Source organism: Anguilla rostrata, chromosome 17, assembly GCF_018555375.3.
Source record: "Anguilla rostrata isolate EN2019 chromosome 17, ASM1855537v3, whole genome shotgun sequence".
Lineage (NCBI taxonomy): Eukaryota > Metazoa > Chordata > Actinopteri > Anguilliformes > Anguillidae > Anguilla > Anguilla rostrata.
The window spans coordinates 7,602,259-7,674,347 of NC_057949.1; the positions used below are offsets into that span (position 1 = coordinate 7,602,259).

At 43.1% G+C, this 72,089-nt stretch overlaps 1 protein-coding gene across 1 annotated transcript; it reads right to left on the reverse strand.

The window, feature by feature from the left end:
• Positions 1-2,364: 2,364 nt before the first annotated feature.
• On the reverse strand, positions 2,365-32,953 carry col1a1a (collagen, type I, alpha 1a). The gene is made up of 51 exons (XM_064316531.1): positions 32,731-32,953; positions 30,749-30,943; positions 30,262-30,287; positions 29,826-29,861; positions 28,939-29,031; positions 28,354-28,428; positions 27,643-27,687; positions 27,220-27,273; positions 26,727-26,780; positions 26,002-26,055; positions 25,461-25,514; positions 25,257-25,310; positions 25,117-25,161; positions 24,563-24,616; positions 23,721-23,765; positions 23,016-23,069; positions 22,096-22,194; positions 21,951-21,995; positions 21,244-21,342; positions 21,070-21,123; positions 20,539-20,646; positions 19,895-19,948; positions 19,264-19,362; positions 18,495-18,548; positions 17,815-17,913; positions 17,291-17,344; positions 16,853-16,906; positions 16,359-16,412; positions 16,194-16,247; positions 14,778-14,822; positions 14,576-14,674; positions 14,245-14,319; positions 13,020-13,157; positions 12,321-12,374; positions 11,855-11,908; positions 10,896-11,003; positions 10,642-10,695; positions 10,454-10,507; positions 9,679-9,840; positions 9,216-9,323; positions 7,465-7,572; positions 7,189-7,242; positions 6,988-7,095; positions 6,639-6,692; positions 6,382-6,489; positions 5,686-5,739; positions 5,337-5,444; positions 4,951-5,230; positions 4,626-4,816; positions 4,253-4,495; positions 2,365-3,713 (listed from the first exon to the last, which is right to left on the reverse strand). The coding sequence occupies exons 1-51, from the start codon at positions 32,810-32,812 to the stop codon at positions 3,567-3,569; spliced, it is 4,353 nt and encodes a 1,450-aa protein (XP_064172601.1). The 5' UTR covers positions 32,813-32,953; the 3' UTR covers positions 2,365-3,566.
• Between the last annotated feature and the right edge of the window lie 39,136 nt (positions 32,954-72,089).

A 72,089-nucleotide genomic window follows, 5' to 3' on the forward strand; every position in this document is an offset into this window, starting at 1 on the left:
TGTACATTACCCACACACACACCAAAACGTGTAGTGTAGCCATAGTTATAATCTTTGCCAAGTTACGTCTAAGATGGGCAGAACTCGTGATCTAATATTCACCTGACTGTTCACTCTCACAGACGCGCTCTCTGATTAAAAACGTTAGGTCGGTCGACAGTAGCTACCTCTGAAATGTCAATTGTATATGTTACTAATAATGACGATAAGAACCATTATACCTTACGTGGCAATAAAATGCGTTTATTTTATTATTGATGAGTTTATTTTTACAACAAAATACAATACATCAGGTGATGACTAACCTTTGATGTACAGTCCTAAGGGGTGGTTTGGCTCTATGAAACCGCAACTAGATGTCTGTGATCACAACTTATCATTTACAGTAGGCCTACAATTAAAAATGCACCGTTGTCCACGATCAGGAGCAATTAATTATTGTAAGTGGTATTGGCAACAATTATTGAATAATACAGGCAAGTTAGCAAATTTTAAAGTCTTATGGATTCTTTGTTTGCTATTGGCCTATGTGATAACAGCGTGACTGTAGTAAAGTTATTACAAATAGCTCAAAGTCCCGGCGAACAATTGATCAGTCTCTCACAGAATGAACACTTTACAGAAACTTTTATACAATGAGAACTTACCGTGTAAATATTAATAATATTAATTACACCCAACACTGCACGAAGTATAGCCTATATAACATTAAAACAGCGGTAAATATAAAATTGGCCAGAAATCCAAATTAGTTATTTTTTAAGTATATGAAAAACAATTTTTCAAAATACAGATGAACTCATGAGCACATAACCGTTTGTTCGTTCTTGCAGTCCACCGTGAACGTCAATCTTCGTGGCTACAGCTCCGAAACAGGAAAATGATTGTAGATAACCCGGAATAATACACTCCTTGAATTCTTCCCAGAAAAAAATCAAGATGAGACTCCTGTATTCACATTCATCGTTAAAGGGCATCAAATTTTTCTCCGTTGTTGCTTTTTTGTCGGAGCAGAATCCAAGAAAAAATCCAACTCGTCTCTGCATTAGAGAGAACCAAACTTTAAGTAAATCATTTGGCGCCGAATTTTCCTGGTTGCTCTTTATGTGCAGCTCCAACCACGCGAATGACATCACTTGGTTGACAATCGGCGCTTTGTCTGACATTGGGGCCCAGTGGCACCAAATTTAGGATGGGTATTTGAGTGGAGCTGCAAGGTAAAATGCCCACTGTTAATTTAACTCTTTAACAGTTTGTGTTCAAAATGATTCAGATGCACTCAGAGTAAAATGTAGTCTATTATTTCATATGAAAGTGGTCAGAATATTGCTTGTATGAAATAATTCTCTATATGTTTCCTTGAAAACGTTAGACATCTTTTTGTGCATGTATTTATACAAATGTCGTCAGTAGACTATAAAAAAACGACTTAATTCCTAGGTATTAACACAAGGAACGACCTAATAATACGTAACCCAATTAAAACCCAATTAATTGTATTGAGTGCATTTTTGCTGCTTTTTGAAAGGTCTCACTCTGGTATACACAATAAACTAACAACTAAATAAATAAACATAAAGTGTATTCTTGTTTCCTTCTGTGATTATGTGATTAGACTATGTACGTCGCCTACTTACCCCTCGAGCCACCTTGGTTTCCAGTTCTAATCTTATATCCTATCTTGACGCAGCCAGGACATCGCATTGCCTCACAGGTGAAATGTCCCCTTTACCCTTTCACAACACAACCTTTCGTGTGAATACTTTATTGAAGATTTTAACAAAATGAACGACATGGGTAAATCTAAATAAGAAGTCCTTATTCTTCTCACGTCCTTCTTTGTCACGTTCATCCGTTGGCGAGATTGCGCTCTGTTCCGCAGGTGAAGAGGTTTAGCCGAAACCACTACAGTATAGCCGTAGCAGGGTAGTCATTTCAGTTCTCTACAACCGTTTCAGATAGACCATATTCGAAACACTTCTTCTAACGCGTTCTCGCCTTAAAGTTTATAGACAATTTAAAAGATGTGGTGGCAGATTGTATCCCGTTGCTGAGCATTTTCTTAGATTATAGGCCTAACTATGCTTACTGTAAACTAAGAATAGGAGTTGAGAATGACACCGAAAAAAGTCACTGGCCACCAAAAAACGACAAAAAATTTAAGCGGTCATTTAGCGTAAGCCAACACAGAATTGGCAACAGGGATCTAGAGAATTTGAGCTTCTTCTGAATTATTGAGCGAAGGAAGCGTTTCACAGGTTTTATTTATCATTTTCAAAGTAAACATCTGTAGCAGGTGCAATATTTGCTTCATTCAAGTCCAGTCAGCAATCAGAGAAAAGTCAATATAAGGCCTCGCAAACATTAGGTAGAACACTTAACATGCTTTATTTCAGCATTCAAAATAATTAAAAACATCTCAAATTATTATACACATACAAAATAGGTACAGATCCTCTGGTATTCCCCCCAAAGTGTGTCTGCTTCTCGGGCGGTTTCTAAGTCTTTTCCATTTTTTTAAAACCCAGTTTCGAATTTTATAAAAAAACCCTCCTGAAGAAAGAAAATAACAAACTAACAAAAATCAAGGGGTGAAAGAGGGGTGCTGCTAGAAGGAATGCGGACAACAAAAGGGGGAATAAAAAAAACAAAAAAGTGGTGGGGAGTGGTGGTGAAAATGTGAAACAAAACAAAAATGAAACTCAGAACAAGTCCACCTGTTTAATCTACATCAGACAAGGTTGCATGAATCATATCTACAGTAATTATCTGTAAAAGCTGTAGAGCTTTTAAACAACACTTCATGAAGAAAACATTTGTTCTGCTTTGAAACAAGATATTTTATTAATTTAGCACCAAAGATCCTATAAGCATCAGTGAAAATAATATCAAAGGACGAGTCTTATTAAACACTGACGGACCTCATGAAGAATTAGCACCGTTTACAGTTGTTACATGCTTTTTCCCACGATACTTCTGACGTGTAAAATCTCTGCCCTGGTATTTGCTAACACTCTGCGTAACATGGATTAATTTTCTGAGGTAGCCATAAGATTTCAAAATGTTGATCCCCTGTCTCGGCTCGTAATTGTGTGACTTTTAAGGACAACGGTTGTCCCGCTAGTTGCTTTCCTGATGGTTAGAACAACAAGACACTTCACTGTCATTTTTCAAATTTATTTAACACCTGAAAACGGTACAAAGCATTTGTTTTTTCATTGTCCTTCCACAGTGGTAAAAAAATGGCAAAAGTCATCTGTATTCATTATGGGCTTTTCTTTTCAAACGCCAGAGAGGGATTTTACACTTTACAAGTATATATTATTTTCTTGTTGCAAGTGGAACAAACGATTCTTTTAAAGTGTCCTTGATGTAGGTGTTGATAATGGCCCAGAAAAATCGTTTCTGAAAAATGATAACACAGACATCGTCTTCAGAAATGTAGTTTTAAGCAAGTGGACCATTTTGCGGCCGAATGAAACTTTAGGTTTTTTTAATGCATAGAGAAAGTTTTAGAGAGATGACTGCTAGGAAAAAAAAAAACATTTCAAGTCCAGATTTCTTTTTTACAAGAAGCAGACTGGGCCAACTTCAATGCCAAATTCCTGATTGGGTGCACCAACGTCCATAGGAGCGATGTCAATGATGGGCAGGCGAGATGTTTTTGTTGTCTTGTAGTCAATGACTGTCTTTCCCCATGAGCCAGTGTGTGACTGTGGGAGGGAGAGAAAAATGGGAAAGGGCAATCAGTGACTTTACCTCAGTTTCGTTTGCATTTCCTTATTATCCATTCTACTTCAACGACACATTCCAAATTTTACCCACAATCCTCTTCTACGTCTGCATTTCAAATGGATAGTTTTAGCAAATATGATGCATGCTGCTATCTTTAACAGTAACGCAGTCATGGGCTATTTGAGCTGCTGTCCCGATTGCACGTTGCTACTAAAGCAGTGGTAACCAACCCTTTTTAGAGAAACTACCACCCTGTAGGTTTGAACTCAAACCATAATTTGGCACACCAGACTCCACTAATTAGCTGCTCAAAAAAGATCTCTAGCTGTTTGTAGAGGTGTGCTTTCTTAGGGTTGGAGTGAAAACCTAGAGGACGGTAGATCTCCAGGAACAGGGTTGGTTACCACTGCGCTAAACACTCGTCATGAAGGTGTTCTGGCAGCCTTGGCCCAGGACAGAGCTCGCATGAAGGCGTGATGCGTAAAAGAAGGATGGGAAGAGGGGAAGGAGGGCTCACCGTGCAGCCGTCCTCGGTGACGCTGTACGTGAAGCGGCTGTTGCCCTCGGCTCTGATCTCGATCTCGTTGGAGCCTTGCAGGAGGATGGCCTTCTTGAGGTTGCCGGCCTGCTGGTCCATGTAGGCGATGCTGTTCTTGCAGTGGTACGTGATGTTCTGGGAGGCCTCGGTGGACATGAGGCGCAGGAAGGTCAGCTGAATGTTGACATCCTCAGGCTTGGCACCCTCGCCGCCGTACTCGAACTGAGGCGGGCGATGGGACGGGGAGAGAGAGAGAGAGAGGATTAGAACATCAGAGAGCGCTACGTAGACCGAACGTGCAGAAGCCGAACGTTCCCCCTAGTCGGCCATGTCTTTCCCTCCTCCTGCTCACCTGGAAGCCGTCGCTCATTGCCTCGCCGAACCAGACGTGCTTCTTCTCCTTGATGTTCTTGCTGGTGTACCAGTTCTTCTGAGGGATGTCGGCCTGGGTTGGGTACACGCAGGTCTCGCCGGTCTCCATGTTGCAGTAGACCTTGATGGCGTCCTGAGAGCAGCCCTGGTCGGGGTCAATCCAGTACTCTCCTGTAGAGGGGGCAAGAGAGCAGGCCCACCATCAGACCACAGCGTTGTAGAGCACAGTGCTGCAGCACTAAGGCTGTCCCGCCGTTAAGGGAAACCAAAACGTTTCCAAAATCGGGGAGCGGGTAAAAACTCACCGCTCTTCCAGTCGGGGTGGCACATCTTGAGGTCGCGGCAGGTGCGGGCGGGGTTCTTCTTGGTGCCCTCGGGGCTGCGGATGTTCTCGATCTGCTGGCTCAGGGACTTGAGGGTGGAGTCCACCTCGAGGTCGCGGTCGCGCACGTTGGCGTCATCGGCACGGTAGTGACGGAAGGGATCGGGGGCCTTCTCCTGGGCGGGCTGGGCGATGAAGCCCATGTCGAATCCGCCGCCGGGGGGTCCGGGAGGTCCAGGGGGTCCGGGAGGTCCGGGGGGACCCTGTGTTTGAGAGAAAGGGCGAGAGAGGGAGAAGGTTGAGGACTGATGCTGAAGGACTTGCGCCGATGTTAAGATGTGGTGTGACGAGCCAGAGCGGGCAACTTACAGCAGGTCCGATTTCTCCAGTGCGACCACGGGGTCCAGGGGGTCCAATGGGGCCGGGCAGGCCGCTCATGCCATCCTTACCAGGGGATCCAGCAGAACCAGCGGGTCCCTGTAATGGAGGACAGACAGGTCAGTCCACATACTCACCATAATCATCACTACTATTGTACATTTCTGTTTCAGGAGTAGGCACTCACTATATCTTTGCAGATAAAGTACAGAACTTCTATAATGCCACAGAATACATCCATTAATGTATCCAGAATACATTGAGCTGCTAATGTAATGTATTTCATAATACACAGTGTGCTACAGTTGTGTAATGCTACATTAACTGCAGTCATACTCACTCTGGGTCCAGCGGGGCCAGCAGGTCCAGCAGGTCCAGTCTCTCCCGTGTGGCCCTAGGGGACAGAAGCATTACTGTATCAAAGCGCATTGGGCCCTGCACACACAGGTTCATGGGGGCCCCTAGATCACATGTCACTCCAATCAACACAAAATTTTAAAAAGTAGAATCACAAATCTGCTGTACAAGCCGATGAATGTAACACTGCAAATCAAGTAAAAAATCTAAAACATAATTATAAATGCAAAACCGGCCACAGATAATGGATCACATGCAGGTCTATTTACGTGTGATAAAGTGATTTATAAAAGCAATATTTCACTGAGGTTGGGTGGAGAAGATGCATATTCTCCACACAGGGGGAAAAGCAGTTCCTTTTAACTTGTGTGGAATGACCTGTCAAGGAATTTGTTCAGATTTGACAACACTGAGGCAACACCCGATGGTTGCTACGGTTATTCACACTGATCAGCCAGCAAAAAGCCTGTCCTGAGTAGCTGGTGTGAGAAATCTTTTTTTAAACTAAAATAAAGGGTAATGTGACTTTAACTCTGCCTCTCTGCAGCTCCCTATATGACTCTTTATCCCAGAGGTTTGTTTTGCCATGTGGAGGACGGGAGGGGAGGGGAGGGCAAATGTGTCCCAGCTGCCACCGACGGGTGTCGGTTGGCGGGCCGTGAACTGGCGCTTTACTCACAGCGGGTCCGGGCAGACCCTGCAGACCGGTGAAGCCTCTGTGTCCCTTCAGGCCCCTCTCTCCAGCTTCTCCAGCCTCTCCCTTGTCACCACGAGCGCCAACGGCACCCTGCAAGTGGAGGGAAAAGAGTGGGTGTTCAGAACATTGCCTGAATTTTATTCATTTATTTACTTGTTTATTTCTTTGTTTGAGTGAATAAATCTTAAACGTGGTATCTTTAGCGTGCAGGTTTTGAGGAGTTAAAATGGTGGACGTACAGCGGGGCCACGGGGGCCAGCGGGGCCAGCAGGACCAGCGGGACCAGCAGGGCCCTATAATACAGAAGAAAGAGGAGATGAGTAACAAACAACAAACAGGCCAGTTAATCTAATGCAAAATTTACACTCAAAATGTGCAAACACGATTTCAGTACTTGGAGGCAAGTCACTTCAGAGGTGAGATGGATAACTATACCTGAGTACTATGGTACAGTGTATTTCTTATTATGAACATCATATCCTGCTTTTTTGTTGGGTACTTAAGACTTGTCTCTTTACTGAGAGCGAACCTGTGACTGGTTCTCCCTTTTATAAGAAACTTTCACTGTGTGTGGGCCTGAATACTTACGGTCTCACCACGGTCGCCAGATTTGCCAGCAGGGCCAACGGGACCAGGAGCACCAGGGGGTCCAGGGGCACCAGGAGCACCAGCAGCGCCAGTCTCACCACGTTCACCCTAAAGGAGAAGAAAAGACAGGGTCAAATCTTGACACAGTGACTGTATTGTGGGAGTTGATTCAGTGGTGGTGGAGAGGAACCGCAGACTTACTTTCGGTCCAGCAGGGCCATCGCGTCCAGAAGCACCCTCAGCACCAGGGGAACCCTACGAGAGAACCAGAATAAACCGGTCAAGTATATGCTTTCCTAGCTCAAAACGACTATGAATGGATATAGGAGATACACAGCAGTGCAGGAAACCACAGTTGTCAATGTTGTGTGGGATTGGGTGGGTGGGGGGCAGACATTCAGTTTGAAGCACGCAGGTGTTTTTTTTTCTTTGTGGGGTTGAGTGTCAAATGTGAGCAGGGCTGGGAAAGCCTCTCACCTCACGTCCGGGTTCACCGGGAGCACCAGCCAGTCCAGGGGGTCCCATGGGTCCGCCAGGCCCACGTTCTCCTCCAGGGCCACCGGGTCCCTGTTTGCCAGGCTCTCCCTGTGGGGAAAATGAGGGGGGGGGGGGGTTAGCGAAGGTAGAGTAGAGTCCATGCCACACACTGCACCCTCTGTGGCAGTTTAATTTCAATTTTTGAAACGGATCGACGTCGGCGGAACCCTCAGTCAGTATCTGGAAAGATACGGAACCGTTGATCAGCACTGCGCTCATACTGAGCTCCTCTCTCAGTTCCATTTGAGTCAGATGTGAAAAAGGTCTAAGTTTTTCAAAAGTATCAAAGGTCTTCGCCCCGATCCTGGAAAAACCCATGTATTGGTGTATAAGCTGTGCCTAATAAGCACTATAACAGTGTGGATGAACACTGTTCTCTCGCTCGCTGAGATTTCAATCCAATCAGCAGAGGCCGACTCTCATTTAGGTAAAATTCTGTCAGCGACATAAATCAGAATAAAACCATATCCACTGTTCTCCAGTGAATCCTGAGTGACGAAGATCTACACATGGATTCCGCCAAAGATGTGTCTTTAATTTTCAGTGACGAATAAATGAAAGGTAATTGTAGCTTTTTTTTCCCCTTTCTTCGCAAGTGCAAGTTTGGTTAATTTTGTCGACTGCTGAACACGACAGGTTGTGTTTGTTAAGAAAAAAAAAAAAAGTTTAGGATAAATGATGACTGAATCCAGGCTCCTGTTTTGTGACTGACAGCTTTGGAAAGTCACAGACACTGCAGGCACTAAGAGTGCAGTCATGGGTCCAGAGCCAGTTGGACCATAAGAGCACCCTCACAGCATCCAGATACATCATGTTCTCATCTTAGGTTCAGTATCTCATAATGCTGAAGGCCAGCGACACAGAGCTTGCCTCTTTGTTTTATTATGTCTGCAATAAAGCTGCTGGACACTGACTCAGCCATTAATGACCGCTTTTGGATTTGAGCGTATCAGTGTGAATGATCTTTCAGCCTTTTAAAGGCCGAAGTGACACGCACAAAGCATTAGGCCTCGTGTGAGAGAAGAGGCTAAATTGTATGGGCAGACACTTGCAGACTTGTTAGTAAAGCTTCTTTTAGAGTTTATATAAAGGGGGCCAGTGTTTTTAAATAAGACTCATCCTTAATGAAAAAGTTACATTACATGAAAATGAGCCAGTTATGAGAGCCAAAACACGTGCAATACTTTCAAGACTTACTGGATACACATCTTTTCATTTAGCCTTCTAAACCTCATAAATTTAGCAATGTTGACTTATATCGCACATATGCACATATATCGATTTCAGAATGTGTTTCCCAATGTATGTCATTTTATCAAATATTCTACAATGTATGCAAAAAAATTACATATTTAAAGGGACAAAGATAAATACATTTGCTAATAAATTATTGTGACATATATCAATGTATTTATATATTACAAATAGTTTAATATTAAATGTTTGGAAATATATTACCTTTAACAAGCATGAATAGACAATTTTTAACTGACAGGAATGCAGTCTCCGTATCATTTATTAGCCTGGGCAAGCAGTATACTGAATTTTGCTATGTCAACTGTATAATGCCTATTGATCTGATCGTTTTTTTCTGGTTAATAAAATGTGCCTGATGGAGGGACACTGGAACACAAGCATTAGCCAGAGGACATGGGGGGAATGGGCCTGTGCCCTGCTGGGTAGGTACTCACAGATGGGCCGGGGAGGCCAGGGAAACCACGCTCGCCTCTCTGTCCTGGCAGACCCACAATACCACGGGATCCAGCAATACCCTGAGGGCCAGGAATACCTGGAGAACCCTGTAGGGTGGGAAGAGAGAGAGACAGAGAGAGAGAGAGAGAGGCAGAGGGAGAGAGAAAAGCAGTCACCACAGTGTCCACAACACAGTTTCCATAAAATAGACATCTCTTGCTGCCATTGCCACAGTAACGATCACAAGCCTCTTAAAGCCAGCTAAACTATGAGAAAAGTTCACTTGTTTCCTGTTTTTTATTTTTGTATTTCCTACAGAAAAAAACACATTTGTGCCAACATATTCAATGGCCCAGTGCAGACCCTGTTAGTACTGTGCAGCACGCGAAGGCCTGGAGGAGGCGCCACATGTTGTTGAAAGGCAATTATTGTGTTTTGGGGGGTTGCGGAGGGGGTACTTACAGAAGGCCCATCACCACCAGGGGCACCCTTCTCTCCAGAAGGTCCGGGAGGTCCAGCAGGTCCAATCTCACCAGAGCGACCAGCAGGGCCAGTGTCACCACGGTTACCCTTCTGTCCTTCCTTTCCTGCAGGGCCAGGGGGGCCAGGGGGACCGCTGTTACCCTAAAAGAGGGAGAGAGAGAAAGAGAAAGGTGGGTTAGTCTTTTGCCGTGTAACACCACCCTTCATGAAACATTTTTATTCAGTGACCCTTTATGTAAAGGTGTATTGGGTTTTTTTTGTATCAGGATAAACCTATTTCTCATGACATGACTGTATTCTAACACGATATTGGGTGAAAGTTGACAAGTGTGATGAAATTATGCACATAACTAAATGTGTGCATAAGTAAGACAGAATATTTTAGAGCACAGACTTATGTGCTCTGATAATACAGATGGCTCTTAGAATGTCACTTTATTAGATCACATTAAGCCTATTTCAGAAAGTCAAAGGGGCAATGTAGATTTCCAGCCTGTTATGGACAATGGGCAAACAGCACTCACAGATCGCACTGATGCGACAGCTGATCTTAACGAATCAAAATACATTGTTTTCCTCACCAATGACATGTCAATTAGGTCATATCAGTGCCACTGCCCTGCACTAATCTGCTCCTTATCATTCCCCGAGGAGGAAGTGAGCGAGTGCTGTGAACAGGTGTATTGTGGGGAATGTAGGATATGGACCGATGGTGGCTGAATGAAGAGGTTGAGAGGTATAGGGGTACACTTACAGCGGGGCCGGGGGGTCCAACTCTGCCAGCAGCACCAGGGAAACCAGTAGCACCCTAAACAGTGAGAGAGACCCAGACATCAGACATCCAAAATACCAATATGTCAATCTAGGTATAACAAACAAATGAAATTGATTGATGATATAATCCAACATTTTTATTTTTTCATTTTTTTGATGAATACTTACAGGGGGACCAGCAGCACCACGACCACCTTTGGCTCCGGTGGGACCAACGGGACCCTGTGAGGACACAGCAGCACATGAGAACCCAGGCAGAACACAGTGTGGGATCATGAACAGATCCTCCACGTCCAGAGACCACTTTTAGCTGGGCCACCCTTACCTTACATACACAAGTTATGATAGTGAGTTATGAATACTTGTTAAGACAAGACTCATTTCTTGGTTTTTTTGCAGTGAGAGCACTGGTCCCACAGTACCTGAGGTCCAGGAGCACCAGTAGGTCCAGCAGGTCCGGGAGCACCAGCGTCGCCCTTGGCACCAGTGTCACCAGCCTCACCCTTAGCACCAGCCTGACCATCACCACCCTGAGAGAAGGAGAGAGGAGCGGGTTTAAAGGTCATGGCGGCACAAGAGCAGTCAATGTCCAACTCTCCCAGTCCACCAGAGTCATTCTCCTTCCACAGAGCATTAGTGATCATTGCTGTTGTGTTTTCATAAATCAGGGTCTAACACTCATGTACAAAGCTGAGACTGAAAAATCCTATGAACCTGACATGACCTATTTTGCTAAAATACAGCATTACTCAATTCTGTATGACGGGTGTTTAAGCTGACCGATTAATACTGAATATCAAGCAACGCTGCCAGATAACTTTCCATGCATGTATAAGGTCTGGTGTGTACTCAACTTCTTAAGCTGACCATGTGTCAGGCTGTTCTCTACCAAGCTGTTAGCATATGGCTAAATGGACTGGCTGGTATTTCTCAACCAAGCCATTAGCGTATGGCTAAATGGACTAGCTGGTATTTCTCTACCCAGCCGTTAGCATATGGCTAAATGGACTGGCTGGAATTTCTCAACCAAGCCGTTAGCATATAGCTAAATGGACTGGCTGGTATTTCTCAACCAAGCCATTAGCGTATGGGTAAATGGACTGGCTGGTATTTCTCTACCCAGCCGTTAGCATATGGCTAAATGGACTGGCTGGTATTTCTCTACCAAGCCGTTAGCGTATGGCTAAATGGACTGGCTGGTATTTCTCTACCAAGCCGTTAGCGTATGGCTAAATGGACTGGCTGGTATTTCTCTACCCAGCCGTTAGCATATGGCTAAATGGACTGGCTGGTATTTCTCTACCAAGCCGTTAGCGTGTGGCTAAATGGACTGGCTGATATTTTTCTACAAGTCTTGTAGTCTATGGCTGGTATTACTTACAGGAGGACCAGCAAAGCCAGCAGGTCCAGGGGCACCAGCTTCACCACGCTCGCCCTGATGGACAGAGAGAGAGAGAGAGAGAGAAGGGGGGAGGGGTGTTAATCATGTGTGAAGGGGTAAGAGGAAATGAATGTAATCGAATGTGATGTAATGGCTGCTTTCTTGCTTGAACTGGTAGAAAGGCTTCCCTTAAACTGCACATGTGCGCATTACAGGATGGCTCTATGAGAATGGCCACTGAGTCAGCATGCAGTTAAAAAGATACCCTGAATGATCCCAATAGGTGGTTTATAGGTACTGCCCCCATGGTACACTAAGCGACACTAAGTGGTGCAAAGTGACGGTAACAGTATGATGTCATGCAGAACCTTTTCTCTTTCTGCTGTGCTAGCAAAGACTGTAGGCCTCCGTAGTACGTTTTGCCTCTAGTATGACCAAGTGTGAAGTTTCGGAAGGGGGTACTTACAGGGGCACCACGGGCACCACTGGGACCAACAGGGCCAGCGGGACCAGACTCACCCTGGACGAGGGGAAAGAGTAAAATCACACATCAGATGCAATTTGAATTAATTTATTTGTTTATTTTACAGGGACAATGCACTTTATTAACATTCCTATATAAGCACCAGAGTTAGCCAAGAAGACTAATTTTCATCTGTAGTTCCTGGACTGCACATTTTTAAAGGTGCAACTGTTTCAAAAGATTTAACTCTTGATAGATTATTTTTTATTATTTGTCATTATGATCAGATTAAACTCTATTAAGTAAGCTACTGGGATACACACATTCATATTTGGTACTTCAGTGCAACTCCAAGTCACTAGGTGTGGTGTCTGTCTCTAGATTAATAGTTGATATGTCTGACAAGACAGATATCATTTAAATGATGAATTACACCACCAGTACAAAGTTATTCACTCGTGGTTTATATCGCTCTGTGTAATGCAGTGGGGCATTGATCTGTAGATCTAGATGCTATGTTATTTATCAGGCCCTGCTTTTGTAATGGAAGGAATGGTAAAAATGATAAACAATCTTTCATTGATCAGCTTCTTTTTCTAGCGCTACCTTTTTTTCTGATCTCTTTTATTGATCAGGTTCTCTTTCTCCGGAACGCAAAGGCGAATATTCCCGCGGTTCTTCATTTCGCCTACGGACACCCACCTTATCACCAGAAGGACCGGCGGGGCCGGGGAGACCGATGGGGCCAGTCATGCCACGGACGCCATCCTTACCGGGGGCACCGTCAGCACCTTTGGCACCACTGTCACCCTGAGAGGAGAGACACGGTGATGTGAGTACCTGGACATACTTGGCACGCTGCTTACTGATCTAATCAGCTCTCATCAGCTTATCTTAGCATCAAATAATAAACAGTGATGAGATTAATAAGCACTTTGGAGGGAGGTGTGTGAGTTCATCTGAGGGGCAGGGCAGGTCGTGCACACTGGAGTGAGGTGTGTGAGTTTATCTGAGGGGAGAGGAAGGTCGTGCACACTGGAGTGAGGTGTGTGAGTTTATCTGAGGGGAGAGGCAGGTCGTGCACACTGGAGTGAGGTGTGTGAGTTTATCTGAGGGGAGAGGCAAGTCGTGCACACTGGAGTGAGGTGTGTGAGTTTATCTGAGGGGAGAGGCAAGTCGTGCACACTGGAGTGAGGTGTGTGAGTTTATCTGAGGGGAGAGGCAGGTCGTGCACACTGGAGTGAGGTGTGTGAGTTCATCTGAGGGGCAGGGCAGGTCGTGCACACCGTAGTGAGGTGTGTGAGTTTATCTGAGGGGAGGGGTAAGTCGTGCACACTGGAGTGAGGTGTGTGAGTTTCTCTGAGGAGAGGGGCAGGACGTGCACACCATAGTGAGGTGTGTGAGTTTCTCTGAGGGGAGGGACAGGTCGTGCACACTGGAGTGAGGTGTGTGAGTTTATCTGAGGGGAGAGGCAGGTCGTGCACACTGGAGTGAGGTGTGTGAGTTTCTCTGAGGGGAGGGGCAGGGCGTGCACACCATAGTGAGCTGTGTGAGTTTCTCTGAAGGGGGGGCAGGTCGTGCAGGGCTGCAGTGAGGTGTGTGAGTTTCTCTGAGGGGAGGGGCAGGTTGTGCAGGGTTGCAGTGAGGTGTGTGAGTTTATCTGATTGGAGGAGCAGGCCGTGCAGGGCTGGAGTGAGGTGTGTGAGTTTATCTGATTGGAGGGGCAGGTCGTGCAGGGCTGGAGTGAGGTGTGTGAGTTTATCTGATTGGAGGGGCAGGTCGTGCACACTGGAGTGAGGTGTGTGAGTTTATCTGTACGGAGGGGCAGGTCGTGCAGAGCTGGAGTGAGGTGTGTGAGTTTATCTGTGGAGAGGCAGGTGCGTGCAACACTGTACTGTGTTGCTTCGTACCGGAGAGCGCAGGTCACGCGAACACTTCCTGGCTTCACGGCACAGGGCGCACCACCCTGAGCGCCAGGGGCACCTGGAGCACCTGCGTCACCCTAAAACAGAGAGAGAGAGAGAGAGAGATGGAGAGAATGATCAATGTGTAAATGAGAGAAATCCAAAAATGAGAACTGACTTCTGAGTTTACCTACCTAGTTAGAGGTTAATCATGAATAGAAATTCTATTAATGCACTGTATATAGCACATACTACTACTAGGAAAACTGCTACAAATAATAATATTTTTACTACATCATCCTGGCTACACAATGCCAGTTTAAGCACCATCCTGTGAGCACTTCCTGTTCTCACCTTAGCACCATCGTTACCGGCAGCGCCAGGAGAACCGCGGGCGCCGGGGGGTCCGGCAGCGCCGGGGGCACCACGCTCACCGGGGAAACCTCTGTCACCCTGGGCGGAGGGGAAAAGAGGCGTGCCGTTAGCATTTTGGGGTGAGATGCAGGCTCTGTAAACGGTCGGCCATTTTGTCAATCCGTCATCGGTGGATACTCACTCTGGAACCAGCGGGGCCGACAGCTCCAGCCTCACCAGGTGCGCCCTGAAAGAGAGAGGGGACTTCAGCCACAGTGCACAAAACATCTATCGCCTATTCATTAACTCAGTTCCCACAATGCTTTGTCATCACTTGTTTACAGTGAAACTGTAAGTTGCAACTTTTTAATAAAGTAAGAAATAATGTCTATTATGATTTGTGCTATTATACTCTAGGAGCAGTTAAGTGGATTAAGCTGTAATCGGTCTAAGACCAAAAGCATGCTCTCAAAAAATTATTATTTTACAATTCCATTTTTGGCACTTGGAATTAATTTGAGTAGTGGTCTTTATAAGGGCATAGTTGAAAATGAATCTCGAGGGAATGTATTTAATTGAACACACCTTTCCCTTGCCTGTTTATTAAAAGCTCCTACAAACACTTGCCCTGGGTTACTTTTTAGTGCTCATTAGTGAAGCTGTTGTCATCTCCACTGCAGACTTGCTTCTAGCAATCTAGTAAGACTCCATAAGTATGTATCTGAGTAAGTATATTCTGTTCTCAGTGTCTAAGTATGTTAGTAAATATCTCACTAAGTATATTATGTTCTCTCAGAATCTAAGTATGTAAGTAAATATTTCACGTAGTAATATTTCAAGTATATTCTGTTCTCTCGGTGCGTAAGTGTGTATCTCAGTAAGTATATTATGTTCCCTCAGTGTGTAAGTATGTATGTTCCCTCAGTGTGTGTGTAAGTACATAAGTGTCTCAATAAGTATATTCTGTTCTCTTAACGTGTAAGTATGTAAGTATCTCAGTAAGTATATTCTGTTCTCTTTGCGTGTAAGTATGTAAGTATCTCAGTAAGTATATTCTGTTCTTTCAGTATGTAAGTAAGTATCTCAGTAAGTATATTCTGTTCTCTTAGTGTGTAAGTATGTAAGTAAGTATCTCAGTAAGTATATACTGATCTCTCAGTGGGAGCAAAGTGTACAACAGTCCTCTGCAACATGGAAGGTAATAATGCTGATTCTGAGCTGATTCCAGTTCATTCTGTAAAAACCTCTGAGCCGATGTCATTTTCAGTTTGACCGCATTGCTACTAGTTGTTTGATAGTTGTCCCTTTGTCTAGAGAATTATCATTCAATAGAAGGAATAGATTTTCTAGATTTTCCCAGAATTGCTTCTTCCAGAAGAAGAAGGAAGTTGAAGATCCTGCCTGGATTTTTCTGAATGCCGATTTGCTTATATATAATGAATTTCCCTTCTCTTTTTGATATGGGAAGTAATGTGATTTAACATCCCGGTCACACGATTTTGTTTGACATTCTATGACCTCTGTGACCTTTCTGCCAGTCGCCCTGGCGCCCTGAAGTGGAACACAGAGATTCAGGTGGCCGGTGCCGGCACAACGACTAAGGAGCCACTGCGCTTACCTGCTCTCCGGGCTTGCCAGTCTCACCGGTTGCACCCTGGGGTCCGGGCAGACCCTGAAAGAGAGACACAGGAAAGGGGTGTTGGAGATCTCAGGTGCTCGCAGCGGGCAGCGCGGGGGGGGCCTACGCGGACGTCCGGGTCCCTTTTCAAAGGTGAGCACTCACCTGGAATCCAGCGGCACCACCGGGACCCTGCTCGCCTCTCTCTCCTGCGGGTCCCTGAGAGGAAGAAGCAGATAATGAAGTGAGTAATGAAATGATAATGAAGTGATAATGAAGTGAGGAATGACATGATAATGAAGTGATCATGAAGTGTGTAATGAGCCAGGTGGATAGTGCCTTTTCTGTTCACTTAACTAACTGGCATCATATTCAAGCTCCTGTTTATGAGATTATGTTAGAGGGTGTGTGTGTGTGTGTGTGTGTGACTGTAATGGCTCTCAGGGTAGTGTTACGTTGTGTTGTAGGTGCTGGTAATATTTCACGTCCCTCAGTAAAGTTTACAGGTGGGATAAGAGGCCTGCCCCATGGGGCATGTGAGCAGATCACTGAGCCATTACAGAATTTACACATGAATATCTCCATAGGACTAATCAAAAATAAAATGTGAGGACATGTGACATCAGGCGGGACCAACTGATAGGGATCCCAGTACTTACAGCAGGTCCTGGAGCACCAGGAGCACCAACATCACCATCTTTGCCAGGGGCGCCCTTTGCAGAAACAAAATAAACTGTTTTCAGATCACAAACTTAAGATACAAATGTCAACATGCATTCTCTGCCCAAGCCTGTCATATGTAATCATAGTAATCATGTTAATCGTGACCTGAAATCCAAGCCTTGCATCCCAAGGGAAATGCAATGTTTCTTAAATTAAAATTAAAATGTATAAAAGATAAAAATATACTCGCATATATGTTTGTGACAAGAAAAAAATACATAAATAAAATAGCCGTATATAGAGTAGAGAGAGGAAGATAACCCTGAAGGGCTTATTCATGGCCTCCAACTCTACAGAAAAAAACAATGTTCACAATATTATATCAAAACAAAAGATTTTATGACTGATGGGCGATTGTGGGCACTTGTACTTACAACAGCACCGGCTGGTCCCATAAGGCCTCTCTCGCCGCTCTTGCCAGCCTCGCCCTAGAGAAAATAAAAATGAAGCTGTTACATTCTCGCCCCCGAAAAAATTATTCCCACATGTCTGGACACCAGATAGATTATTACTATTATTATCAATATTATCCAGCCAATTCAGTCCTTATTTTCTTTATCGATGTGAAATCAAGCAAAGGGATCGGTAGTCATTACTGCTGGCCCTAGCTCTGTTTTGCTATCGCTAATGCTGTCTGTGCATTAGAGAGTGGCATCAGAGGTCAATGAGAGGTTAGGCCATGGCCCCGTATGTAAACGGGATCAGGGATTTTAGGCCCCATCACCCTAGGCCACCCCCTCCGTGCACAATTACAGCACAATTTTTTGAGGGCCCCTTGTCAGTCAGAGCCCTTGGAATCATCCTAACCCCCGCTCCCCCCCCCCCCCACCGCCCCCGCCCCACATATGGTGCCACTGCTCAGCACTCTCAGGTATGGAGGATGTTTAACGAAACTTACAGCAGCACCCTTGGGTCCAGGGAATCCCATGACACCGGGCTGACCTCTTGCTCCAGCAGGGCCTGGGGCTCCAGGGCGGCCATCTTGTCCAGCAGGACCCTGTCAAAAGAGGGATAACTTCTGTGAGCCTTGAAAAAAAGGCACACCTCTCAACATGAGTAATATATCTGTTACTGCATGTTGTTGCATGATGCTATTTTCTTTTTCTTTTAATTTCTGCAAAAGACCGAATTAATTTCCCCTTTTGAGTGAAAAAAGTGAAACTGAACTGAAATGAATTTAATTTAAGCATTGTGCTTGATGGTTCATCCACGGATTCAGGAGGGAAATCTCCTTATTTTGAGAACTGGTGAGTACTATTGTCTCCAATTCTCCATGTTCACAACAAAAATAATCTAAATGTAGATCAACTGTGCTTCCTTTGGCATTGGCACTGCTGAATAATGTCACCATAGCTGATTTACTTTCAGCTCTATACAGGCTATAGGAGTGCTCATAGAATGCTTTCAGCTGGGCACTCATTATAATGTTTCGCCACACTTTTAAATGTGAATTTTTCAGATCAAATTACCAGAGTACTCCATAAAATTTTCCCATCATTCCGGTGTTATCTGAAGAAGGCAGTTCAGATTGGGTCAGGTGGAGGAGATATGACAGAGGGTAAGAAGCTCAGTACTCACAGGGCCGCCAGTCTTGCCATCGGGTCCGGGGCTGCCAGGGCTGCCAGTCATACCCTATGGAGTAGACAGGTTGAGAGATGGGTACGGGTCAGGCATGGACACAAAACCGGCCTTAAGCCAACGGATAACACTGAGACAAAATAAGGCCTGCTTCATTTGGCCTGAACTGTTTTACATTTCTTGGCTTTTATGGTGAATACACGGGACAGGAGGACAGCGCTTTTTGTGCATTGTTGACTGAGACACAGTGAGCGTTTGTTTTTGCAGTTTGTGCTGGACAGTTCTGATGGAAGGTCCAAATACTGAACTATAGGACTCGCTTTCTGATGAATTGCAGGACTCGGTTTCTACGCTGAAAAAAATGTTTCAGTGAATAAACCCAAATCTTGTACTTCAGTTTGTTAAACCTGTATTTTTTAGGTCTTCTCAACTGAAAATTTTAGGTTAATTTGATTGAACCTAAGAATTTTCAACTGAGAAAACTAATTAAAGTAGAATTCTTAATTTATCCAATGAAACTTTTTTTCCGTTGTTATGAGCCTATAGGACTGTGGCTTTCTAAGCCACCACCCTCTTAGGCCACAACTGAGCAATTAATGCTCGTGAACAAATGTGTAGCGTTCAGATAAGTGAGTATATTGCATTAAAACAATTTCTGTTTGTCTTAGGTTGGACCTCAGCTCCTCCCAGGTGTTTAAAAAAGGTTTAGCTGTGCTCCCTAAACATCTGCACTCGGGGGTTTGTGCAGACAGACATACGGACGACTCACCTTGGCTCCGGGCATGCCAGGTTCTCCATTGCGTCCGGACTCACCGGTGGAGCCCTTGGGTCCTACGGGGCCAGGTCCACCACGCTCACCAGTGGCACCCTGAGGTAGAGGAGAGGGGGAGGCGGGAAAAGGAGAGGTGGGGAGAGATGAGGTGAGTTCCACTTCAGAACCACGGACAGCATTCAGCAGTTCCACACACCCGCATGCATCTTCAAGATTAAAGTAAAGGTTGAATGAATGAAGGAATGAGTTATGGCTTCTGCATGCACAAGATCCATTATATAATGGGCAATGTGCCTTATAAGGCACCATTAATTTTAATAATAAACTGATTCATATATGAATTTTAACTTGTGCAGACTATAGAAATAATGTAGGTTGATGCCTAGGTTATCTTGTTAATTAATATGTGTAACAGATCAGTAAGCAGCAGCTGTTAACTAATTCTGACTAGGATGCTGGTCAGTGTCCTCTGATTGTGGAAGCATGGGCCCCGCTCTACAAGCGTCCTTGGATACACTCTGTGTGTGCATGCACAGGTATTATACACTGCTTATCCTCCTGGGCTCCGATCAGCCTGCTTGTGAGAGAGTTCTCTCCGTGGAAGAGTGTAGCATTTCATTCTGCTCACCTTGGGGCCACCAGCTCCATCACCACCAGGGAAACCACGGTTTCCGGGGGCACCCTGTTGGGGGAAGGGGGGGGGGGGGGGGAATCAAAACCATCACACACCTGCCCTGTCACCACATCTCTCATCAGCCCATTCAGGAGGCTCACAACATCAGGGCTTTCCTCAAGCCCTGAATCAGGCTATTAACCTTTACAGCAATATTAAATCAGTTGGCTTTCTGCCTAAAGTAGGCCTAATGTAACATAACATAACAGTACATAACATAACAAAATGATGAGAACAGGCCATTCAGCCTAACAGTGCTTGGCATTTTCCTGACTAAATTGTACCTAGTGCTCTGATCACTTACAGGCTAGATATTCTTGAAAACCCCCGGATTTCTGCCTCTACTGTGACCTGGCAGGCTATTCCACACATTAACCACTCACTGTGTTAAACATTTCAATTTCAAAAGACAAAAAAAGCGTCACAAATAGCATAAGCTACGTAAAGTGACTGCGTGTGTGGACACCAGACCTCTACGGCCGAACACTTTCTAACTTTACAACTTGACCACATTTCTGACAGCCATTGGGGCTTTCAGAGTGGGACGGGGGTCCCGTGATAGGGTGAAAGAAGGACAGAGGGACAGAGGACGGACGTACACGCTCTCCGGGGGCTCCGCGAGCTCCAGCCGCGCCGGGCTCACCACGGGATCCTCTCTTGCCCTCCTCTCCGGCGGGACCGGGTGGGCCTTGCACTCCAGAGGGTCCCTTGGGTAGGGAGAGCACGGACAGGACCGTCACACATTTGTCTGCAGCTTCAGCTAGCTCTGCCACTGATCAGACCTGACCAATCGAACGCACATCCCTAAGTCTGAATGAAACCTGTACGCAGTTCACTGCCAGAGGTCTGCTCATTTCCATTTTAATCGGGTAATGTAGTGAAATTCAACTGAATTGAACTGAAACACTGGTGACAATAATCCTGGCCTCCATGTTGCGTTATAGATTGGCTAACATCTATTATCAGGATTTTATGCAGTCAGGTATATTCTAATCCATCACAGTGCTTTTGGTATTATTTTTGGAGTCTGCTATGGAAACAGTACGTAAAGGTAAATATTAGGTGCGGCAGATTAAATGACAGACGTGTGATTTGTGTGTGCCAGGTTTTGTGACAGCAGGTGTACTTACAGGCTCTCCCTTAGCACCAGGGTCTCCCTTATGACCAGGAGCACCAACCTCACCCTGTGATGGGAAAAAACAAACAAAGAGGGTTAACACATTCCACACATCTGTACTGGCTGAAAGGAAATGCACCCTGAATGACGTGATTGTGAATATTAAAAACGTTTAAAGGATACCTACAGTGTTACCCTTAGGACCAGGAGCACCAGGAGTACCCTGAGGTCCGGGGGGGCCACGGGGTCCAGGGAATCCAGGAGCACCAGCAACGCCAGCAGCGCCCTATAAAAAAATAGTGCAGAAAGCGTGCTTTAGCCACAAAAACCCTGACCAATCAGAAACATTGCTTATCACATCATTAAAACCCTGACCAATCAGAAACATCACTCATCATATTATTAAAAACCCTGACCAATCATAAACATCACTCATCACGTCATTAAAACCCCTGACCAATCAGAAACATCACTCATCATATTGTTAAAACCCTGACCAATCAGAAACATCACTCATCACATCACTGAAAATCCTGACCAATCAGAAACATCATTCATCACATCACTAAAAACCATGATAAATCAGAAACATCACTCACCACATCACTAAAAACCCCTGACCAATCAGAAACATCATTCATCACATCTCTAAAAACCCTGATAAATCAGAAACATCACTCACCACATCACTAAAAAAACCCTGACCAATCAGAAACATCACTCATCACATCACTAAAAACCCCTGACCAATCAGAAACATCATTCACCACATCACTAAAAACCCTGACAAATCAGAAACATCATTCACCACATCACAAAAAACCCCTGACCAATCAGAAACATCACTCATCACATGATTAATGTATAATGATGTGGCTGAGCAGCTGTACTTACAGGGGCACCCTTGGCACCAGCAGCTCCATCCTGACCGGGGTTACCCTGGAGGGAGGGGCAGAAAGCAGAGACCGGTGAGCACTGCCCACTGGGCGACTGGCAGCGTGCGATTGGCGACAGGTTCTGATGGTGTATCGTTACTCACAGCAGCACCAGCAGCGCCAGCGGGTCCGGGGCTACCGGGCTCACCACGGGAACCAGGAGCTCCATCTGGACCACGGCTTCCCTGAGGACCAGCATCTCCCTGTGGGGTGGGGGGGGGGGGAGGTCATTGCAGTATCAGTATCACATGACCCCTTCACCTTAAGTCATCCAAGACAGGTGAGGTGCCAAAGCTTCTCTTGTTTTGGATCAATCTCAGTCCCATGACATTGATTATATCACAACAGTCAATCTTAGAAAAGAAACTAAATGAGTCACGACAATCTGATTATAAAGACCACAGCATCAGGAACTGATTTACAAAGCCCTATAGCTGGGTCAACTATAATCCTTGTTTCAATTCATTTTTTTAAAATGTGCAAAGCAGGTACATAAATGTAAATAACCAGTCATTATGTTTGGAGTCTATTTAGACAATGCAGTGCTTCAGTGGATAATGTGATACAGTACTGTGATGAAAGTAGTGTGTATTGTAAAAAGAAAGAACGGGTACTAAAACATTGGCAGTCATGCATATCGGATTTACTGCTTGATATGAAGCCCATCTGGGACCACAGACATATTTAAATATGAATAAAATCAATCATTCTAACTCAACTGGAGATTAACCAATACGCGTGTGGAATCATTGTCATCATATAGATGGTTATTTTGATATTTCTGATGAACGTATGATGAGCTTCCTCTATGTTTCATGAACTGATCCAAGATCTCTCCAGTGAAAGCATTGCTGAAGGTCCAAACCATTTGTAAACAGAAACTAAACTGTATTACTCAGGTTTGAGAGTGATTCTTGCATGTGCAGCATTTGCGACATGGTGAGATTCCCGGTTATTCTGTCTGTCTTTTAGACAGGTGAGGCGTACCCGGGAACCTATGAAGGTGAAAGGTGAGACCGCTTACCTTAGCTCCAGGACCACCAGGGAACCCAGAGGGACCAGCAGGTCCAGTGGGGCCCTAAAATACATAAAGAGGGACAACTGAGTGTCTGGGGATCACACAGCAGATTCCAGCTCACTCAAATTAGGCTCTACATTATTCTCAAGGCCACCGTGGGGATTGTGTGCATGATAACACTACATGAGAATTATACATTTGCAATCAGGTCTGGTGTCAATGTAGGGGGATAAGTAAGCCGTGTTTTTCCTGGCACACAATTCTGAGTGTGCTTCTAATGTGTGTATAATACCTGTAATGCTCCTGTTCAGTGTCTCATATCTCATTTCATCGCCATGCATTAATTTATCAGATGCTACAGTGACTTTCAAAACAAAAGACATAAGTGCATTCAAATAGGTTAATAATACCAGAAATACAAGAGAGAAGGGTTATTAACACTTATAGAGCCTGCAAAAGTAGCGTGTAGAGTTCTTGAATATACTGTTACATACTCTTATCAAAGGCAGCTGTTCTGGCATATTTAACTAAACTGACCACATATCTAGAATCAAAAGAAATGCTAAGATTGTGCTCTAAACGAGGAGACCTTGTGTCGCGCAACACAGCTGGCCTTTCTGAACATTGTCGGGTCACAGCCATGTCTGGGGTTCACAGTGTGTGAAGTTGCTGATTGGTTGTGAATTGATTGTTTGTGTTTTTGATACTTACAGGAGGACCAGCAGCACCAGCAGCTCCATCGTTACCACGTGCACCCTGTGGGAGATGAACCAGAATCAGCACTGGAAATCAAGTTTAGCTAGGCTTGAAAATATATAAGTATGTTAAGAAAATATTTAAGTTTAGCTTAGCTTAAAAATATTCAGGCTAAGCTAAAATTGTGAGTATGGCCAATGCCACCAATTTTATTAAAAATGTCCTACTACTATTTTCTTGAACAATAATTTGTACTGAGGCCCACTGAAAATATGAATCATAGTAACTTTAACATAAGGGTCTCAGTCCTTCCCATTCTGAATGGGCAGTATGTATGTCGACTCTCCCAAACAGGCTGGGGCATAGGAGGTTAGTAGGTGCCTCTTCTAACCTTTCAGAGTATTAGAAGAACCCTACACCTGCTTAGTGAACAACTCGCAGTTGGAAGTTAGCCTGTGCCTTACAAGTTTTATTCGACATTTAACCGATTTAGGCAAATCATACTATTTTTGTATTTGAAGTGTAATTAGAAAGTAGTCCAACCAGTCACTTTCCCTGAGTTTCTTGTTCCCATGAATCTGAAGGCTAGAACCTCATTGGAACAGTGCAGGGATAGATTAAACCCCCTGACCCAGCAGTTGTGGGGTTGTGTGGACCGGATTGGTGGCCTTTCACAGACAGTTCAGTGGAGGGTGAGGGGGGGGCTACTGTTGGGGTCCCCAGGGAGGACCACAGTGAGAGGAAGTGGGCATGGCTGCAGTTGACCTTAATAAGTGAGGTCAGTCCATACCAGCCCCACTGTTGCCCTTCATTGTGGGACAGAGGGTGAAGAGGACTAATTTTTCTGGGATACTCACAGCAGCGCCAGCAGGACCAGCACGGCCTCTCTCGCCAGGCAGACCACGTGGGCCCTGAGAGGGGTAAACAAATATCAGAGGATGTCAGATGGACTTCTCAGCACGGACACAACACACAACTACTGACAGAGCATGTGCCACTCAAATCAAGTACATTTAGTCCCTGTTAGTTTCGCATAAACTTGGACCTGATTTAAGACTGTGCTGTTCAGTGCTGTGTTTCTACACAACCAAATAATAGGACAGGAATTAGAGCTTGGTATCTCACCACAGCTTATTAAAACAGCTTAAGCTGTTTTAATTAGCTACCAATAAATGCTCTAAACTGCCTGTGTGGTTTTCCTCTACCATCCCTACTGTTAAGATAAACTAGCTGTGAACAACAAGCATACAACTAGTGGTTATTTTCTTGAATAGAATTACTCTACATGAAATGTAATGCCTTGAATATGATGTTTTTTTGCCATACGGAGTGCAAGTAACAATTCTATTGCATTCACAAATGTGCAGTTTTCCACCTGGTGTCACCGGGGGTGACAGGAAGGGACACTCACCATAGCGCCAGGGGTTCCATTCTCGCCAGGGGCACCAGCCTCTCCCTGTGGAGAAACAGGCAGAGCGGGTGAGCTCCTTTCAACACTTTGGAAGAACATTCTGGAGTGGATGAAAAGGTACCTGGAGATTGTGAGCTCACCTTGGGTCCAGCAGGTCCAGTATCTCCCTTGGCTCCATCTAGACCGCTGAATCCCTGGAAAGGAGAGACAAGAAAGGGGGGGTCATTGGGGGGGGATCAGCCTGCGGGGGAGGTTGGCCAGCCTGGGGGGGTGGGGGGGGGGGGGTTAGTAGGGGATCGGCCAGCAGTCAGGATGAGTCTGTAGAGTATGGGGTCTCTACTCACTCTGTGTCCCTTAATCCCAGGGAGTCCAGGGGTTCCGGGGAATCCACGGGCACCCTGTCAGAAGAGATGGGATGGACGTGTCATCAAAACTGACCAATAGGATCCTACTGACCAGACAGCATTCAGGTGATGGCACACACAGGAAAATCGTAATTGCTCATAGTTGTCAATGTCTATTTGTGACTGTATTTCTTCATTATCTTAATTGAGTACTATTGTTTCATTACCTGGCCAGTATTAACAATTATTACCCATTTCAGGTTCAATGCAGTTATGATTTATCACCAAACCACTACTGCTCACAGTAATTGCAAGGAAGCTGTTTTGTGCTAACGCCATTTTTTTTCAGTTGTTACAACGTCTCTATGAACCTGCGATATCAGTATCTTATTGATCGTGAAGACTGTTATGCAAAATGCAAACACAGCTATTGCACATTAAGGCTATACTGAATGCTCATGATCTGCACGAAGTAGCTAAGGATGCTCGGGCAATTCTGCCCTAGTTCAAGCCGGGCCAGAAATTTGGTGGAGGGACTCACCTGGGGGCCAGCAGGACCACGCTCACCGCCGCGACCGGGTTTGCCGGACTCACCCTGAAAAAGACAGGAAGTGGTGATGATGATGAGGAAGAGGGTAAAGAAGCACAGGGTGAATACATGAAGGATGTAACACCTGCAGGCACTGAAATGAGCAGTTGTTTGAACAGCAGCATAGAGGATCAGCTTAGGGTGCCTGTCTAGCAGCTATAAAGTAGTAGTTTTTAGTCCCAAATAGGATTTATTTTAGCTACATATCCTGCTGCTGTATGCTATGCATTTTACAGTGGACAAGGGAACAAATAAACGATATCCTGTAATATTCATTGTCCACAATAGCATATGTTTGTCCCGTATTAAATGTCATCATACTATGTCCATCAAATATACATAAGATATGGTTATGGACAGTAGGGGTCTCACAAAATGAATTAGCATGTAATTAATTTATTTTTGTGATGCTGGATTCAGTGAATCAGAGGCCATGCACTGGCCTTATGATATAATCTGCAGGTGTATGAGGCCATCGGCAGGTGTATGACCCAATCAGCAGGTGTAAGATCCAATCAGCAAATGTATGACCCAAGATGTATGACGCTATGTTTGTGGTGAGAATATAGCTGAACAACTACACTGGAGGGGGATTATAGTGGAATCTGAAATATCCCGAAGTGAAGACGTGGTCCTGAGGTTTTGTACAGGTGAAAACAGGCGCTTCTGACACTCACATCCTCTCCGTTCTTTCCAGGGGGACCAGCTGGACCACGGGGACCCATGGGACCCTGCAGAGGACAAACACACCTCACTGAGCAGGACAATCACGAGAAGGTGAGCAACAGAAAAACACAGGGCAAAAGAGAGTAAGGGGAAACTGTGAGTATATGCGTGTGTGTGTAGGTGTGTGTGTCGTTAAAGCACACTGAATTTTCAGCATAAATAAATCATACATATACTGATGTATATAAATGGCTGTAGTGTTACACATGAGTGTCAGAGCTGACCAAAAGCCAGACCACATTGACCCTCATTCAGTGTTTGGATGTCATTCTGTTTGAGTTGGATCCCTGCTGTGAACTTCCACTAGGGGGCAATGCAGAGTCACTTGGGGGGGTGGGGGGGGGGTGCTTGAACCCCAATTAAGGGAGTTCACGAGAGTAGAAGTTTGGCTGGTGTTGTGGTGGTTTCAGTAGTGGGGTGGACAGTTCACATCAGGATACTCACAGAAGCACCAGCCTCACCAGGCTCACCAGGAGGACCAGTGAATCCTTGGGGTCCCTTAGGAATCACAAAAGAGAGACAGCTCAGACCTATGTGCCAGTTCGATCATCACACAATGATCATCACTCAAAATACCAGGAAAATCAGACCCATCTCATGCTAGCTCTTAGCTCGATGACTGAAATCTACATTGGAGTCTATAGCCACCATCTTGCTATCTGTTTCTTGCAGGGGCAACTAATATTCAGGCTACATTCTGTTTGTCTATGACCTGACTAGACTCAAGGTCTTCAAGAAAGGTGGAATCTGAGGCAACCAGACTCAAACTCTGATTATTCCACAGTCATCTATGTCCTGTGTGTCAGTCAGAGATTTCTTGTACAAGTGATGCACTAGCGTAGCATTAGCATATGAAGTGATACTTACGCTAGCACCAGGAGGTCCAGGGGGACCACGGGGACCCATTGGGCCCTGTTGAACAAAGACAGGAAATGTGATGTAACAAACTGAGAACCAAACATTTATGTAACTGAAAATGAGATTTGAGCACACAACCACATCCAAAGAAGACATCTAAAATCGATCATGTAAAGTTGAACACTAGTAAAAAAAAATGTAAGTTAAATGATTAAATACCTGCCTATATTTGAGGCAATTATTTAAATTATCTTCAGGCAACTTCACTACATACACTATTTTCTTTCTACATTAAAGCATTAGAAGTCCATGACCATGTCTCTTTTGGTGACCTGCATTTCATGAAATCTGATGAAATGAAAGTCCATCATTTTATACACTTGTACCAGTATATATAAACATAACTGGAAAAAGAGTTATATTATTTGAAATGGCAATTTAACTGTTAATGTTTCTCTAATTTTAGTGAATTTCGGTGCAATATAGGTGTCAATTCGCTGCTGTTTGAGAAATGTTCCTTAGCATGCTGAAGTGGTCAAGACTCATTTGAAAATGCCATAGATAGAGCAGCCTGTCGCTATACTGGAGGCCCAGTGCATTGTGCCAACATCAAAGACCTAAAAGTGTGTCTTCTACTGGACCAGCTCTGTTACTGTCCTGTCCTGGTTTATCAAACTGGGTGCTGCAAAAATTGGGAGAGGGCTGAGGGAGTGTCCATACCATGGGGCCAGGGACGGACATTCCTCCACCGCCAGATTTCTCATCATAACCGTGAGACATTTGAGGAGAAAAGTTCTGGAGAAGAGGAAAGAAAAACAGTGTTAGGTCTATGAATGACAAAACCGTATTTCTGAGGGGAATCGATGTCACAAACTGAATACCATTGAGAAAGGAGAGCTGAAATTACAGCAGGCCTTGCTAGCCCTTGCTGGTCTACCATGAATTTTCAGATTTTCTTTTCCAAAGGGTATGATGTATGGGACCTTGTGTTTCACTGGTTAACATACACTACATAGTCACTTCAGTGCCTGAATAGAGGCCAGGCCAAAAGTCTGGTGGTGGGGGGGGGAGGGTGATAACATGAAGTCCAGACATTTTGTTTCACATGTTTCCTATCTGTACAGGTAGGACCCAGATCTCAGATCACAGGGGGCTCTAGGCCACACAACAGGGCACTACCCGTGAAATGAAAGCAGTCAGCTCCCTGGGGCTCGAATTGGCCTGGCCCTCAGCACAGATCTATACAGACCCAAAGCGGTGTGATGCCGTGTTTTTCTCCTGCAACCTCCTGGATGTGGTACTTACTCCGCCAAGGCCGTTGGGTCCGGGGGGGCCAGGTGGTCCAGGAAGGCCAGGCTGGCCTGGGATGCCATCATTACCTGGGGGGCCGGGGAGTCCCTGTGGAATAGATGGAGGAGAGGGCATTTTAGTGAAAATGTAGAGCTATAGCTAGGTCAGGCCAGGCCAGGCCAGGCCAGGTCAGGTCAAGTCAGGCCACAGAGGCCTAGATGGGCTTTGCCAATTACCACCCATGTCTCAATGTATTATAGAATAAATGCAACCTATCCATCAACTGTTTCAAAGAGTTCAAAGATCACATTTATGGAAATACTATAGCCCTTTGATGAGCAGATACTGCTAGGGAGGCTAGCAGTATCTGCTCAGTCTCTTAAGGCCTTGCATTAGAACAGGTAGATGCACCTGGACTTGAATATGACTAGAAATCTCAGGATGTCACTGTACTTTAAGTTTAATAACACATAAGCGAGATCTGACAAAATAGATTTACTTAAGGTTTTTTCTTTTGAAATTTAAAGCTAGGCTAACCCTGCTATAGAAAGTAATCCCGCATATAACTCTATTGGCTGTAAAGCCGCACACAAGTTCTGGAATTCCAGAATAAGTGAGACCCAAAAGCCAAAAAAAAGAAAACAAAAAAAGGCTAAGACAAGATATTTGTGTGTGAGACTTGACCTACGTATGGATGCAGCCTGCCATTAGTCTTCTAATTCATATAGTGAATTACTTGCATACATGCAAGTTTCTATCCATATATGGGCCTACGTGTAATACAGCGATAGTTAAGTCAGCCAGTATTTTCTTTAAATTGAACAATATTTGGGAAGAGATACTTTCTCTTCTTGATGATGCAGAAATAGTATTCAGTGCAGCCGAGGCAGAGAGAAACTTACCCTGTCACCCTTAGGACCAGGCTTGCCCTTGGGTCCCTACAGGAAGGAAGCAAAACAAAATAAATGAAAGGAGAGTACAGGCGATACGTGAAAATCAACTGATTGATTGATTAATTAATTGCGTGCGTTAATTAAATGTGTGCTAAATTTTAAAACGTACTGTTACAGTTTTCTCTGAATAATAGTTTTATCACAATGGCAGTATGCCCACAAAAAAGAAAGAATGATTAATCATTGGTATGCAGTTTATTTATATATAGGATAATGTGTGATATATAGTTCACCAGACAATGTTGCCCATATTGTATAGGTCTGCCACATATATTGTGCTTAGACCTTTCATTTCACAGCCATGTTAATTCAACAAAATATGCTGTATTGTCAATATGAACAAATAATAAACATGTAATTCATGATTAAAGTTTGAAATAATTACCACAGCCGTGATAGGATCCCCGTTATCTACGGAAACAATAAAAATATCTAATTAGCTTAAAAATCTTTAAAACATTCAATAGGATTTACCAAAGGCCAGTATTTCTTAATTACTCTCCAGGTTTTTATAACAAAATTTAAATATCAGTTCAGGAATGGTCTTATCCAGTTTCCATAAAAGTAATTGCAATTTTTTGAAGTAGGCCTTCACGTGACGTGGACTACATAGATAGAAGTAAGGACGTTTAATCCGACTTCAGATGGGGGATAATTAAACGTGATACATTCGTATTAAATCCAGGTTGGTCCTTTGATGCACTTCTTCCAAAGGTTATCCAAACCCAGGTGACCCTTAAATTACAGTCGCACGGACCACAGACTTCCTTCTTGTGTTTCCAAAAGCTTAACGAAAGGTAGTTGCGGCCGTCTCAAGGGCGCCAGTTAGCGCTGGACTGAGGAAGAGGAATTGGTAGAAGACTGACGTATACCTTCCTCACCGGGGCAAACCGGGCAGCATTCGCCGAAGGGAATTTCTGGATTGGGGCAGTCAGATGTATCCTCGCAAATCACTTCGTCGCACATGACGGTGCCGCTGTCGCAAACGCAGATTTGGCAGGGTTCGGGTTTCCATACATCTTTGTCGCTATATAATTGGCCGTCCAATGTACAGCTGCCGGCTGTGTCTGTGGAGAATTAGATAAACCAGAAATGCAACTTTATATCATCCTCTATGCACGCTTAAGGGAAAAAAGAGTAGCTTTAATACATGCCAGTTGCAAGCAGCTAATTGAGGCTGGTAACATTCAGGTTTATATTTATTTGTTGGCAAAGGGAACCATACCGACGTGGATAGGAATTTTGGCATAATGAACAAGCAACATTTTGTTCAAAATGAAGTATATTATCCTACGATATATTTTCCTGCAATTAAAATACGTTTTCGTTATATTGGACTGCTAAATACCGACATCACTATGCACGTCTTTCTCCTTCGTTGCATGTAATGTCAAATTATTTCAATAAATCTATGTATATCTTGTAGCACACCCACAGATCCAGGGCAGGTGAATTTCCACGTTCGCATGTATTACTTGGAGTATAATTATACTATACTAAATAAGCATTTATCAAAAACATTATTATTATTATTATTATTATTATTATTCCTTTAAACGTGATTATTTATTGAAAGTGTAGTATGCAAGCCTACAAATAGAATTTGAACCAGTTGAAATGTACAAATAAACCCTGCAATTACCCAGCCATTTTTCAAGGGGGCAGTATAGTCCGTAAATTCCATTTTTAGAATGACTTAAGTCATGAAAAAACGTTCCACGTCCTTTGTGGTTAGTTTAATGTTCTGAAATAATTTAAAACGTCGGACTTGGCAGAAAAAAAACTTTTTCTCCTTAGTGGAAACTCTGTAGTCTTACATGTGTTTTCGATCATCCATGAAAAATAAAAAAAAAGCGAAGGGGGCGGGTTTCGCCCCAAAATGTATCATATAAATTTCGTGCAACTCCCAAATTCCATATGCATCCGCATCGTGGCGCTATCATACCGTAGAAAGCAGTCCCAAACTGTACGCCCAACATCCACATTTCTTAGATGAAGTGATGTCTAGACGCTTTCGGGCATCAGTCGTTTATTTTCGCAGTTATCTGTGTTTTGCATAAATCTAAAAGTTTTCTCCCGATTGTAACATAACTGTTCGATTCGATTGTATCCTTTCATAGTCACCCTACAATCCATATACTTTCGCGTACTGTGCCAGCTCTCCTCATCCAAGACTGAGATTAGAACGAGATTCTGTGCTAATAAGAATGAAGTAACAAACTTTATCAAAGTTTCGCAAATACCTCCCTTTCTGTCCAATTAATGGATGTATATTTTAGGCAAGGTTTAAGCCTTTGTTGCTCATTCCTTTTGGCCTACCACCCTTTTCACTAGGCATTCCACTGCCTCATTGTGCTATCGTATATTAACACATTGTGCACCTACAAAAAATAGCAAACTCATTTCTTTAACAAAAATTTACCGAAAGTTTCCATTCCAACAAGAAAACGTGAAAACAGTTTGTTGAGATCATTTTTTCATTGTCGTCCTCCTTCCCCTTATCGCGCCCAAGTTTTTTCAGCTGCACAGGCAACGTCCCAGGACTTCAAATTGCGCACGAACACGAGATGCTCTAAACCTGCACGACATTGTTTTTAAACCCAAGTTCATTCATGCATTTAAATGCTAAGGAATATGCGTTTCCATGAACAAGAATTATCCGTGATGTCAAATAATACAATTGCGGCCATAAATACATTATTTGTCCGCGTAAAAGATGGAAGACATACCAGCAGGTCTTCACACCTTTCAAACTAACCTACTCTACTCACATAACTAGCATTTAGTCTCAGCAGCATTTGGATCTTTTCAGCCACTCCTTCAGATGTTAAAAACTGTGTAAAACTATACTTACGGTCGTCCTCGCCTTGACCTCTTGCCAAAAGTGCTGTTGCTGCAAGCAACAGCGCTAACCGAATATCCACAAAGCTGAACATGTCTAAATATTAGACATGTAGACTCTTTGAGGCAAGGGGAAAATGCTCTTCCTTTAGACTCCAATCATACACAAGAGGGTCCGGTCTGTTGTATCTCCAATCCAGACCCCAGCAGAAACTCCCTACTGCCTTAACTAACTAATAGCCCTCGCTTTTATATTCCAAACTTTTGGGGAGGTGCTGAACACACCAGATAACTTCTGTATGTTCACGTTAAAAAGTCCCTCCTTCATCAGTTGGAGGGGCTGGCTTAAACGTTTTTTTCGTCCCAAAATCTCAAGCAACCTAATAATTTTTTTCTAAAGAAGGTGGAGGTTAAGGAAAAAAAGACATCTTTTTGTTCATTCGGAGAGCAGGCCATGTCATCTCCAAATGTCAGTTGGCAAGGAACGAAGGCATGGTTATCTTTTTCTGGGTAGATTTTTGTAGGTTGTAATTATATTCAAACGACTATGCGTATAAGCAAGAAACAAAGCAGTAAGCAGATATGTTCCATCGGTTTCTTTTAAGCTTGTACTTTACGGAGTTTTTGAAGATGCTGAATATGTTTTAGATTGTGACGTATAACGTGTTTAAGCACGTATAAGTGCACTTGGCGGGTCGCTTCTGTCGTTATTCGCAAGGAATTGCACATTCGAGTGGCTATATCAGGTTTTTGCGTCTTTTGTGTTAATAATTTAATGTAATTGAAATGGAGTCTAATGCAGCTCAAAATCGTGTTGTGTATAGATGGAGTTACGTGTGCTTAATGTGGCTGTTATTTTACGAATTTTCTTTTTCTTATGGAACATATGCGTAAAACTTTCAAATGTAAGATACAGTATATATTACTTACTTATGCATAGTTTCTTTTATAGCGAGTGGAACGAGGGATCTCTGACACGTATTAGGCAAAATATTTTGTTTGTAATTATGGCAACGCCTTGTATGCATTACTTTATTTGGCAGACGCTTTTATCCTAAGCGACGTAGAATAAGTGCATTTATAAGTGGTGAACAGATAGGATGCATTAACATTTTCATAGTTGGGAATTGGCACAAGCCAGAATAGATATTCCAAATATGAACAATATAAACTATATGTGTTATTGTAAAAATGAAAATTACTTGCATAATATAAAATGTGAAACGTAATATATCTGAAAATGGTGTTGTTGATTTGTGAGCCGTTCATATTTGGTTTCTGAGACATATTCCTCTCAGTGGAATGGAATTCACATCTGTAAAAAGACACTAGAGTGTGAGGCCAGGGTACACGGACGGTTTGTGGAAAAACAGAGAAATTTAGAGATATTGAACTCCTGCGGAAGAGCGCGTGCATTTCTTTTGACACCTGGCTCCCGCAGGTGGGCAGAGAGAGAGGATTATCAGTAGTAAAACTGTGCCATTAAAACGTGATTTATGATTACATTCAAACGGCGTATTTACTTCACAATACACTGTGTCTTCCAGTGTAGATGAAAATACGGACTTAACACAGATGTTTACATTTAGGTTTACAAGCTGTGCAGCGTGTTGGTGGAAACACAATCAAATCAAATTAGCTTATAAAATGAACTAATCGGTGTCATCCATTACTTGATCTATTTTCGCTTTTGTTTATACATTTGGAATGATTCATTTGGCACCCTCAGACATAATAGGGGTACATGCCCACTAACATCAGTCATGACCTTGATTCTCCTACTACAGTATGTTTAACACACTAAATCCTGCAGTGCGTAATTGACCCTTGAACAGCGCAGTGAGTATACAAACGGCTATACAGAACATAGTTATTGAAACTGGATGCCAAAGGGAAAGTATACTGTATTTTCAATTCGTTGCTTAAGGGCACTCTGGCTAGCACGCTGATTCGTATTGTATTATGAGCTCTAATTACAGGCATAAGACCGCTCACCAAAATCAGACGCTTTTGCTTTTAGATCTCATGATAAAGGCAGGAAGTTTGGCATTGTTTCAAAGGCCTCTCAACGCACCATAGACACGTTGCAGCTTCAAGTAAAACGAATGTCCAATCCGGTCTCTCAACTCTTTTCTTTTTTAACCTCTCATATGGCTGTCACTCGTCCAAGAAATGTGTCTTTGATTCTCTTTTATGCGTGTGACGGTGAAAGGAATGCGATCCTCGAAAAATGAAAATGCCACCTCATCATCCAAAGAATGGGTTTAGGACTATTTAGGGTCAAATGCTATGCAACTTTAATCGCCTACCCGCCTGCAAACTATGATTGCACTCTTTATATTTGGCTGGCGTAGCCTATACATTTAACCAAAAAAAGCGTTTGGGAATAATGGCCTAAGGTTATTTACTCTTTTAATGCTCATATTGACTTTTGTGGTTATTGCCTGCGCTAGTTTAATGCCAGTTTAACAAACCGATGAATGGCATTTTCTGCTTCATATGCGGTTGTAAAAAAGTGAATACCTATGTAGACTACAGATGTCGCAAAATAACCCACGCGAAACCGTTGCTTATCCAGTTTGATGACCGAATACTTCTTCAGTGGTCGTAATGTTGGTCTCAGAACACATCGGGTGTCCTAATATTGTTAGTTGGTATGAGGACATTTTATAACCTTATACAGCACCCGGTTTGTTACCTGCACGGTAGAATACCCGTGGGCAGCACCTGCGCAGCTCAATGTAAGTTGGAGGCACAGGCGGAACTGTAATGTACTTACATGAAAATAATAATGGAGTCATATTTCCACTTCGAGATGCGAATAGTTTATATATATAATCGCGTATATCAATTTCATGTCAGGATGTATCACATTTCTAACAGAATAAATCAGAGAAATGGGTAATCAATCTGATCCCTTTGGAGTTTTGTTTAATTAAACATGATATAAAATTATTTGTGATCGGTGCACATATAGTCTTTCAAAATCTTTTCAAACCATTGATCAATTGTAGATCTTCGGTTTTTATGTTCAACAAATTGATGTGGCAACAGCTGATGTGGCAATCTGAATTTCATCATCAACCGGAAAAATCATATAAATCTGCCGTGGATTCGATAATTTCATCTCGTTTGCCGCTGAATAAGCCCAATGAATCAGTATTCATTCATGAGATACAGAGTCAGACCTATCTGTCCTATGTCACTCCTTCACACGTCACATGAACAATTTTGCCATTGACAAATATGTGTGAATTTCATTAATTTATGGCTTGTGTTGTCTTTGTTGTGCATTCAGTATTTTGTATCTTTCAAAAAATGCATTCTCCATTGGGACATTTTTCTGCATTTTATGTATCATCATGTTTAAAATGTTTTTATCAGGGTAAATTTCAGCATTGTCTAGGATAACATCGGATTAAATAAATAATATATATAAGTATTTATATATATTAATATCTAATATTAATATTATATATATAAATATAATGTCTTACATTGCTTACAGCGTATGCCACACACTGCAGGTGAGAAGCTCACTTTTGTAGGTCTATGTCCTTCTAATTGATACACAACCATAACTGACTGAGGCGACGCTCCTCTCGGAAACCTTTCCGTTTACTTCATTTCCTTCATTTTGTTTACGCTCCGAGTTGTGAATCTGCCCTAAAATGCAACTTGGCCCTTTGCAAAAAGTTTAGGGTCCAACCCCAGAAGCCACAGAATGCAAGGCACAACGCAGCTCTTTTTTTAGTTTCTGCAGATTCGTGTCGATGACGGGGACCGAGGATGTGCTGAAGTTTAAGTATGGCGTTGCGTGGAAAAAAATTGGGCAGCAGCAGTGTTTCATTTTGTGATTTGCTGAGGTGAATTCAGGACATCCATTGCAAGTTTAATACAGAAATATCTGACCATATGTAGATGTTACAATCGTAAAATTGCACTAAATACGTGACAAGTACATTCATTAGCCAATATATGTTTTGGATAACTTGGAAAAGGTACTGTGAAACATTGTACTTGTATTCTGTAGGAACATGCGACCTTTGGGTGGCCTGGTTTGGCCTGGATTTAATGAATCTTTGCCCTTATCTTTGGCTTACAAATAAATGCTAGTGTTTGTGATTTACCATTTCTAAACTCAGTAAACCTTTGTTGTGGATACAAAATAACTCCACTTTCATTTGTAGGTTGCAGTTGGGTACAAAAGTTGATTTAATCCAGACGTACGTCCTGTTGGTCCGTGTTTTAGAGACATTGCTGGAGAATGTTAACCATCCGTTTCCACATTTTTGGGATCTCTGAGCAGCAGCGCAGTGTTTATTTTACGGATCTAAACATTTAAGATTGTCTCCTCCAGTCCGTAAAAAAAACTGACAGCTCCAGAGAGGCGTTTGATGGGCAGGTGTCCCTCTGGTACAAACAGGTGTTGGGACCGTCCCAACGTTTTCAAGAGGCCGCATGCCGGAGCCTAAAACACCGGCTTCGTGCCATTTTGACGGCTTCCGCAGCTGTTTTTTTCTGTGAACGTGCTAATTCGTTTAGCGCTTACTGGCCTCATCATAAAAAGAAAAACTGATAGGCATCCTTCCAGGATTGGTACAGTGGAGGGGAATGTGGGATGCTGGTTCGGCCACAATAAATCATCCTTCTGAAGCAAAACATCCAGGCACCTTCATTTGGTCTCCACCCCTTCGGTTGGTCTGGTCACTGTGATGTTTTTCTTTTGCTAATTCATGTGGCAGGTTTAGGATCTTATTCAATAGATTACGTAACACTATTTTAGCTGATGCTTCAATCCACAGTGACCTAGAATTTCCAAGTATATAAGTAGGCTACAATCAATAAAATCAGAATATAGGATTAGTAACAATATGAGAGTCACAGTATAGCAAAAAGTGTGAGAATCAACTAGACTGTTTGCAAAGTCAACTATCCATCCATCCATTATCTTATCCTGGGCAGGATAGTGGGGCCTATCCCAGCATGCACTGGGCAAGAGGCAGGAAAACACCTCGGACAGGCCAACAATCTGCCCCAGGGCACACTCACCATTTACTCACAAACTCATATTTAGAGTCTCCAAGAATGTAGAGTCTCCAACTAGCCTACCTGCATGTCTTTGGACTGTAGGAGGAAAACGAAGTACCCGGAGGAAACCCACACGGACACGGGGAGGACATGCAAACTCCAGAAAGCTCCAGTTGGGATGCGAAGCCAGGACCTTCTTGCCGTGAGGCAACAGCGCCTATTGCCTATGTATTACAGAGCGTTACACTGACCTGGCGACCTTCAGGAAACTACGCCTTTGTAGATGCAGTAGATGCATGCTCTATGCTCTGAAGCATCAAAATATCCACAAAGAAGCATCCAATCACAAGCAACATCATTGAAATGTTGCAACGTTTTTGAGCACCTCTCAGTAAAGACAAAGCGGAAAGGCATTTAATGTGTAACTAAAATTAAAACTTTCAAATTGCAGTTCACAAGCCATGATATGCAATTTACTTCTGGGAACACAGCATGCTGCTGTAATGTACCGCGTTTTAGCCTGAGAGCTTGCAAGAAAGGAACATATGGTTGCAAACCCTTAGCTCCAAACAACGTGGCTTCATAACCAAGAATTAAATTTTCATTTCTTTATTTCATGATAAAATCTGTTTTATCCAGGCCTGCAGTTTATCACTTGTGCTTCGATTTGATTTAGTTTGAGAACTTGTCACTGGTGACCAATAGAAGGAGTTCTGTATTTACATGCAGGGAGAAGCAGTTGAAGAGAAGTTTTAATTGAAGTTGGTGGTTTGGTTCTGTCAGAAATGGCTCTGGAGCAAGTCTCATAATTCTAGTCCTCACAGTAAAATATCCAGCCTTAATTAAACTTTAATAGTGTTTATTCAACTCTTAATTGATAACATTTGGTCCCACATTCTAGAGTGGGACCAAAAGTTTTCTATAAAGAGTTGATTTAACACTGTTGGAGTTGAATTAACACTGGACATTTTACTGTGCACCTCTGAAGAGATCTAGATGAGATGACTACTACTGAATTACTAAACTCCCCCACCCCCCAGTCCGCAATGACAACTTGTAAACCCCCCCCCCCCCCACACCCATCTTCCGCCACAGACTGAAAAAGCACTTATTCAATCTGCTCCTTGGCTCACGTAATGTTGAAGGTTAAGAATTCATGTCTTCATTAAACTTTCACTGGCATGCGTAACACTGTGGAAAAGTCGTGCACTGTTGATTGATTTGTCCATCAGGTTATGAGTATCCGGACCAAGTAAAGAAGAATGTAGTGCATACTTACTGTAGTCGCCATGACTGTTCAGTCTTTGGGCATGAACGGCAGCCTGTCATTTTGTAATTACTATATTCTGTGCGTTGCCTCCGAAGGTAGCTATCAGCCTCAGTAATGATTTGTGCTTTCGTTTTGAGCTCTCCTTGCGACCTGTCAAGTAAAATTCCACAAAATAGTTAGATCGTCTCACTATGTTCCAAATAAAGTTCAATGTGATTATGCATGTGTCCAACAAAGGATGTCAAAAGTCTGTTAACTGACAGTTTACTTTGTTCCATTATAAATTCCTAATAACTTGTGAATACATATAGTCCAAGTCAACAAGTTTTATTTAATTGCATGGTCTTAGTGGTCTTGTTTAGATACTGTGAAAGGATTGTGTGCGTTTACCAACAAGAAAGACATTTAAAGTTGCGTGGGAGTTCTGCTTTAAAATGTGAACTGAGGACAAAGTCACTTCCAGAGGAGGAAGGATTAAGGTTAGTCCTCTCAGTAAAAAGCACAAGCCTGTTTTTTAGTAGAGTGCTTTTTTTTCTTTCTTCTTTGGAAGCTGTGCTGCCTTGGCTTTATTTAGATTTTTCCTTTTTGAAAGGCAATTGAAACTGAATATGTATTCAAAATTTACATGGTAAAATTATTGTTGAAATGTTATGTTTATGCACTCTGAGGTTTATCATCTGTATGCTTTCCATGTTGTGAAGACGCATTAACCTTTGAGCTGAATCCATCTCTAGCCTGAGATAGTCCCCTCGTTGGCAAGGCATTGTGGGTAGAGATTAGCACACTAAATGATAATAATAAAATTGAGATTCAAACCCAAATTCAAAAAGCTTTGTCCATCAAAGTGAAATGGTGGGAAGTTGTCTTGTGGCAGCATAGATATGATCTATTGACCTTTAAAAAAAAAAAAAGATTTTCAGAATTTATCTCTGTCATGATTTATGCAAAGAGCAGAGCAGAATATTTTATGTGAGCGGCTTTACTTTGTCGGTGTGTTAAGTGGAGAGCTGGTGAGGGCCAGACAGAATAGAAAATGTCCCGTTCCCCTCTCGCGTCGGCTGCCAGTAGGCTAACTTGTGAGAGATCCTTGGAATAGAAACACAGATGCTGACGGCCGGCAGGGTGGGGGGTGGGGGTGGGGGTGGGGGATGGGGTGGGGGGGGGGGGGGCAATGAGCAATGAGAGTTGAACTCTGCTCATAGTTGCAGCATTTGTTTTATACCTCTTTTTCTAGAGATCTCAAACCCAAAATGAACAGCCAGAAATTCAACGTTAAACGTTCAAATAGGCAACGGGGATGGGCAGGTGTTTCCATGGCCTGGTTTTTAGTCCAAATTCTTCCTTAATTTTGACATACAAATAAATGCTAACATAAAATTTTTATCAGTTTTACCAGTATCATGGTTAAGGATAAACGCTAATTGCCTACTGTACTGCACTTTTCTGCTCTTTCTCTCTGTCCTTGTAGATTTTTCTTAACGGAGTTCGCATGGAGGGTAGAGAGGAAGCCGTACAGGCGCGCAAGGCAAGGTTTAAATAGAACCTGTGATTTACTGTGTTTTCGTTCGACGGTAGGCTTTGTGATCTGTAGTTCTGTGGTCAATGTCCCATGGAGCTGAGACTGGCGGTTAGGGTGGAGTCACGGTGGACAGCGGCATGGCATTTGTGCTGCACTGGGAAGGCTTCCGTCGCTCAGACCAAATTCCTTCCCCCCCCCCCCCCTTCCTATGGCGAAAAGGAAAAAAGGGTTTTAATTTCTACAATTCTGTAACAAAACAGTAGCAGCTGATGAACATTACAGATGCTGGGTTGTGCTGTAGATTTTGTTTTATAAAAATGGAAAGAATGAGAGAAAGAAATAATTTGGACCTAGGGCGGTGGAAAGTTGCGAGACTAGCTGCATTCACGCAGTGCCAGGGGAGCACGCCAGTGTCCAAACCAGCAGCTTGCATTTCAGAATCAAATATTCGCCTCAGTAGACGAGAGATCCAGAATAGTCACTGTGCGTTATGCAGAATATCCTCAAAATGTTCAAATAACAACAAGGGGACTGTCGAGTGGAAACAGGCTTACTTGAAAAAAGTTCTAAATGAAACTGGCAGCCAATATTCAGAGATATTTCATGGTATGGGTGGGAGTAGATGACAGACCAATCAGTGTCCTCCTCTATACTGTTCATAGGAATATTGCTGTATGATTGGTACCATCAGTTTTTCACATTTTACACACCTGGGTCATGCTCTTATAATTCACAGGAATGCAAGAACGATTGAATAAACTTGATGTTTGTTGTGACTTCATAGACCTTTGCCTTAAAATAACAGGCCAAAGAGAGTAAGTCATTAATAAGAAGTGTGCATATACAACATTCAAGACAACACAGGTGGGCTTGCAACATATACTGGATTCTTTCTTTCGTCAAGAAAGAATCCTCCCTTCAATCAGGTGCCTGCAGTCAGCTACACCAGCCGAGTATGAAATTACTCCTCCAACACACAACTGGGCAGCTGAAATTATTCCTCCAACACAATAACCAGGCAGCTCAGCTGAAATTACAACTCCAACGCAATAATCGGGCTGCTCACCTGGTGGGCTGTGAAGGAAAAGCAAGGAAGCAGTTGGCAAAACACACTTGGAGGTGGCAAAGACTTGTCTGCATTCTCCCGAGTCGATGGGGGGCAGTACAGGCCCCATGCATACACTCTAAATCTGCAAAAAAAGGAAATCACGCTTTTGCAATTTCAAACTTAGTTGTGCATATAGACTTAGAAGCCCTTCAAGGATGGAAGCTTTGAACTTGTCTACCCAATGGGCAATCATCACTTAGCACTGCGCGTTGTACGAAATTCCCTGTGGAAACAGAATCAAGTTCAACCTAAACAGAAATTATTTGATAATGATGAGATCCTTTTGAGCTCTTGAGTAACAAAAGTGCATTGGATCTGGATCTTTGGCTCTGGACTTGCACACCAGCAAAAAGAAAGTCAGTCACAGCGAAAAGAAAGAGGGGGAATGTGTTCAAGTGCCTGGTGGCACACAGTAAACTCAAAGTGTTGAATCTCTCCGGGGCTATATTTTAACAGCTCAGGTTCTCTGAGGCTAGTAAGAATGCCCTTTAACCCCTGTCTCTTCCTTGGTGTGAGAAAAACGGAAGAATCACAGGGGGGACAGTTCAGCTAGCAATGAAAAGGTATTGGCTGCTTTTTCATTACACCGTAAGAACCTGTTAATGAACGCACTGTGGCAGTTTTCCACGCTGAAACCAAAGACACTTCCATTAAACCCCATTTTATGAACGGAAGCCGAGCTTTTGAAGTTTTGCGGGACCATATGTTTGCCAAGAGCGGCATGTGTAGGTTAGAGGAAAAAAACAGGGAGCTAATAGTCATACATTAAACTCACAACGTGTAGTTTACGAACATCTGTAACACAGGATCCTGGACTCCACTAAATTGGTCTTTTTTTGCACATGTGTTTTGTTTAACAAGGTGTACCTCACCTGAGGGAGTTCTTGCGCTTCTTTGCGGAAAACCCCAAGAGGGGTCCTGGGTGCAGTGGCCATGGGAGGGAATTGGTTTACTGGGGGGAAAGGGCCGTAAAACACAAGTCCGCCTTTGGATCCATCAGCCTCAGTCACCTTCAGTTAGGGTGGCTTTTGACCATCCTACCTCTCGCACCCCAAAAAGAACAGCGGAAGCACCGCAAACGGTGGTTACACACTCGGGAGTTTGCGTAAGCTTGGTGTAATCTTTTGTAAAGTCCTTGGTCTCTGAACAACAGCAAATCACCATTGCGAGTGTTTGATAAATTTGTTTGCAGAGTCACATTTGATATCGAGTAGTCAAGTTGTCTGTTTTTTGCTTGCCTATTATAAGGTTTTTTTGTTTTTTTTGTTAGCAAGAATGTCCAATAATTAACAAAACATGGCAGTTAAAAATCTCCCTGTGCCTGTCTTCTGTTGTAGCTGGTTAGCTGCTGTTTGAACTTGAGGTGTTTCCCCGCAGCAGCTCGGTACCAAACCAGGAGTTTCAAACAGGCGCTGTGGAGCCACCTCATCTTTCGGGATGGGGGGGGGTGGGTGGGGGGGCAGGCACATGTGGTGCGAGTGTGATGTCAGCCAGAACCCCTTTATGATAATGACCTTCATTACTGTAGTTGCAGAATTTCCCTTACCTAATCAGGATGAGACCACAAAAGGGTCCACAACATCTCCTTTAAATTTACAGCTGAACTGTGGGAGGGCCATCGGCTAATTGCTAAACAGATTGCCGGTTGGAAAGAAAATGCAACCTTTATGGACAGAAACGGTGCCATTTTCCCTGAATATGGCAGCCTTTTTCAAGTGTATCAATCGGGGGGCAACTTCCCGTTCACAGGGGTAGTAATGATCACTTCCCAATGCCTGTGTACAGATGAACTGATACATAGGGAGGGTGAACGACTGGCCGAGGTGTCCGTCCCTAATGGGATTGCACCAATGGGAACTTTGTCCAGACATAACCCTGCCTGGCAGGCTGATAACGCGATTAGCGGGATGCCATGGTAGCACAACTTAACCTGCAGGGAGGGGCGAGGGCGGGGCCCAGGTGGGACAGCGGGGGCCAGAGGTGTGCATCAAGGGTCAAGGGCCACACTTCAGCCTAGATCAGCATAAAAGTGCACAGGTGTGGTGAAGTGGAAAATTCATCAGAAATAATGTAAATTTATGATTAGTTAACCAGTACTTAGATTAAATCAATTATTAAATGTGTGATTAGTTGATTCATGATTAAGCTCTGATTGAGCTTTTCTGTCGTCTGGACGCACACGTCTTGCTTGACTACCTTGGGTCTCATGTAGTACTTTTATGGTAATTTATGTCTTCCTGTCTAATGAGTGTTTGATAGTTGGATTAAACGCTAACCGCTTTATCTTACCAGGAGTCTTAGGGTGAAGTTACGCATCCTCAGACAAGAAACGACTTTGTAATCGCCTCCATTCATTTCAATGGGAGCTGAGTTTTTTGAGTCTGCAAGGCATGCTGGGATAACCAGTGATGCAAGGCAAGCGGGTGGAGCAACCGGAAAGACGGTCAGATTAAAGAATCGACGTGTAAACTGTCTTCAATTTCAAATTTTATTTCCCCATTCCACATAGTTTTCGAAGCAGGACGCATTAATTATTGCTTTGTACAGTCAATATACATTTAACAAACAGTTTTAAATATAGAAAACGCCCACAAGCAGCTGATGCGATGCCAGGCGAACTCGTCGGAGAATGTGTGGCTTTGCCCTCACTCTAGATCAGTCTGCACTAGAAAGGGGTGTGGAGGGGGGGGTGTGGAGGGGGAGGGCGGGGGGCGGTACAGTTGGCAGCCGCTGCCTGCTTTGACTGAGGAGCTCGGTAGTGCAGCTGGCGTGCTGGCGTGCTGCTACACAAGCAGGAGACTTCAGGAGTGTCAGGGCTGCTGCTGCTGCTTATTACAGGCGCGAATGGAGCACGACGTTCTCATTCGAATCAGAATCAGAATCAGAATCAGAATAGGCCTTTCCGCCACTTTGCATGGAAAAAAGATCTAATCGAATCCGCTAAACTAAAAACTTGGTGTTTTGGCGTGTTCGTCCCTCTCTGCCGTCTCTGAATTCCTTAGGGGGATACGTGTGTATGAAGGTCCGGGTTAAATCAGTATTTGCCCCTCGCACTGTGTTTGCTACGGGAAGAAAAAAAATCTTACACTTGCGTTCAGTTGTGAGTCAGTGTTAGTTGATTGAGACCAGGTGTTTGTTGCTGAAATCTTCAACATGTTTATTTATTAGTTAACATTTAATTTGAATAAATCTTGAATGCACTCTAAAAATCTCTTGGCATTTACAGTATGTTTGGAAACAGTTTCTAATAATGTAATTCCAGACAGAAAGTCGTCCTTCATGCAAGACCCTTTTTTTTTTTTTTACTTTAAAGCTGTCCCCTCAGGTCATGCTGCAGAAAGCCTAAACTTCACAGATGCACATTATTGCCAGATTGAGAGATAAAACAGCAAGAGGGGGGATTTTTTGTGAGCCCCTAAGCTAAATGCAGAGTACTCGGCCACACCTGCATGTTTCTACATGCTTGGGTAAAGGCTTTTGCCAGACTTGCTGGACAGGCATGTCCACACTCATACAGTAAGTAAAGCAGAGACCCATTTTCAGATGGGTAACTTATGGGTTGCAACTTAATATGTTCTTCCTATGAGATAGGTCCTATGCTACTGGATACTGTTGTGTGTAGTGTGTGTTGAAACAGGAGATATTTTAAAATTTTGCGACATTCAAATGTATTCTGTATTCATTTATCCCTTTTAAGGTTGTGCTTTCAAAATGGATGTGTTCAGGTGCTTCAGGTGAAGTTTGTATTTTTGAACAAAAGGAATACAGTTAATGCTACATTACACCAAGCATCCTTTCACATATACTGTATTTACACAAATCAGAAAAGATGAATCTGAACTGTTTCTCTGGAAACTGATTAAATATGTTGAAAACACTGACCTTTAAACTAGCCTTTTCAGTAAGAGCACTGGTTTCACAAGTACAAAAGCTGAGAGATGTTCCTGTTTGTTCTACGTGCTGGTCCATTACATCAAATTATATGGGACAGCATGGAATTATATTCTGTATTCAAGATGCTTCTAGAATCTTCCTCTGCTTCTCGACTTTGCTCTCTCTGTCTTCTGTTCATTCACTCTTCCATTTACTAAAGCTCAGGTCCTTTTTCTGTCTTGCACCCCGGAGATTATTGGAATGAGCAAACCTACCACCATTAGACCAGCCAAGCACCCTCCTACCTTCTGTAACCATAGTGATCACCAGCTCTGATTATATACATACCTGCATTTCAGCTTGAACAGTGGTGGTCTGATTGCTGTATCACCTTGATATGTATTTCACACATGCAAAGTTCAATACAGCAGACATAAACATCATAAATGTGGATTTAGCCAATTAAGCCAATTGCTGTTTGTCTTTGCCCATTATTCTTTAGAATGCGCATAATATGTATGCTATTACTGATATACTGTAATGATGTACTTTCATATATTCTTTATAATTAGAACTGCCTTACTTTCTGTGGCAGTGTAACTGTTTTTATAGCCCTGGGTTCAATCACAAACAGTCCTTAACTTTGACTTATAAACCAATGCAAATTTTCATATTTTTCCAATCCAAGTGAATTAGTTTATGTGATTGTTAAACATAACAAACCATGTATAAGAAAAAAACGACTCACACTTGCATTTAATTGTAAGTTGAACTTGAGGACTGTGTTCATTGAGTCCCAACCCTAGTCTCGCCTTGGTTGTGTGGTTGTTGTAATGCACTGTACGTGTATGAGAGTCAGTGACGAGCCTCACCAGTGGCATAGTAACAATGACGTGGCCCAAGCAACCCCCACCCCCCCACCCCCCCATCCCTCATGCACAGGCTGAGTATCATCCTCGATTCAGCAGAAAGACAGAAGTGCACCCGAGTGAATGGAGAGAAATGCTCCCTCTCTTTCTCTCCCTCTCTTTCCCCGGCACAGACTGTCTGTTTTTTTTCTTTTTTTTTTTCTTTCTTGCCCGTAGCTGCAGCCTCCTTTGATAATTCTACACGTTCCAGACAAATTACAGGCTGGGATGAGGGCAGATTGTATTTAAGCAGCTCAAATTGAAACGGTGAATGCCTATTATTAACGCAGAATAAAAATCATCCATTTCAATTACAGATTGCTGCGCCACCTGCCAGCACTACAAACACTGGGAGGCAGGAGCCTGTCGCACGGGGGGGAAAAGAGGCTAAAGCCCACAGGAAACGCGCCCGTTCGGCCCGACGATGCGCTTGGCACAGTTCTGTGCGCACATACGTCCCGGTTTCCTTAAATCCAACAAAGCCCTCTTTTTGTCCTGCGGAGGAAGGGCAGAATCGCTGCTTGTCCAGGCCACCCTGAGCCGAGATATATATACTCTGCGTCTACTTTCCGGAAAGATCCTTGGTCCTCTTCCTCTGGTCAGATATGGTTTGGATGTGCCATGCTGGTACTTCTTGGTTATTTTCCAGCAATGTTGGGTAAAAATCATTCAGTACATTTCATTGTTGAAATCATTTGCTATATAGTGTTGGTGCTATGAGGCTGCTATAGTGCATTATCTATAGAAATCAAAACATAACGAAACATGAAGCAGCTGCTTACAGCTTGGCAACACAACCAACTTATTCTCTATTGTGAAAGACCTCTAAATTCAACGTACTTTGAAACGTCTGGTGTGGCGTATGAACAACAATGCAATAGCATGTACACCACGATATTGGATTTTGTCACTCTTTAACTTCAAATGAAACATCCCCAAACACAATCACTGACAGTCAGGAATTGTACTGTCTGTATTACTAAATTTGCAAGGATTGTTTTCTTAACATGCTAATCTAGGGGAACTTCCAAGGACATGTTCTTATGCGTTAGCCATTTTTCAGCCATATTTATTAAAGACTTATGGTAATCTTCCTAGTTTAAGAGCAGTACTGCCCCACTTCATCTATTGGAATATCAGCAGTAAGGAATTAGCCTAGTAGGAAACTAGGACTCGATACACTTGTGTACTATTTTACATCAATCGATGTTGCTACTGAGCACAGTTCATGAGGATCAAACGGCTTGTATTCCATGCTCAGGTTTGGTGGTTTCACAGCTTAAGTGAGGCAAAATAAAAGTCTTATTACAGAAGACAAATGGCCAGTCCAAGCCTTGCCTTGCTCATGAGCCTTAGCTCCATACCTCTCCCTGGCTCTCCCAGCTGAGATGGCTGGCCTGCCTCCCGTCAAAATTTGTCCTTGCATTTGATTTACAGTTAAAACGAAATGCTGTGTGTTTTATTCACAAACTCAGTTAGTGAGTTAAATTTGGTGATCACTTGACTGCGTCTGTCGAAGAAAAAAAAATAGCTTTTGCTTTAAATTGTTAGTGAAAGTTAAAGACAAGATTGAATCCCTGCTGCCACAATGCAGAAAGTGCCTCTGTGAAAAAAAAGGAGAATGACGGGGGAGGGCCAGATTGTTTCCAGCAGAATGATAACTGTAATCATAACTATAATGACAAACTATAAATTGTTTACTAGCACCCGCTACCATATTTTATCGTTGTACTTACCTGTCAGTCAAGACATATGCACTTTCTGTGGTGACAGTGTGCAGCAGTGATTGGTTAGACTTGTTTTGTTAATGGAGTTGTTCTAAAAAGCTGGAGCATCTTATGACATGTTGCTGAGAATGACCCAAATGATGTCGTATTGTTAACTTTGTAATTAGGGGGTATTGCTGTGAAGAAGGGGAAACCTGTTGTATTTGCTAAAATTGCCCCTCCATCCCATTTGTCCTAGCATTGTCAAACTTTGTACATTGATATGCCATGATATTTACATGCCTGTAATTTTTGGCCACCATTTTGAATTTTTAAAAATACCTTCAACAGACATCTTCTGCGCTCATTGCGTTAAATTGAGGTCTATGCCTCGTTCAGCTAAATGTGAAGAAATCTTTTGATAGACCTTTTTCGTTATGACTAAAATTCCCTCTGAACATCACCCTCCGACCAGATACTGAGTCTGCTTGGCGATTCCTATGAGCGTTGCGTTTGCCCAATAAGTGATATTCAGTACTGCAAGCTCCACCTCAATAGTTTATGGACCACAGAAAAGTTCTACCTCTTGGGCATGGACTGAAACAGGGAACAGGAGCCATGCCCCAGGAAACAAAATTGGTCCTGGTTCCTTCGGTGGAAACAGGGCTTCAGTTCCTAAGCTCCACAAAAAGTTCCTGAGGTCTGGAAAAGGTTCCTGAGGTGGAAAAGTTCCAAAGGTACCAGAAACTATGGTCCTGAGTACATTGCTGATTGCTCTAACGCAAACTTTCTGTGAATTGCCGTACGTTTACAAATTTGAAAGAAATGAATGCCTTACCAGATTAAACTACTTTTTTTTTAAATGACATCAAACAAATTACAAATTATTTTCCATTTGTATTATTGGATTCATGATCTTGACTTTGTTTTTCATCAATTTTAAATGAGCAATCAGATGTTTTCAAAAGTACCTATGGTTTCAGTTGAGTTTTCGGGCTAGTTTTAGGGTTAGGGTTATGAAAACGGTAAGGGTTGAGACAAGATTGAGGGCTAAGGCAAGTTTATGACTGTCTTCAGCAGCTTTAAGAAAGGCTAGGACATGGGTTCATTTTTGATATCGGATGATCCAAACATTTTCTCTAGTAGCATGGGTTCCTATGATCATAAAAAGATGTTCGAAAATAAGCATATTTTTTCAGGGACAGTTTTTTTTTAAAAACCAAAGCATTGTCCCCCTACCCTTTCATCTTAAAATCCTGCACAGTAAAATCTTAGGTGTTACTTCAGCAGTCTATTTGGGTCTACGCTGGTTATAAGGCACTCTATCGGTGTAAAATGTGCTTAATCTAAGTTGCTTGTATACTGTGCATATTGCTGTGAGGTAAAAGATTTCTTCTGAAAAAGATGCTCATCTTTTAACCATTAGGTATGGGACCTTGAGATTCCCAATGCCCAGGTGCTTCTTATAAACACTGGCCCGGGCCCTAGAGTCACGGGTTCAAACCTCAGCTGTGTCATGAGGTTACCGTAGGCGTTCTTCCATCACAGGTAGCAGGGTGGGTTTAAGCTTTGGGCTATATGCCAGGGTTAAAGCCTTAGCGGCTCGTCCCAGTGCCGCCCCAAGCACCCTTCAGGCTATCAGCTGTTGCCTGTGAGAGAGATACACCTCTCCTCTGATCATGGCTGGCTCCGGTGTAGTAGGGTGTGGCCTGCCTGTGGTGTATGATCCAGTCAGTGTGTCACTGGCAGGGGAGCTGGAGGTGCACATGTGTTTTAGTGGCAGGAGTTCCTGGCTCCTGCTGTGGGCGTCGCTGGTGCAGTGGTGACTCTGGAGGAAAAATTGATGACTCAAAATCATAGAGGAAATCGGGCAGAGGGGGGGTTGGTGGTGGTGCTTTATCAATTGTTTTATAGAAACAAACAAACAATCATACTTTCGTTTATGAGAAGTGTTCACCCAAAGTCTCTGTGCTGTGGTTAAATGATGTGTCTCATGTCTCTGTCTGTCTGACTATTTCTCTGTGCTCCTGCAAGTCTCAAGCCCTCACGACTACTCCATGTGTCTCATATTGTAACACCAAAAGACCGCTTGAAGTTTCTCTCTGTCTAAAATAGCAGATTGAGTACTTGAAATAAAGTGACAGGCTTTCATAAAGCACTGCTGTAAAATGTCATATGATCCCTATATCTACACATTGACATGTCCAGTCAAGTTTCACTGGATTTCAGTTTTCAAATATTTACTGAGTTCCATGAAGCTCCAAAATGTAGTTTATGCTTGTGCAGATTGAGAAATATAATATAATGAATGTGGGATAAGTGATCAGTTTTTTAGAGACATACCCAATACAATAAGATTGTCAATCATACAAACAATTGACATTATTTCTTAATATATATAAAATGTCCTGGGTGTCAACTGTATCACAAGCATTTTTTTCTCTCGAAAGGATTAAATGTATATTATTATATATTAAAATTATTTGTGTAACTTTGCTGATGCATAATGTGATAAATCTCTGACATAGGGGGAGCTTCCATAAGCCCATTTAAAATGAGGTCAGCTTTAGCTTCTTAGTGTCTTAGAAATGTCTAGGTGTAGCTCAGTATTACTTGACCAAATACAATATCCATACTGAGGGCTTCTTCATCCATCCTGCTCTCCCTTTTCATCCTGGTTGCAGTGGTCACAGGAGACAGTCTGCTAGAGGACTGACCGCGTCCGAAGAGGGCCACGTCTATGTGTAATTTCATGCACGACATAAATAGCCTTGTGTAAACACTTTGCTCTGTATAAAACTAGATCTAGACCAAACTTTAGAGCCTGTCCCTCATCACCAAGCAGGAAGCAGAGACTAAAGAGAGCAGGGATTCATACTCAGATTTCTACTGATCTGAGACTTGGGTGGGAGAATAACCAGCCGCGAGTACACCTGGCGACAGAAAGCATACAGGAACATGGTCTTCCTGCGGAGGCACCCCACACCCACACAAACACACCCAGACACATACACATGCATACACACACACACACACACACACGTACACACATACACACACACGCACCATGCGCACACACACACACACACACACATCTCCCCAGGTCTGCTCCTCTCACACACAGGCTCATAGTGGGCTCTAAGCAGGCCTGGTGAGAGATTCAGGGTTACCGTGCCAACAGGCCTCGGCCCAGGAGCCTCTGTAATATTGAGGCTGTGCGCTTGGCCCATCCAGGGTGCACACAAAGCAGCGGTTTCAAATGAAAGGAGACGTTTCCATCTGGGAGGAGCACAATTACAGGGTGGATGCCGGGAGCTGGCAGCGCCGCGGTGGGGGGGGGGGGGGGGCCATGGGGGGCGGCAGCGTGAGCAGCGACAGTTCCGTTCCTGCCGACCGATAGCGAATGCCGTGCACGCTCACGCGCACACTCTCTCGCCTCCCTCCACGCGGGTCGGCAGGCGGCCATAACGCGTCAGTGCGTTCCTGATTTAGAACGTCTCTCCCTGCACCCACCAGGAAAGAGCGCTGGAAACCCCAGCTCAGTCCCAATCTGGGGCTCGTCGGACAGCGGAACAGCGGAATTTTAGTTTAGAGTGGTGGGGGGAGGGGCGGGGGGGTGGGGATGCGTTGAGTTTCGTAGCAATGCAAGTTCACAGAAAAGTGTGTCCGTTTGAACACTTGAATTTATTTAAAGCTTGAGAGCATAAAAAAAACTGCTTCTGTTTGAGGTCTCTGGCTGATTATGTGTTTCAGTAGGAGACTCTTGTGCAGAGTTCCAGTGCAGGGTTCAGTATGTGAGCAAGTGCATCCACGCCGGGTTCTCTGCATAGCAGCTCCAGCCTTAACAGCTCCCCCGGGGCCCTGCTGTGGACCCCGCCAGCCATTTTGGCTCTTGAGCCACGCTGTTATCGGTGGGGAGAGCAGAAAACAACAGGGGAGAGACCTCACTGGGCATGTGCGACCCACGTCACCACGAAAGCCATTACAACTCCATCCAGGAAACAAAGTCAGATAATGGAACAAATTAAGACAGCCAATGAGCTTCTCTGCGCATTGTTCTGCACAACCCCCTCCACCCTGCTGAGTGCACTGCAGCCAGCACCACAGGGCTTTACAGACTGCTTAGTTGTAAATGGTTATTCTTAAAGTCTAAAGCTCTGAGCTGTGGTATTCAGGGAAAGAATAGAATGACTCAGGAAGAATATAGCACAGTGAGAGAAAGGTAAGCCACAAATTTCACACAGGTTATATTAGAGGCTTACATCAAAAGCCTTGTTGGCAACAGACTGGCAAACCAGTGGCAGCGGATGTGAGATGCACAGATCTTAGCACAGAGCAAAGCTGACTGACTTCACTCAGCCACGAATCTCAACCACCACGTACGTTTCTGTTACTGACATAGCCAACGTGGCTTTACGTCTTACCCCGCTGTTCTCTCCGCATCCTCTGTGCCACAAAAAGGCGGGGAAGATCTGCCCCCCCCCTCCACCCCCACAGCCAAAATCCCTCCCACTGCCAGACCTAGCCACACCCCCTCCAGCTCAGAGTCTCTCTCTCTCTCTCTCTCTCTCTCTCTCTCTCTCTCCGCTCCAAGACAGACAGGCTGCGGATGGAAAATATGACTGAATTCTTCCCAGACTTCAGAATGAGTGGGATACGGCTGCCAGGGTCCAGGGCTGAGCTTACTTAAAGGAACAGGGCTCCTGGAGAAAGGTGGGGGGGGGGGGGCGTTCAGAAACACAGAGAGAGAACGGGGCTAGACAGACAGACAAACAGACACAGATACTGAGGGGGGAGGAAGGGAGAGGCAGAGGTTAAAAAAGCAAAAATGAGAGGAAAGAGAAAAGGCCTGGAGATTTAGGGAGAGTCAGATAGAGAGACAGAGAGAGGGGGGGGGGGGGGGAACGAGAAATGGAGGGAGACAGACAAGTAAGGGAATAGCGAGAGAGGAGTCAAAGAGAAAAAGCAGAGAGAGGAAAGGAGAAGAAGGAGAGAAAGCGGGAGTATGAGAAAGAGAGATCAGTTTTGCAGTGGCATATGATGGCCTATGTCTTTCCTGATGTTGTAATTGCAGGTTGAGCCTGTGAATTGATTGTTGAGTTTTGGTTTCATCTCCATGTAAGGCACGCGAAACACTTTGGCCCACTGGCTGAATCTGGCGAGGCTAAAATGCATGTGGCCTGGCTTTGATCATCTGCTCTTTCAGAGCGAGGAGGAATAACACGCGGAGATAAAGAACATTCCATTTCCCAAACTCCAGTAGATATGGTTCCCCCCCCAACTTCAGCGTGTCCAGTTGCAAAAGCTTTGCATGCAACTTTATTGCACACGTAGTGTCACTGTACGTACAGATTGATTGATAAGCATTACATTACAATACCATTATCCATTATGGAGGGCATTTGTTTAATGTATGTTCAACAACTCAGTAGAGCAAGTTTATGTCTCATTCATGGCTTGGGTTAATTAGATATGTGTGTGTAACTTTTGACTTATAAATAAATGCAAATGTGTGCCTCTTTTCTTCAAAAACACGGTATCGCGAGTCCGTTTTACTGATCGTTCGGTTCTCCACTGCCGTGTTTCTGAGGAGAAAACACGAACATATGGGTTTCATTTCTGAGTCAGAATGAAGAACAAATGCTGTTTGAATCTGGGCCACTTTTTGACCATCGATCTGTGCTTACTGGACATGGTCCTTTCCTCTATGACTAAAACTGAGCATGTGCAGAACATCTGCATTGCAACAAGTCCTTCACAGGTTTGTGAGAAAGTTCTTTACTCCTCAATGTAATTAAGTGGCTCCATAGTCACTGCTTGCACATCAAAACATCACCTAAGTCACCTAAACGCATCAACAGAATTAATGCCTCCATTAAATACAGTCTATTAAAACACAAAGCAAGGTGATTCCAGTTGCTAATTAGAGATGAGTGAATTCTTTGAATTTTTGATAAGTTCTACAGTCTCATTGACTAAGAAAGCTTTAGTTGAGAAGTTCCTCTAATATGATGATCACATTCTAGGACACCTGATTGCCTAGAAATGCTGTTGTTACTCCAGGCATACAGAACAGCTTATTGCTACAAACTGACGGTCTAAAATTGGGCGAGGGCAAACCATCATACAGTGTGGGGGTGGAGGAGCAGAAGGTATATGTAATGGAATATTCCAACCCGAACAAAAAAAGCAGATGAGGAATTCTAAAATGTGGAGTTACTTTGCCAAATTAAACTCATATGCCTGAATATTTCAGAGAACGGCAGTCTAGATTTCCTCTTCATGCTGCAGTGTAGTATGCACTGTTGGAAGCTTAGCTTGTACTCATGACCTCTGCTATAAAGAAACTTGCAGGCACTGCATTGCTTGTGAACATGGACTGCGTCAGAGAGACTTGACACGCTACTGTTCCTTCATGAAGCTTCTGTGCAGCAGTGTGTGTGTGTGCATGTATGTGCATGCATGTGTGGGTGTGCGTATGTGTGCTTGTGTGTGGTGTGCATGTGTGTGTGTGTGTGTGTCTGAGAGACAGAGAGAGAGAGAGTATTTATGAGCATATATTCATGTATTTGTGCATGCAAAAAAAGTAAGGAGTATCTATGCCTTATGTTTTAGCTTATATGGAGGCAGTCAAGCACTTTGGATGAGAGCATCTGGTGAACCACTATAACCATAATGAAGTGATCATAGAATACATTATGTTCTCTTTACATAAAAATAAGCCATCTCCGTTGACACATTGGAGGGTTTGATGCATTTAGGAAGATAATTATCCAATTAACAGAACAGCTGTGGCCAGAATATGGTAATGCTATCACATGAATGGTGTTTAAACAAATTCACATCCATAAAAAGTTTTATCCAACATGATATGACAGTGATTGTTACCAGGTGATTGCTGGCATACACAAACCAATAGCCAGCCAGACTAAGGACGTAGGACACTGGTAACCAACCCTGTTCTTGGAGATCTACCAGCCAATATGCTTTCATTTCAACCCTAATTAGGCACACCTGACTCTACTAATTAGCAGCTCAACCAGATCTCTAGCTGTTGAATGAGGTGAGAATACCACATCTTCAACTTCATCCCCAAATTAGAATCAAATGTGGGCCAGTGGGGTATTCCATGAAACAGGATTACTGAGTTAGCGGGATAACTGCTCTGAGTAAATCCCAGAATGGCTCTTTTTACTTCAGTCCATGTTCCATGTTTAGGTGGGTTCCGGGTTTTACTCGGTGCAGTTATCTAGCATCCAGTTATCATTACAGCTCAGTAATCCTGTAATCCGGTAATTATGATACAGGCCCTGGCTCATCACATAGGCCAGTATGCAATCAACAAATATCCTTCACTTTAATTATATAATAAAGGCAAGTGTTTATTTTTGGTGAATGCTAAACTCCCTGAACTGCAGGTTAAGGGTAAAAAATAAAAATGTATAAAAAGATTTGTAATTATTTTAAGTTGAAGACTTCATCTTCACCATTAACTTTTTAAATTTAATGATTGAAACATTTTAAATGTGTTAAGGGAGCACGTTTCCTCATGTCTTCATCTAGTTGTATTTGCCAGAATTGTCAGGTCAGCATTAAAACTGCTAATTAGCTTTGTGTCAAAGGCTGTGAAGTTTGAATTAAGCCAATTACACACCTGCTGTTAATTGAAATCAACATTGGTTAAAAGCAAGAGCGTGAGGGGTGGATGCAAAACCATTTTGAAAGATGCAGTGTGGGGTGCCAGCTAGTGTAAAGCTGGGGAATTATTTAAATTATTTTATTTATTTTGGGGAGGGGAGGTTTCTCCACCTCAAGCTCCTTTAATAAAAAAAATCTCTTTTTGCAGTTCTCCAGTTCAGTAGCTTTTCCTGAAATGGTTTTGTGAGAGAAAAGCAATGGACAGGTTTTTTTGATCAGGGTTGAGCATCAGTGCTGATTGTGTCCAGACCCTCGTATGTTTTGGCCGATGCCTCAGGTGTTTGGGCGCTCATTAGGGGTAATGCAACACTACAAAGGGGGTGAGAAGCCTTCATTATGAGGCATCCCCAGGGTGAGAATCTATGGGTCTGCAGGTCATCTGGTTCTACAGAGTGTTTCATAAATTTCACTTTATTTTTTAAACTTGTTTAAAAAGAGCTTGTGCTTACCCTTTGCCCTGTCCGTGGATGAAATCAATCAGTCACGCTCATTTTGACATTGATGCGAGGGCAAAAAGTCTCATTTAATGAGTTTGCTTTCATTTATTTTTTTAACTACTGGTCGGTAGGACTAGGAAGTCAGACTCCCCAATGTGTGTGTAATTTGTATATATTGAAGTGTATCTTAGGTTGACTAGAAAAGCAAATGATGGCAATCTCTTTCATAGGAAATTATGTATGCATGCATTGTACATGCAAAATGCATGCATGTATCAAATGCATATATTTTGGTAACTTGGTAGCAAATATGTTTTGCTGCCTAATAAGTAAATAAAAAGTACTTAATTTAGTGTAAAATTTACAAAAGCACATTACAAAATACCTGTGTTTGCTTTTAAGCAAATCAGAATCCTCTTGTATTTGCAAGCCAAACTGACCTTATTTAAAAATTGCATACTCTGACATCATTGCCAATTTAACAACTTTCACCTCTTTACTAAATAAACATTCAATGTACAATGTACATATCTCTCAAAAGATTAGGAAATACGCATAGCATTTATTCAAGTTTCTCTAGTGGAAAGTTGTTTCCCCTGATAATCTTAGACTATTTGTTGTGGGGCCATCATTTTCAATCACTCTTCATAATGCATGCAGTCTCTTAAAGATCCCATTTTGCAGACTCTGAACAAATGGCAGTTAAAATGTACATTCATTTTATCGTTCTAGAGACCAAAGCTGGTAGTAATTAAAGTTATCTGTGGTTTAATGAAAGATAGTTTTGTGAGATTCAGCAGTAGAGAGAAGTGCCTTCTTAGTTTGCTTTCTTCCACATCTGCCCTCTCCTTCCTCGGAGCCCTCTGGGAAACTTAGCTGAGGCCTGAGCTCCGGCCCGGAAAAACGTCTCCCAAAATAAAGCTTGCCCCAGTCCGGGCCTTCTGCGCTAGCAGTATGGGAAAATGAGTCAGAAAATGAGCTCAACAGGCACATGGAAACCCCATTAGCTTCCCTAGCGCCGCACTGCTAACACTCATAAATGTGGCGGGTCCAGGCAGATTCACAGACAAACACACACACTCCCCCAAGATGGGAGGGGGGAGGGGGGGCAGACGGTTTGAGAGAGAGAGAAGTGGGGGGGGAGGGTTAGGAAGAGTGGAAGAGAAGAGGAGAGGAAAAATAAAAGAGAGGGGGCAGGGACAGAGAGAAATGTATTCTTTGGCAGTGTGTGTTCTTGTCTTGGTAATAAAGCCAACTGAACTTAACTGAACTGAGATGGAGGCGGGGATATCAGTTAGTATGAAAGTAAAGAGAGAGCTGCCTGTAAAAAAATAAAATGCGCAGTCCTTTATAGCTCTGTGGAAGTCTCTGGAAGGAAAGACTTCGCTCTCTGTTCCTCCGGCAGACATTCTTCTGATCTTCATGCGTCCGCTGCTCTCCCTCGGTTCTGGGAATGCGTTGTGAGCAGAGAGATAGGCTTCCTGTAGGGGTCGGGGGACTCAGGCAAAGAGTACGCACTCCGGCTCTACCCCACACAAAGGACATGACATCACCCGCGTACCGTCCTGCGCTGAGGCTGGAGTAAAACTTCTTGGTGTGACGCGTCTCTTTCTCAACAAAATGGAAAGCTTTTCCGTCCACCCCCGCCTCCCAAACCCCCCCCCTCCCCCCCTCATTCCTCCGTTCAGCTGGTGATGTCTGGGTGAGCCAGTAAAGAAAATGCCATCAGTATTACAAAACGCTAAAAACCTGGCATTATAAAGTGCAGAGCGCTTGCTTAGCTATTAGTAGCAGTTTGGTGCCTGCCAGCCAGTGTTATGTAAACATTTGTCACTTCCTCCCTTGTGCTGGGCACTGGAAGCCCATTCTAGATGCATTCAGCTGGGAATACTGGGTAAATTTTAACCTTCTTTTTTGTGAAACCTGCTTCAGGTTGACCTCATTTTCTGTGGAAAGCCATCGTCGTTGGACATACCCGTGTTTGTCTGGAACAGCCTAGTGGCTCAAATTAGGGCCGTATGGAGATGGCTACAAAAACATTGATCGGCGGTTTGATGTGTGCTTGAGTTACTTGTGAACTGAAGTGTACCAGGTTTAACAGCTGTCAATAACAAGGGTCCATAAAACAAACTGGCTACCGTTTCCTGCCTAGTAAAGTGCTTCCTGAGCGTTTGACCTTTAACAGGGACGGTGTGTCCGGACCATCCAGCCTCCAAGAGGAGTAGGGAGGCAGCTCTTGAGTGGTAAATATAGGGCTTGCAATTGGGATCAGAACTGAAATGGCAAAGGTGAGCATCTTTGATTTTGTTTAGTGTCTTTGTGAGGTCTGCACAGCTTTCTACTGTATCTTGCGAAAACCATCGTGGTGTGCTGGTGAACGGAATTAGACGACGTAGCCCCTTGAGTTAACAGTCCTTTCTATCGCTAAGCATCGTCCAAAACCTCTGTCTAAGAAGAATGAGACAATAACAAAACATATGGGTCGGAAGTTTTCAGTAAAACAGATTCATTATGCTGACAGATTTCTTTGGTTACTTTCTAACTCAGCAATGAAACAAAATCTCCCCCTGCAGCTTTAATCCATGCACACAGAACAGGCACGTACTCGTACATGTATATGATCGTGCAGTCTGTTCCAGAAAGCTGGATCGCCCACGGTACGGAGCCGAGTTCTGGCCACTTCCAGGAGGCTACGGCTGTTGAACCGCAGTGAACTGGGGGATTCCAGGGGAGACAGAAGGTCAGAGGGGCCGTCACCATGCAGTGTTTTCAAAAAACAAACAACTGTATCGTGAAGTCAATCCTGAAGCTGACCAGTAGAGCAAGTCTCGCCCTAATTGTGGACAGTCCTTCATTTCACACGACAGGAGGTGAGGTCACCCTGTGTTGCCTCAATAAGAGTGCGATTTACTTCCCCTTCCTGGGCACCACAGTCGTTAGCTTAGCGAGCTAATTGGATCTCGTGTGTCAGCGAGGCCGAGGGTTCAAAATCCACCACAGACACAAACGTGTCACAACATTAGGCCGGTTTTAAGACGCCATCTTTCATCCTCCATTTTTAGAGGTCAGTGGCCTTTTGAGGAGGTTAAGTGCTGCAGCTTCCAGTGTGTGGAACAAACTGAGATGCGCCTACTATTTCATGTTCTGCTGTCCACCCTGATTTTGCTTGCAATGCTTTCAGAAAGCTGTTGTCCTTATTTGCCTTCTGATAGCGGCTGACCCTGTGTGTGTAACAAACTAGGGGTTAAGATGGGAAAGCCCATCCGTGGGAGGCCATACTTCAGTGCATGCTTTGTGAACTCCTGGTTGGAAGGCTGTGCATTTGCTGTTGAAAGATTTGAGCTTCTTTCAGTTCAAAAAAAAAAAACTTTCGTATCAGTGTTGAGTCAAGTGAAATCATCATTTGAGCCGAATGTAAGATTACTATAAATTCTGCACTCAATTTCTGTTTGTCATACCTATGTTTGGGCTGAAATCTTTTTTTAAACCATTTCATTTTAACTATCAGTTGTGAAAATATGCAACGGCTAAAACTGAGGCTGTTTGCTGATGCGGCCTTGGGGTTTCAGAGGTGATCTATGCCTGAGAAAAGCAGTTTTGCCCTGTGTATGAATGTGCACTGCTTCCATCCATAAAGCTGTCAAAAGACTAACGATTATAGCTGCAAAAGCATACTTTCATTTTCAGGGACAGATGACAGTCATATTTCAGCATTTCCTATAGGGTGACCGGTTTGCTTTTCCACTACCCCCCCCCCCCCCCACAAACCTGGACATTACATCAGAGCTTAGAGGTAATGGAGGGGGGCCAGCCCCTTGACCGAGTGTGTTTGTGTACATTTTCTATTCCCAAATGGCCCAATTTCTCCTGCAGGAAACCACAGTCAGGATTGGTCCACTATTGCTCTGAGCTGTGCGTGTGTGCGTGCGTATGAGAACTGAAGAAAGAGAGTTGAACTGAAGAAAGAGAATTGAACTGAAGAAAAAGAATTGAACTTTAATTGAATAAAGAATTTCATTTGCTAGGATTGAACTGAAGAAAGAGCGGGAATTGAAGAAAAAGGCAAACTGAAGGGAGAATTGAAGCGAAGAGAGTGTACTGAATTTGAGAGAGAATTGAACTGAAGAAAGAGAGAATTGAACTCAAGAGAGAATTGAATTGAAGAAAGAGTGAGACCGAATGGGGATATAACATTTACCTCTATGACTTTCCGATGTAAATTCTGGTTCTGCCAGTTGGTCTAAAAAGTGAAAACATTCACAGCAGAGGTCAAAACTGAGGAGAAGGAACTGCGACAGTTCGCTGCGGCCTGGGAGCATTAGCACAGCAGAGCCGGTCACTGCAATCTCAGAAGGAGATAAGTCACAACCTTTCAGAAGGAAATGCCCATCCCGCTCCTCAAGAATCAGCGGTATTACTTCTATAGCACGGAGGAATATGGTGCAGCCTGTGGTTTCATTTCACAAACTAGGAACCTGCAATTAAAGCGCAAAGCGTCTCAATGAGCTGCTTGGTGCTCCAACCTTACCGTGGCAACCACAGGGTTGTGTGCTGTCTGGGATGCTTCAGCAGACTGAGGCCAGCTTTCTTTTTTTAATTTAATTTAATTTAATTTTTTTACTGCATATTCTAAAGAGTTTAACTGTTATAAGATGCTAGTAAAATTTGTAAAGACTCCTTGTAGGTCCCAGGAAATTTCAGTGTGTTACTAGCCAAAGACTTGAATTATTGAAAATAATTTTCCCATGAATATTTGGGAAATCAAAACAAAAAAAACTTGTCAATATAGAAATAAACAGTGTAAAGAGATTAAGCATTTTGAGAAAAGTATTTGACCCTGGTTTGTTTCATTCTGAAACAGGCTCTCATTTGAAGGGACCAGAGTGGATTTCTGCAGCCTATTGGGTCCTTAGCAATATCACACAGCCTTGTTGTGATCTCTGTGTTCTCTGGGCTGGATCCGTAAAGCAAATGAAAAGAAATCTTCCAGGGCAGCGCGTGACCCAGGGGAGGAAATCCCAGCGATGATCTGACTAAACCCTCAGACTTGACTCTTCCTGTCTGATCTGTGCCCCCGGGTCACCCAGTACAAGCCATTACAGGCTAATGCGTCTGCTTATTAGGACAGCAGCACAGTTTAATGGTTAAGGAACTGGCTTTGTAACCCAAGGGTTGCAGGTTTGATTCCCAGGTAAGACTTAACCTGCATTGCTTCAGTACATATCCAGCTGCATCAATTGATTCTGTGTTACCAATGCAAAAACACTAGGTACGATGCCTGTGATGTAATGTAATGTTATTGTGCCTTTTCGATGGCTCTGGTCAGCCGAGTTGCAGGTGCTGACAGGAAGTAGGAAGTCATGTCAGGATCACTTCTCTGGGGGCTTAGTGGTTGAGTGGCCATCCAACTTCACTTGCATGAACAGCTGTGTGTGTGTGTGTGTTTTTTTTTTACCATGGGCAAATTCCTCTTTTCCTCTGTTTAAAGACGTTGGTAGGAAATTGAGCTTCTGTTGCTGGAATGTATGGGCTTAGTCATGTGCAGTGGAAAAATGTACACAGTACCTACACCCTGATTTCAGTGCACCTAGTGATGTGATCTGTTTACAAAATGGCAACATTTCAAACTACATGGACTTCATTAGTTTGAGTAGTTTTTACTTTTGTGTACCTGGATGTGATTCAAAGGGAATTATGGATGTTTGATGGGAAAGTGAGTAAGCCTAATAAAAGAATAGAAAATAAGAACATAAAAGAGGATGGTACCTTCCTGACAGAACTGTTGTAAAAAAATTTTAAAAGCAACTCTGTTGTATTCTCCAATTTCTCTGGGTTTTGTTTCTTGTAAATCTACATGTCTTTCGTAGCACATATACCTCCGGTCCGGCGGACATGTTTGTTTTTCGGTTACGTCACTTCGTAAGCTATATCCCCCTCCCTTCTTGCTGCTCTGTTCTCTGTCTTGCAGCACTGCGCAGCTCAAAGAGCTCGCTGAGGGGAAAGTCTTTTGCTTTTATTTTATCTACCAACATCTGCAAGCCGTTAGAGCGCCGTTTCCAAGGCGACACCGCAGTGCTGAGACATGGTATAAATCTATCTTCCCCCCCACCCCCAACCCCCAACCCCCAACCCCCCCAATCCCCAGATGCACGTCTGAATACACGGCCGACCACGGGAAATTTTCAAAAGGCCGGTGAGACCGGCCCTGTTTACAGACCGACGTGGGGGAGTTACAAGAAGTGATCAAAACGAATAACTTCCAGACCAGAGGTCAATGATTAACGTGACGGTGGGCTGGCAGGGGACTGTCCTGTGGACGGGGCCATTGTCCCCATTTTATCTGAGTTTTTGGGACATTCTGAGTCTCACTCGAGCAAGTTAATTCTGTAAAAAAAACGGAGATGTTGGAAAGCTTTTCCCAAATGTTTCGTTTAGTGTTTTTCCGTAAGGGGCCTTTCGGACGACTCGGAAACGAAACACATTAGGGCTGCTAGTTCTGCCAGTATGACTTCACACGGAATCTGGGACAAAAAATGAAGCAGTTGCAGATGTCGTGAACATTGTACGTTGTATGCTTTTTCATCTGTATGCTCCAAGGTTACTGCTGTTAATAGACACTAAAGGGAAGATGAGTTGTATGTGGATAATATGATCCTTTCTCTGTTGATCGTGATTATGTCATGAGGTGCAGATACTTTAAGTTTCAGACATTAACCACCAACATTATGGCTAGTATTAAGTGGAAAACTTGGAGATGGAAATGTCCAAGTGTTTCAGTATAATGTGCTGGTTGACAAATCCAAATGCATAGTTGTTGTAGGCAGTGGTGTATGTGGCATGCAAATATAATGAAATGAAAACCAAACTAAAATTGGAACCCATTTAAAACTAAAACTAACAAAAATTTAGAAAATGGAATTGAAACTTAAATGGAAATTAAAACTGAATGAAAATATTAAACTAATCTTGTTGCACATAAGAAATAAGATTTGCTTTTACTACGAAGCAAAGTATGGGCATGAATTATTTTTGAGTGTTAAGCATACAATTTCAAAAAGGTTATTTACTAATACTTCAGTTGCACATGCTGTATTTTGCTTTTCGCACCACTTTAGCATTTTATATTTATGAACATTACAAATGTTTAATAAATGTTTGTTTTTTTTGACAACTACTGAAGTAATAAATAGCTTATTCAGTAAGTCTGGGCCTGTACTAGAAATGAGAAATCGGATTAATAGGCAACATATTAATCTTTGCCAGAGATCATTTAAATCAGTTCAAGCTTAATTTGAAAAAGAAAAGGTGATTACTATTTAAAATGTTTGTTGTGGTCTAACGTGCTTACTGGGGCCTAGACTTATACATGCCAGAGTGGTACTATTTCCAAATTGCTCCAGAAGGATCCCAAAGCACAATGTAAATATTTTAAAGTCAATACAGTTGTGCTGGAAAAAAAACCTGATTTTAAAATACCTGATTTTTCAGTTCAGTTTTATTACATTCAATCCAGGACAAAATGTGTTTTATCATTCCATTAAGAAATGTAAACTGCACCTCTTTTCACCTCTGTTTTTACATTCTTTGAATGTACCTTTAAATGGTTCTTCATATAAACTTCCTTTGGTTGAGCTTTGACTTTTTATAGCAACTGTTTCGGTTCCAGGCCATTAACGCCTCTGCTCTCAGTATAAACCCCTCTGATTTAACAATACTTTTTTATGTATTTGTGAGTAATTTGGAAATGGATTAGCCCCACTCATTCATGGAACCACAGGTACACAGGGAATGTTCTGCACTTCAGGCAGGTCAGTTTCTCTCACCTTCTTGTTCAATTATCTCCATCAGAAATGGCAGGGCAATTTAGGGAAATAGGCTGTTTTAACAAGGGCGCTGAATGAGCAGTTTCTATTTGAAAATGCCCAGCTTTATAATGGAGGCAATCCCTTAGCCAAATGTGAGCATGCAGTACTTAATCTGAACTTGAAGGAGGCAGTTATTACTAGACACAGGGAAAATATTTTTTAAAAATATATATTTTTTTTTTGCCTCACAGTATTTTCTACTGTGACGTGTGGATTATGACTTGTTTGACTGAACATTTAACACCAACACAAAATATAGTCATTTATTTGTTTGAGGCCTTTGTCAAAACAAGGCTGTTCTACTGTGCTCAGACAAAACTTTCAGCTGTTTAAAATGTGCACCTTCAACTGCTCTTTTTGTTATTCTTAGCCCATATCTGGACTATAACAGCAATGGAAAGGACATGAAAAAGTGAGGGAGAGGGAGAGAGTTTCCGATTAAACGTGGCAGTGTGACGTGCAAAACCAGAAGACAATCCCCTCAGAGGGAGCAAGGAAGAGGAGGAGGAGGAGAGGAGAGGGAGAGAGCGAGGAGAGAGGGAGAGGAGAGGAGGAGGGAGGAGAGGGAGAGAGAGCAAACCCAATAGTTAACATAAAAAGTGCATATTCTCTTCTTGCAGTGAGTGGATAGTTACCAAGAGCACATACTGCTTAAATTAAATTGTAGGGGAGGGGAAGAAAAGATGCTCTGCATTCTTTTCCATTGAGGTCAGCGTTTGACTGGCTTTATGGTCACTCAGCTCAGGCTGTGGATGAGAAGCTGCAGGATCACAATCCCATCTGCCTTCTCTGTGCAATCCCTGCTGCCAAGCCTCATCTGACAAAATCCTTTAAAATGCTAAAAGTTAAAACAGTCTCGATTAATAGCCCTGACGATGATCTGTGATTGTTGCGGTGCCATTTGGTGAAACAATGGGCAGCGACTACTCAGTTTAAACTTGCATGGACTTTCATACGCTTGCATAAGCAACATGCGCAAGAAACCGTTATTTCAGCATTGCCACACTGCATACGTTTGTGTAGGCAAAATTATAACGGATTCGATCAACTTACCAATCATTGCCTCTTATATCACTATTTGGTTGGTTTTTAAAGTAGCTATAACAGTTTACTTCTTTAGTTATTGATTACTAGTTACGCAATATTAACTAATGCAGCATATTTGTAAATTATCATGCAGCTTCATTTAGTTTGTTAATTTGCTAGCTGCATAGTAAATCGAAAAACAAATTGAAATGAAAATCTATTTTTCAATGTATTGAATAAAGCTATAAAGGTTTAAAGCTATACAAATTTGGAGTTTTATAACAGTTCACTTCATTGTCATTCTCAGAAGTATAGTAGGAACCAAAAGTAAAAATCTGGGCATGGATTGGCCAGGCTAAGCAGATCATACAGTGACACCAGATTGGTTGACACACTCTTCTGACTGAGGGGTCATGGGTGATTCCAGATTCCAGATTCCAGATTCAGGGGGTGGCCTAAAATGGATCATATGCATAATGAGAAACAGAACAATGGGAGTGAATCTTCTTTACTTTAGTCTACTCTACCACTACTCTTCCCATCTCAGTGCAGGTATGGCCACACAACAGCTTCCAGGAGCACTAATCAGCAGGCCCAGGTAAGTGCGTGTGGTGTCCGGCCCCAGGGTGGGTCTCACAGTCAAGTGGGTTCCAGGCTGTAATTTTGGTCTTTTCCTGGTTTACTGTCCCGGTCTATGAGAACCACTCTGGGTGCGACCAGTTTTCCTGTAATCACTCTTTAGTGGCCGCGCCAGGCCATTCTTGTAGTGAGCAAAGCTCTCATTTCTTTGTCTTGTTGGGCTGGCGTTGGGCTCGAAGGCTTTTTCAAGGGCGGAAGTAACAAAAGTTCTTTGATTTTTAAAAAAGGAGTTGATTAAAGTACAAGTGAATTGATACATTTGTTGTTAAATGATAAAAATGAGACCTAAAAATGAGAGAAAATCTACCCCTCCATCCTTTTGTGTCATGCTTTCTTCTGTCTCTCCAGCTCTCTCACACTTTTTCTATTTCCGTCAATCTCTTGTCTTACTCCATCTCACTTTTTTCCCAGTCAACCTCTCCTCTCTGTCCATTTCCATTTCTTTTCAGTCTCTTTTCTTGCATCCTCTCTTGTCAGTCTCATCCGTTTTTCTCCCTTTTTTAAATTATTTTTTATAACTCTCTCTGGCTGTGCAGCCACTGTGGGTGTATGGCATGTGGTCCAGAGACACAGATACCACAGCTGCCACTCACAAAGAGGCTCCTGGCCTTCTTCCACCACGGATCTGTTTCTAGGGCTCAGACGTATGGGCCGGTATGGCTGAAATGCTCTGGTCTCTGTTTGCTGGCTCTTTTAGCTTCTTCTGAACGCCCATTATTCTGGAGACTGACCTCACAAGTGAATAACCCATAACAAATGCAGAATGCAACCTGTATTTTGTTGAAATGGGAGTACTGTCTGTTTATCGCAATATGGTGCTAGCCATAAAACCATACGTGTGAGCAGAACTTCATATGGCCAGTCACTGGACCCACTGTAAATTGCTAAAGCTAGTTGCATGCAGTGTGGTTTGCATCAGTGTGTTCTTATCGTGCTGGTCTTCTGCAGGCATTACACAGCTAACACAAAATGTTCTCGCAATGTTGCAGCAATGTAGTGGTGATGTCATAACATTGACAAAAACGTTTCAGGAACATTGAGAACATTTTGTGCTGTGTGAGCATGGTGTGTAGCAGGGCATTTAAACTGTTCCTGCTCTCTTCTGTCAGCACAAGTGATCAACCATCAGGATCAGCCTGTAGTGTTCCATGTGGTTCTGCTAAGTTCAGCATTAACATGCATGCTCATGGCATCTCTCCACTGCTAACTTTAGAAAGCCATTATTGCACTCAGACAGTGAACTAGACCAGTCTGCTCTGCAGGTGGTGGGGTAGTAATCAATTGAAAAAAGAATAAATGCTCAATGCACCCTGCAGAATGATTTCATGCTCACAGTCAGCTTGCACTGCATCCTACATGAGTGCTAGGTGTTGGGCAATATCATAAAACAGAAGATATTTTTCAGCTGATATCAGAGTGAATCCATCTGACAGAATAGTTTTTCCCAAGACAATACAAAGGTCAGAGAAATCAGGATACCATAATAGTCTGGGTCCAAAGTGAAAGGCCTCTCTTTCGCTCTCTCCCTCTCACGTTCTTTCTCTCTCTGTCTCTCTCTCGCGTGCTTTCGCTCTCTGTCCCTGTCCTAACACTGTCTGCCCCCCCGGCCCATAGCGTGTAGTTTGTTTACAGGGGAAGCTGAAGTGCGCCGTTGTGTAGCCACAAGCGTGCCGTGATCAGTACTCAACAGGAAGCGCGTTGGGCAGTCCTAAGGGGACGGGCGATTCTGTTTATTTCTCACAGCACCACATACTTATCATCCCCCAGAACCCTGTCCTATTTACAGATTTGGCGGACAAGAAAAAAAACTGAGTAGCAGGAAAGACCATTTGCGTTTGTGAACTGGCAGGCAGCCAGTGAAATCACCATATATCAATGTATTTCAATGTGAAGCAACAATATGTGCGGTGTGTTTGAATACGTGGTGCCCTCCAAAATGATTGACTCCCTTGATTATGATGAGCAATAAAGGCTGTGTAAAATAATTAACACAGGTAATAATTAATACTTTATACCAGTTTCAATGCTGAACTTTGATTGGATCCCAGTGTTATGGTCATTTGGGACCAAAATTGAAGGATTTTCCCAGGGTGTATATCTGAATTTGTCACATTCCTAGAGATCATTTTGATTTACTTTACTTTGAGAAACCTGCTAAATGGATTCCACCTCTCCGGTGCCTTCCTGCAGCTAGGCCCTGGCCGTGCTAAATCCCTTCCTCTAATTATTACTTTCAGGGATGTTTTAAAGCAGCAGTCCGGAGGAGAAACATTTGTGACTTCTGGTTTTTTTTTGCGCAATGTGCCATTTCGGACTTCATAAAAATGTACATTTTTATTAGTGAATTCCTGCGACTGGCTATGAGGGGGAAAGCCCTGTAATTTGGCATCTACCTGTAAAGAGAAGGCTTCTTAAAAATAATGAGTGCTTGGGACGGGGGGCCCGTTAACACCTACTGTAGCCGTCTCATTTGTGGAGGTGATGAGGGGATGGGTAAGACCCAGATGTTCGAAACACCGTTTACCCCTCACCCCCCCACCCCCCGCTCCGAACACCTCCTCCGCTCCTCTGTTCCGCGTGTCCCATCCCTTAGCCTCGAAAGGCCTCCGGCACCCCTTTATATGCCCCGTTTCCAAATCTTTGCATTCTGCTTTTGCATCCACCTGGCTAATCACACAGTGAATCGCTCAGTTAATCCATCAGTCAGATTGCATTTAGCCTTGTAGAGCGCCGCTCACAGTCAGCTCTCGCCTCTCTGCCTTCTCTGCCCTCTCTGGCCTCTCTGTCTTCTCTAGCCGCTCTGGCCACTCAAGAGTGATTCATATATTCGCTGCTTGGCAGTGGCAGTGGCAGAGCGGCTCACCTCCAGATGGCGGGAGCGAGAACGCAGCGGGGTCTGATGGAAATACCTGCCGCAGCTCCCTTTGTATTCTCTGCACCCCAGAGGAGCCCCATCCCGTTACTGCGTCAGGACTCCTCTCCCCAAGCCAGATGGGCTGGAGCAACCAAAACTACATTCCAAAAAAATACAATACCCAGATTGCATATTTGCATTACTTCAATGTCCTGCCCTGGATCCAAAATCAACAGCCTACCTGGATAGAAATGCTAAGATAGAGCTTTCAGATTCAGGACTATTGGTCATATGACAAAATGGCCATTAATGACACACACGCTAAGATAATTGTCTCTGCTTGTACCCAAAGCTCCAAAGGATATTGGGATATGTAGTTTCTAATCACTTACTAATGACAAATGAGTTATGTTTCTGTGTGGAACTGCTTTATAAACAATAAAGAGGTTTCAGAATTTTATAATGCTCTATGGATGATGAACAATCAAAGTAATAATTCAGTGCTTCTGTGGTTCTTAGTTTATTCTGGCCATGTTACTGTTTTGGATTTAATCTGTTCCCAAATTCCTGTTTGCTAAATATCTGCGTTAACTTCACAAACTCAAATTTGCCGATCTGCAGAGGAAGCTGAAGTGGAGATGAATCGGGCAGCTGGTAATAAATAAAGCACTGTGTTTTCAAAATGGCAAAATAGCTATTTGTTGTTGAAGTATCACATACAGGAGTGCAGATGTAAAACATACACTGTAAATAATCTGAAGACATGAATGGAATATTTCCATTCAGCAACAATAGGTGGTAAACTTCACTTTTTCCTATGGCTTAGGCCTATTCCCTATCACATCAGATCAAAATGAAATTCCAAAGAATTGTCCTCCTAACAATATTGCTTTGGCACATTATATTTTGAATGTTAATGGGTTTACAGAATACTCTCCTTAGTGTGTGACCTTTTGCACAATCCCATATCGGGATATAACTGCACATGGTGAGGCTAAATTGTTCAATTTTGGCAGATGTTAGTAATGGGGGGTAGGAATGGTGAGGTAAATAGGGAACCAAACATATGGAACCCAAAAGAGAAAGAGAGAAAGAATGAAAGGAAAACAAAAGCTGGTAATGAAATTGACCCCATTTTTCTCAGAGTGGAATAGTGTTCTGCAGCATTTGACTCCACAAGTAGCTTTTCTCGGCCTAGAAGCCTCATAGAACCACATCCTGGAGGAATGTCTGGGCTTAGTATTCCTGAAACCGTATCTGCAAGCCTGGCCCACATCGTCACCCGTGCTTTATTTTTAAAGGAGAAACAAAGGCGAGTGGAAAGTTGGCTGTACAGACTCCTGCAATCTGGAGACTCCATTTTGCAAAGACAGTAGCAGCATTAATGGGGGATTTCATCACACGGAAGCTTTCCTTTCATCTCCTCTGCTTTCCTCTGTGCAGTTTTTTCACAGACATTAGAACTATTTTAAAAACATAATTAGGAATGTATTGTATAAAATGATCTGCGACACCAAAGGTTAAAGGTAAAATGCGCAAATATTAGCTACGTTCTGGTAACATTTTATTTGAGGTATATTTGCCATGAAGACAACAACATTCTGTTGTAAACATCATATAACACCTGTTATAACCTGTCATCAAAGTGTATTACAGATTATGACAAATGTCATAAATCTGTCAGTCTGTGCCGCAAATTCCTTATTTTTATGTTATATAATAGTTGTTGCATGCATTGTGACAGGATTATGTTATGTGGTTGTTATATTAGGATTATGTAGATGCTTTTCTGCTGGCAGTAGCACCAACCCAAATACCACTGATCCTAATCTGAATGCTTATGTCCATAGAGAGATAGTAAAAGTATATTATTGTGCTATAGCAGGTAAATAACACTTGCCCAGTGGAAAATATGGTGTTTATTTATTTATTTGTTTATTTGACAGGTAAAAAGCAGGAAAAGTTACAAAAAATATGTATAAGCAGCAATTTGCAAACATGAATCTTAAATTTTATCTGGTGAATATGAATATAATTAATGAATGAATATTATTGCTAATTTCTGTAGATTTTCAACAGGTAGCGGTGCATTGCAACAGTGTATTGCAACAGAACACATAGAATCTGGTTTTGTGTAAGCGTGCATTTAAAAATATGTGTATTTGCCCACTTACATTTTAATAAGATTGTTCATAATCATAGCAATGTATATTTATATTGACAATAAATGTTCAGCATTATTAGGGTCTCAGAAATACCATTTGAAATGATTAATATTGCAGTTTTGCTGTTTATAAAATCCTAAATCATTGACAAATTGTTTGAAATATTTTTTTAAACTGAAAAGGTTTTCTGCATATGGCTTTTCATTGTCATTAATTGTGCTTGCCTAAAAATGTTACTAACACCAAGTACAGTTTTTAAGGAAAAAGTGTAAAAACTCCTAAGATTCCGATAAAGCGGTGCATGTTTGTTGAGACGTGTGTAATAATTACAGTTCGATGAGCTGACTGCACATTCCTGCGTTAAGTGGAAACCACTGGTACCCAGAGACGCCTCACAAACACACATCTGGAGCCCAAACCAGGTGAGGGCCGCGCCGTACCTGGACCCGTCCTTCTCATTTCCCCATTCTCACCGCTCTCAGTGGGCCCTGCAGGAGCCATTTTAACACCTAGCGGCCCTCTAATTCTCTCTCTGTCTCTGTCTCTCTGTCTCTCTCATCCGAAGCGCACCAGTTATAAATCAGTGTTGTGAATGCTGCGTTGAGGTGCCCAATTACATGCTTCAGGAAATGCAGGCATGGCATTCATTGCTATGATTCTAATGGTCATGACGCATTTCAAATGATTATATTTGTATTGAGAATTCCAAGTACACAACCATGACAAATAATTATAATAAAAATTCCTATTGCCCTTTCCCTCACACACAGGTCACTAGTTTTACTATCCCAAAACAAAAAAAGGCCCAAAATACCCTGAGGTAGAGAAACCCTTGAGCTGCAAATATCATGGAGTAATTGTTGACTCATTTTTTTTTTCCATCAGGATGGGAGAGATCCCAGGAAACCTCTGGAAATAAATCCCAAATTAGAGGCTGCTGAAGAATGCGGGGCCATTTAGCCCCCACACGGATTGCAGTTCTGAGCACTGGCAGTGCCAAGCTGTGCTTGGACTCCGCCCCATGTTGATCCTGGTGCCCGGCCAGGTAAGGGGGGGAGGGGGGGGGGGGGTTTGCAGATGAGTGGCTCGGACCCCTGGATGAGCTCAGGCTCTCTGGCCTTCCCTCGCTATTAATGAAAGAAAGAAAAGAGGTGTCCACCTATGTAGAAGATTATACTTTGACAAAGACAAAGCACTTCAGTTGGTAATAAAATGAGCATATTTGTAGATATAATGTTTCTGTTCTCACTAAGTCGGAACAACATGTCCCTCG

What these genes read in the sequence shown, in the direction of transcription:
- col1a1a (XM_064316531.1), bottom strand. Translation starts at nt 32,812, where the DNA reads ATGTTCAGCTTTGTGGATATTCGGTTAGCGCTGTTGCTTGCAGCAACA. An exon ending in GTGGTCCTGCTGGCCCCCAG is followed by an intron (nt 25,515 to 26,001) that starts GTGAGTCCCTCC and finishes CTCTTCTGACAG; the next exon opens with GGTGCCCGTGGATTCCCCGG. An exon ending in CTGGCAAGCCCGGAGAGCAG is followed by an intron (nt 14,823 to 16,193) that starts GTAAGCGCAGTG and finishes TCTCTCTTTCAG; the next exon opens with GGCGCACCTGGTGAGGCTGG.